General features: G+C 37.8%; 1 protein-coding gene across 1 annotated transcript; it reads right to left on the bottom strand.

The window, feature by feature from the left end:
* Positions 1-322: 322 nt before the first annotated feature.
* On the bottom strand, positions 323-55,960 carry RNF19A (ring finger protein 19A, RBR E3 ubiquitin protein ligase). Its single transcript, XM_055546522.1, has 10 exons — positions 55,681-55,960; positions 27,669-28,433; positions 16,510-16,718; positions 14,906-15,050; positions 13,938-14,100; positions 10,751-10,865; positions 10,113-10,274; positions 4,669-4,882; positions 3,192-3,335; positions 323-2,528 (listed from the first exon to the last, which is right to left on the bottom strand). Exons 2-10 carry the CDS (start codon positions 28,340-28,342, stop codon positions 1,838-1,840), a joined length of 2,517 nt encoding a protein of 838 aa, XP_055402497.1. The 5' UTR covers positions 28,343-28,433; positions 55,681-55,960; the 3' UTR covers positions 323-1,837.
* Positions 55,961-60,948: the final 4,988 nt, after the last annotated feature.

The following is a 60,948-nucleotide window of genomic DNA, read 5'->3' as shown; positions in this document are numbered from 1 at the left end:
GATCTTTTCACTTTTCAGATGAGGATTTATAATGCTTCTCTCTTCATAATTTAGTAACAGACCTATTTACTTTCCAACCAATCTACTTAAAAAAAAAAAATTAAATTCTGTAGTGAAGAAAGCAGCTTCTTTCTGAAGGAAGGCGGGTCTTTGACATGAAGAAAGGATACTTTCAAACAGTGTTTGTTGAGAACTTCAGCAGATGCCTCCCTCTGGGCTGAGACTAGAATGTTGAATCCTCTCAGTGGCTTGCAATATTTATGAATTTACCACACAGCAAATGAATGTTTCTGTTCTTATAAAAACGCCTGCGCACAAACCATACAGCAGCGATACATTAGTATTTACATTTATTTCATGTATGCAGTTTACACACTACTGAACAAAATTGGAATGCAGACAAATATACAAATACCATAATAAGCATGATCAAATAAAATAACTGGCACTAGTGTTATAAGCATATTAATGGGCCTGGTGAGAAAAGTGATGAAAGAAGACTGCAGCCCATGGCATTTTTCCTTTTATCAAAAGAAAACGCTTAGTAGCACCATAATGGTAATACTTAATAGAAACATGTAAGATGGAATATTTTAACTGCTAATCACTGAGGTGAGCCTGTTTTATTTAAGTGAATTATACTGGAAGTTAACAGTATAGGCAATATTTTGGCCGACTTTTGTTTATGTCAGTTGAACATGTTCCATAAACAAAAGCAAAGGAAAATAAAGCCAGCCATACATGGACCCCTCCTTAGTACTTGGTACAAACTCTGCGCCATGCTTTGATTTCATGATTGGAGAAGATATGTGCTAAAAACTGAGGTTATTATGTAAAGTTGTTCACTAAAGCCTGAGTGTGTCTTTGGTAGGCTAATACTTTTTCAGCATTGTTACTGTAATTATACTGATGTTTCTCTATCCTGTATTTTTCTACATAATCCAAGGTGACTAAGGAGGACATTATGGAAAACAATACAGCAAAACTCTCAAAACATGTAGGCCCTTAAAATCCAGTCTATTCCCAAGGCACCAAGGATCAACGGGGTGCAAAGTTCCCCTTTGGGAAAGGTGACTTTTTGTAATACTTATAAACTAATGGAATTTTATTTTGCAGCTTTGTATATCTTATTTGGTGCTGTCAGTATACTTAATTACCTACTTTTACACTTGTCTTCTAAGATGGCAACAATATACAAGCTAAATAGAGTACCAGGTATTTCTATTTCAAAGTTGTGCAAAACTGCCACAATCTTGCTCAAGGTGTCTAAGTATCCACATGGTAGCAAATGGGCTGCATTAAGCTGTATATATCCACATTGCATGTGAAGAAGAAATGAAATTTATGCCCAGTTATGAACAGAAATGTTACAAAGAATATCATATACTGAGAATAACCTGCAAGGTTCTTTAAATAGTATCCCTTAGTGGTTTCAATAAAATGTCACTAACCACTTATCCCTAAGCCTCAAGTTCTCTTCGTAAGAATGCTGTAGAACTGCATTAGTACTTTATATTGATTATAAATTAAGCCAAATTTCTATCTAAATACACAAGTATGTGCTTCAAGCACTGATTTGTGGCAAACACACAAAACATAATTCTCTTAAGAATTATTGTCCTTACGATAATGCACTTTTAAAGCTTTCATTTCATAGTTTGGTAATTAAGATCCACATGAAACACAATGCTTTGCTGAACATAGAAAACGTATCTGTATTATGATTATGTAACCCGGCCTTTGCTGGCAACTTGAAACTTAAAAAACAGCCATCTGTAGTTCAACCAGCTCCAAACAAGGTTTTTCAAGTGGTAATTATTTTGCAGCATTTATAGGTCTATATATCAGTCTGAATTGCAACTTTTAATTCCATTGTCTGATGTGAGTGGTTGTTATTTGTTTCTTTTAGTGCACTGCCATAATATAAATCAACACTGGGTTTTATTCCACTGTTACCATGTTCTTCTGCAATATGATTCAACTGTGGAACTTCTGAACATGAAGCAGTTTGGGTAAGCACAGAAATGCTACACTGATGGGGGGAGTTTTCCAGTCGGTCATTTTCTACCTCAGGAAGAACGTTAACAGTAGCAAAGCGGGCGTGATAATCAGTGGAACCATGACTACAAGAAGTTTTCATGCTTTCTAGGTCAGAACAACTAAACTCAGAAAAGTGACTAGAGTGGGAATCTGCTACGGATGGCATACTGTCACTGAGGGATGGAGCCTCAAATTCACTTGAGTTCGTGCTTTGTTGTTCTAACAACTGTGCATCCATGTCCTCTCGGGTCTCGTTTATCTTCATGTTACTCTTTTTCCTCAGTTTACCACTTTTTGATTTCTTTCCTGCTGTTGCTTCTTTGGACCACTTGGTGGCGCTGGATTTACCTTCAGGCAAGCCCCCGGACGAACCCCCAGGATGGCTTCGGGTGGCACTGCCATCGTCCACACTGCTGCTTCCACTGTTGTGCCTGAACTTGGATGGCTTTGATTCAATATCTACTTGAACCTCCATACTGTTGCCCTCTCTGGAACAGAAGTGAAACAAATATAAATTTCCGACTTCCTCTTTTTTTATTTTTTATTAAATACAAATGTATCAAAGGGGGAGAGTTTCTGGGTGAAATGTTAAAGACTGTATAAAAGCATCAGAACAAATTAATGCAGGATACATTCTACTAATGGAAAAAAGCTGCTTGAAATAAGAGAACTGTCTTTATAACAATGCTTCAGATAGAGGAAAAAAGAAAAAACCAAAAGCAACCACGCTCACTTCTTACACTGTTCCAGGTACTACGCTACCTTCTCCATTTTTTTTCCAGAACAGTTGTATTGAGAGAGAATTTGCATATCATAAATCCACCTGTTTAAAGTACACAATTCAGTGGTTTGTAGTATATTCACAGTTGTCCAGTCATCACCATGACCGAACTCAAGAACATTTTCATTGTCCGCCAAAGGAGCCCTGTACCATTAGCAGCCAGTTCCCATTCTCCCCGCCCCTCAACCCCGAGCAACCACTAATCTCCTTTCTGTCTCTATGGATCTGCCTGTTTTGGACATCTCTCACTACTTACATTTTTCAGAGAACCTAACAGAAGAGATAACAATTATTTACCATAATTCTGCTTAATGATAGGGATACAAATTAATCAAAAATGCTTTTGACTTTACAACAACTTTTTCCTTACTTGTCCAGTGGGATATAGGAATTCAGAATGGATCCTGCCATTGCCTTGGTGCTGGCATTATCACTAACTGTCCCCAAGCTGACTGTGCCGGACTCTCCACTTAGGCTGTACCGTTCTTTCTGTACATCTGCTTGTACTTCCAACCTTAAAGAGAGGGGTATCAGAAAAAGACAAAAATTATACATAGTATCAGTACTACTATGAGAATGCTTATCTTCAAGTAACTGAGTAACAAGAAGCTAATTTAGAGACAACTATAAACATTTCAGCTTCCTTTTATTTGATTATTCAAATTCTACTGCAGTATACTGAATAGTACCAGTCATCTGAATAAAATGGGAAAATTAGCTGTCTGCCAGGTAAGGTAGTTACAGAGTAACACAAATAGAATAGAAAGGATTTTAGAATGGGTGCTTAAACATGCTCCATCATTCTCACTTAGGGTGTGGCACTCTGCTTCCCCTGCTGCTGCTGCTGCTGCTGCTGCTGCTAAGTCACTTCAGTCATGTCCGACTCTGTGCGACCCCAGACGGCAGCCCGCCAGGCTCGCCCGGGCCTGGGATTCTCCAGGCAAGAACACTGGAGTGGGTTGCCATGTCCTTCTCCAATGCATGACAGTGAAAAGTGAAAGTGAAGTCGCTCAATTGTGTCCGACTCCTAGCGACCCCATGGACTGCAGCCTACCAGCAAAACACCAAATCTGAATACATTAAAAACCATTCTAAGATCAATGAATCAAAAAATTCTGGGCATCTGTATATTAAAAATGGTTCTAAATTTAACACCTGACTCTTAAAAAAATAATAATATATACCACTGTAACTTAAGAGTTTGTGTTTAAAACCACACTACCTAAAAATAACTATAACTGATTTATCTTTTAATTCATGTATTTCCCCCTACATTTAAAAAACCCCTAAAGCTAATAAAAGTGAATTAAAGAGGAAACAAGAGAAGATAAAAATGCTTAACTTATCCTACCTATTATCTACATAGCTTTTGGTAAAAGACTTTGTGAGAATTAAATAACCATTAATACAGAAAAGGGCCCAGGCAGACTCTTGGCCTCAGCCCATGCACTCCCGACATCCTGACACCACCTGTCTCCTCAGGCTTCAGCCAGTGTCTCATTTCCCAACATCCAGCTGTGGCTGCCTCCCGAGAGATGTAAGTACAGGCTTAATCACTGCCTTTACAGTGTTCACCAGAGAAGCTCCAGCCCTGACTCATAATATCTGACAAGCGTAGTGAACAAAAAAATGGCATAATGTTATCCCTAAGATTTGGTTTTTACCTCATCAGATCTCCTCATTCACCGTTTACCACTAAATTTCATTTTCTGAAACCTTAAAACTTACTTGAAACCTTATTGTTTTCAACCCTGACACAGTAGGTTTATATGTAATCATCGTGCTTTGTGTTCAAAATTCTCATCTAATTAGTTTACAGTTAAAGCAAAACAATGCAGTTTTCTTACCTGTTGAAACAGTTTACCATGGCACTTCCTGACAGACTCCCTGTGATACTGGCTCCGGCGAGCGCCATGGTGCTGGCCGTCTCACTCAGGTTGTCCCGGATGGCTCCTATTCGATCCATGTGGCTCCCGCTTGCACTCAAACTGCCAGTCAAACCACCAACACTTCCCTCCCCTATGCTGGGGTTGTGTCTTGCTTCTGCTACTGAAGTTGTGTCTAAATGCAAGTATTTCAAAGAAATTAGTGTGATTATTAATTTCCCTCTCCTTAAGAGTCTGTCGTGATTTTCAGATAGGATCCATTTTCATATAAAGTGTAAAACATACACAGGAATAGAAAAGATGTCTGGAGTCAGGGACATATAACTATGGGATAATAGTAAAGGGAAACACCTCACAGCGAAGCTGGATTAAGGACTGGGCCTCAGTTTTTTTGTTTTTTTTTTTAAACTTAACATAACTGTATTAGATTTGCCAAATGGTCACTACAGGCATATCTTGGAGGAACTGTGGGTTTGGTTGCAGACCATGGTAATAAAGCAAATATCACAATAAAGTGAATCATGAAGTTTTGGTCTTCCTAGAGCATATACAAGTTATGTTTATACTATACTACAGTCAACTGTGCAATAGCATTATGTCTAAAAATTGTGTATACCATTGATTTAAAAAATTCTTTATGGCTAAAAATTGCTAACCATCATCTGACAAGTCAGGATTGCCACAAACTTTCTTCAATTTGTAAAAATACGTAATGAGCTACAAAGTGCAATAAAATGAAGTACACCTGCAATTTAGAAGAAAATCTAGAAGATTTACGATTTCTATAAAGAACATAATTGTTGAAAAATTTAGCTGACTTTGGAGGAAAACTATGTGATGGTTTTCAGTAAGGGTGTCTTGAGGTCAGTAAGAATGGGTCAAAAGTTGACTTCTGAATATATTCCATAGTTCCGATTGTCTGTAAGTTATTATAAGGTCTGATACCATTATATTCCAATCTTTCAGTACTTTTTCACATGCTTTATACTGGAGAATTTACTTATTTGCTCTAATATTTGAGCTCCTATTATATAACCCAACTCTGTTTCTAAGTGCTGGGAGACAGTGAATCAGAGACAAACATCTTGCCCTCAAAAGACTTATGCTCCAATTGGGGAGAGCAATAAATACAATTATATGGTGACAAATGCTATGAGAAAAAATAAATCAGAATAAAGAGGAGTCAGTAAAAGGCAGAGAGAGTGATGAGGAGTGCATGCATCTCTGTGTGTGAGCCTGCATGCCTGTTTGCTGTTTTATATAGTGTAATGAGAGAAGCCCTCTCTGAAAAGGAAGTGAAGGAGTGAGCCATGAAATTATCTGGGGGAAGGGTAATCCAGGCAGAGGAAACTTCAAGTTTAAAAGCCTAGCGGTAGAAGTATGTTTGGCATCTCAGGATCAAGGACAGGAGGTATAAAATAGAGTGACAAGGGAAGAGTTCAAAGATGTAGCTCAGGAAAGACCACAGCTGGACTTAGGGGCCATGGTAGGGGCTGTGGATTCCATTCCCTCACCCCTGGTACAGTCAGAAGCACTGAGAGAATTCTGAACATAAGTTAGATCTAACTAATGGATCACATAAGATGCTACTACTATAACACAGGCAAGAAGAGAGTAGTTTGTACTAGTGGAACAGAGATGGTGAGAAATGGTTGAATTATGGCTAAACACTGGAGGAACCAGCAGAATCTGCTGATGAAAAGGGGAGAGTAATCTTAAGTAAAGGTTTTAGCACAGCAATAGCAAGAATAAAGAGACTACTTAATAAGGTAAGGATGACTGAGAGGCCAACAAGTTTTAGAGTGAAGAGTTTGGTTATAGAGAAGTCAAGCTTGCAATTCTTGTTAAGACATTCAAGTGCAGATTAAAGAGAAGAGTTACATGTACAAACTGAAGTTCAGAAGACAGTTCTAGCCTAGATATAAATTTAAGAGTCATCTGTCTATATATATTATTTAATAGAGATTACCTAGGGAGTGAGTATAGATAAATCTGAGAATGAGCCCTGGGAAACTCCAAAATTCAGAGGTTAGCAGAGGAAAATGAATCAGCAAAAAAGACTGAGAAGTGGCCACAAGAGAAGAGAAGACAAGTAGAGAAAATGTTTTAAGGAGGGCATGCTCTACCATGTCAAGTATACTGTCATAGTAAGATGGAAATCAAGAAGGGGCCACTATATTTGCTTCATGGAGGTGCCTGGTGACTCTGCTTTGGTGGAGTGGTAGAGAGGAAATTTTGGACTGGTAGGGACCAAAATCTAATTGGAGTGAGTCCAAGAGAAAATGGGAGGTAGGAAATAGAACATTATCTTCACACACATGCAGATTACAGATAAACCTCAGCTTACTGCACCTCAAAGATATATATAGATATACTTACAAGGAAAATAAAGAAAGTGAAGTTGCTCAGTTGTGTCAGACTCTTTGCGACCCCATGGACTGTAGCCTACCAGGTTCCTCCGTCCATGGGATTCTCCAGGCAAGCATACTGGAGTGGGGTGCCGTTGCCTTCTCCAGGGGATCTTCCCAACCGAGGCACTGAACCCTGGTCTCCCACATTGCAGGCAGACGCTTCACCGTCTGAGCCACCAGGGAAGTCAAAAACTAAAAGGTTTGTGGCAGCTCTGCTGTGAGCAAGTCGATCAGTGCCATTTCCCAACATCATTTGCTCACCTGGTGTCTCTTGTCACATTTCAAACTTTTTCATTATTATTGTATTTGTTATGGTGATCAGTGATCAATAATCTCTGATGTTACTACTGTCATTATTCTGGAGTGCCATGAACTGTGCCCATACATGACACATATATACTAACAACTGATAAATGTGTGTGTGTTCTGATAGCTCCACTGACGATGGGCTGTTCCCCCTTCTCTCTCCCTTCTCCTTGGCCTCCCTATTCCCTAAGACACAACAATATTGAAATTAGGTCAATTAAAAACCTTACAATGGCCCCTAAGTTTTTAAGTGAAAAGAACTGCACATCTTTTACTTTAAATCAAAAGCTAGAAGTGATTAAACTTAGTGAGGAACGTTCTTTGAACGTCAGAGCAGGCTGAAAGGCTAGGCCTCTTGTGCCATTTAGCTAAGCTTTGAACACAAAGGAAACAGTCTTGAAGGAAATTAAAAGTCCTACTCCAGTGAACACATGAATGATAAGAAAGCAAAACAGCCTTATCGCCGACATGGAGGAAGTTGTAGTAGTTCGGATAGAAGATCAAACCAGCCACCACATTCCCTTAAGCCAAAGTCTAATCCAGAGCAAGGCCCAGCCTCTAATTCTACAAAGACTGAGCGAGGTGAGGAAGCTGCAGAAGAAAAGTTTGAAGCTAGCAGTGTTGGTTCATGAGGTTTAAGGAAAGAAGCTGTCTCTGTAACATAAAAGTGCAAGGTGAAGCAAAAGTTCTGATGTAGAAGCTGCAACAAGTTATCCAGAAGATTTAGCTAAGATACTTAAGGAAGGTGGCTATACTAAATAATAGATTTTTAATACAGAGGAAACACCTCCTATTGCAAGAAAATGCGATCTAGGACTCTCATAGCTAGAGAGAAGTCAATGCCTGGCTTCAAAGCTTCACAGAACAGGTTGACTCTCTTATTAGGGGCTAATGCAGCTGGTGACTTGAAGCTGAAGCTAGTCAGTGCTCATCTACCATTCCAAAAATCCTAGGGCCCTTAGGAATTAGGCTAAATCTACTCTGCTTGTGCTTTATAAATGAAACAATAAAGCCTAAATGACAGCACATCTATTTACAGTATAATTTAATGAATATTTTAAGCCCACTATTGAGTCCTACTGCTCAGAAAAAAAAGGATTCCTTTCAAAATATTACTAGCTCACTGGCAATGCATCTGGTGACCCAAAGCTCTGATGGAGATGTATGATAAGATTAATGTTTTCATGCCTGCCAACTCAACATCCATTCTGCAGCTCATAAGGGTTCATTTCAACTTTTAACACTTTATGATTTAAGAAATACATTCTCTAAGGCTATAGATGCCATTCATCAGAAACAACGATTACTCTGATGAATCTGAATAAAGTAAATTGAAAACCTTCTGGAAAGGATTCACCATTCTAGATGCCATTAAGAACTTTCACAATCCGTGGCAAGTGATCAAAGTATCAACATTAAGTGGAGTTGTAAAGAAATAACAAAAAAGTTGATTCCAACCCTTAGGGGTCAGACTTCAGTGGAGAAAGTAACTGCAGATGTGGCGGAAACTGCAAGAGAACTATGGGCCTGAAGATGTCTGAATTGCTGCAATCTTATGATAAAACTTTCATGAATGAGTAGTTGCTTCCTATGGATAAGCAAAGAAAGTGGTTTCCTGAGATGGAATCTACTCATGGTGAAGGTGCTATGAAAATTGCTGAAATGACAATAAAGGATGTAAATTATTACATAAACTTAGCTGATGAAGCAGTGGCAGGATTTGAGAGGACTGATTCCAATTCCGAAAGAAGTTTTTCTGTGGGTAAAATGCTATCAAACTGCACTGCATGTGAAATCATTTGGGAAGGGAAGAGGAAGAGGCAATCGCTACAAAGTTTATTGTTATCTTATTTTAAGAAATTGCCTCAGCTACCCCAATCTCCAGCAACCACCACCCTGATTAGTCAGCAACCAGCAACATCAAGGCAGGACCCTAAACGGGCAAAAAGTATGACTTGCTGAAGGCTCCCATGATGACTGAAATTTTTTAGCAATAAAGTATATTTAAATTAAGATATATACACTTATTTTTAGACATAATGCTATTGCACATTTAATAGACTATAGTATAGTATAAACATAACTTCTATATGCAGTGGGAAACCCCAAAATTCATGTCTTGCTTTACTGTGATGTTTGCTTTATTGCAGTGGTCTGGATCAGAACGTGTAACACCTCCAAGGTATGCTTGTACTTCCATGAAACAACTTCTTTAATAAGAACTGTTGGAATTTCTTTAAGAAAAACTTCCACACTTTAAAAAGTGTAACTTATACTCCTGGTAGTCTACGATGGCCTTTATATGATCCATTTTTTAAAAAATAATGCCTGTTTCTTTGAATAACATTAGGTTGAAGGTATTTTCTACTCATTGGGTATCTGCATTTATTCTTTTATGAACTGCAGTTCTCTTCTATCCTTTTATTACTGATTTGTAATGCTTTACACAAAATTAAAGATTCAAAGTCTAGACTTTCTAAGATACTAGATTTCTGTTGGAGGTTACAGGTACCCAGAACCATTCCACCCTCTTTCATCTGTGAATCTCTCCTCAGCAGCTCTTCTGTGATATGCTTCTGGGTGAATACTATTAGGACTAGTAAGAGAGCAAAGCATGTTACCTACAGCCTCCCACTTACACTATTACCACTAGTAAGTACATTTTCTTCCTTTGCTGAAAGGACTTACCTACAGCTGTATTTGTTCCACCAACATTTATATCATTTTCATCATCAAACTCAATTCTGACTCCTTTTCCATTGCCTGCTGAGACTCCACAACCTCCACTTCGACAGAGAGAAATTGGAACAACACCATAGACATAAGCTAACATAATAGGAACACCAATACCTAAAGAGGAATTAAATTGGTCATTACAAACCAAAAAATAAATCACAGAAACACACATTTTAGAAAGTTTTCTCAAGAGAAAGTGTACAGGAGAAAAGTGTTAGGGTTCTATAACTTTTGACCAAAGCAGATTCACCCAACTATTAAAGGATGCAAGCAGATTCAAAGCTTCTAGCCCATCAGGTGACACATATGAGGTTATATATATATAATCTTTCATGTGCCAGGGCTCTAAACTTTCTCTTGGTGGGGAACCATTAGTAATTTACCAACTATCCCTACGGCTAGCCTCTTAAGTTTATATTACTTGTAACCAATTTGGTTACTAAATGAGAGGCTTTCTATAGGTTCAGCTTACTGTCCCTAAATAAAAGTAACTCTCTTATCTTTAACAATAAGATGCCCTGGTTTTCAAATTTCTTCCACAAAATTTTAAATAAAATGTGAGGTAATAACTATTTTTAAGTATTTCTTACCTACAGTTACTGCAGCTACAACGGGAGACACGATTACGGACAATGTTACACCACCTGCTATGGCCAAATTCCGTTTGTGCTTTGAAACATCCTTGCCTTCATATCGATTGTGAATCTTGAATTAAAAATAAAAATGGGGATGATGGATTAAAGAAAAACCATGTTACGTATTTAATTTAAATGAAATAGACCTACATTTGCTGGAAGTGTAAAGTGATTTATCTTATAACTTCATAGTTAAGTGTCCAAATTCAAGGTAAATATATTATTGTTCTTAAATAATATTCTTATCATTTGCTTTATTAATAATTTGTTTACATAAGACAGTGATTTAATAGGTTTTACTTTGTGTTTATTTTTAAACAGTCTTGAGTAAAAGTAGTCCTTATAATCTTATTCAGGAACAGGATAAATCATGTTTTGAACAAAGACAACATTAAGAACATTATTTTCAACATAGTTAGGAGCTGGATATTTGACCAATAGGATTACTTCTAACAAATGTATCATTCCACAGCCTTCTAAATAAGCATCCCTAAGTAAAAACTGGTTCCTGCAAGAGGTTTACACAGTCTTTGGAAAAAAGAAAAAAAAAACATGACTTAAAAAGCAGTACTAATAAGTAAATATCACTAAAAAGAATGAATTTTTTCTCAGATTCCTTTTTATGAAGAAAAATATTATCAAATGACTTGAGATCCTGGACTCTTATTTATAGCTCAAAATAAGAGGTCAGATCAGATCAGATCAGATCAGTCGCGTCCGACTCTTTGTGACCCCATGAATCGCAGCACGCCAGGCCTTCCTGTCCATCACCAACTCCCGGAGTTCACAGAGACAAAAAGAACAAATAATCCTGCCAGAGGACAGCAGTCCGATCTATTTGGCATCTCTACAGAGTATAGGTATTACTAATAAACAGAACTTAATATCACCATGAAAGCTGCTTGTGAGATATAGGAACTTCAGAAAATAGCTCAGTATCTTTGTTCTTGTGATTTCCAAGGGCTAAAACTAATAAAGTACATTCCCCCCTGTTTCAAGACAGATTCAAAATAGCCTCAAAAGTGTACAGGCAGTCTCTAAAGTAAAATACCTGACTTAAAAACAGTTTTACAGATGAAGCAAAACAACATAATCTATCATTATCATGTGGTTATTTTGAAGGCTGTAAAGTACAATGAATCTTGTGGGATGTTTTAAACAGTGAGAAGGCTGGGGTGGGGAGACAGGCAAAGCAGGCATGAACAAGGAACACTTCTATATTCTAGTCAGAATCCTGTTTTCCAGAACGGATTGTATGTTTCAAGGAATGGGCCTCTACACTTCCCGAACAGTCCATACAGGCAGAGATGGCAGTTTCCCAAGGCACCTTTCATTATTCTCCAGTATTCCTTGCCACTCCCATCCCTAGAAAACTTACCACTGAAGCAGAAAAAAGCCAAAGCTAAAAACTGATGAACAGATTTGCAAAAGCAGGCAGCTGAGTCTTCCAGAAAATTCTGCATCCTCAAGCACTAATGTTCAATTACAGTGATCATATCATCCTACTAACTTCTGGCTCAATTTTTTCTGTTTTACTATTTTGTGTCACATTTTCTATTTGTTATTGTAAAAAAAAAAAAAAAAGCTCACTTTTAAGTACTTTATCAATTTTATAGGTTTTCCTGGGCTGGTTTGTATCCCTAAACACCACAGAGAACATGATTTCAATGGAAAACTAATGCATCAACTTGCAACCATTTAAGGACACGTTTGAAAAAAGGAGACTTGTTACTGCACCTGAGACTGAACAATGAGGTAAATAATCTCTCCTCTATAAATTATTTGTAGGTATGTACAGTACAACAGTCTCTCTTCCCCTTCTACTTCAAAGTATCTGAATAGTTTTGTTTTTACCAAAACCTTGCTTTGGACAACTCTATAAAAAAATTAAAATCTGTTATTATGTTTGGGACTTTAACAATTAAGTTTAGTTACTTAAAACCTTCTGAAATAAACATTTGGTCCATAAATATCTCTGTTTGGCCTCAGTTTCAAGCTAATTAAAAAATAACATGTACTATTATTTCTGACTATAAACGTTGAACATTAAAAAAAAAAAAAAAAATCTGGTTGTTCTATGAAAGAGGATCAGCCTTGTCTTGAGTTTTGTTCCAAAAGTCAGAACTAGAATCAAATGAAACAATTTAAAGGAAAATGGATTCTGACTCAACGTAAGAATTTTCAGTACCGCTCCCTGACAGCATGATGGGCTGTTGGTGTTTTCCCCACTACTGAGGTGCCCAAATGGCTAGCTTGAAATTTATCAGGGATCTTACATAAAGAATTTGGGCATTTGGGTTTAAATCCTAGGTCTGCTTCTTCCTGTGTAACTTAAGATAAATTACATAAATTTTTCAAAACTTCAATATTCTAACATAAATTGAGGTCAAAATGAGTCAAAGTATATAAAACATCTACCACACAGTTAAAACTCAACAAATGTTAGTTCCCTTTTTAAAAATTCCTGTACTTTGTTCTGCTTGGTGCAGGGTTGGGATTAGATAATTTCTTAAGTTAGTTCTCAATTCTGAGATTCTACTAATTTAGGGAGCAGAAGACTTCTTAACCACTTCATACATTATCCTTTTAACCTTTCAATAAAAAATCATTTGCTTAGCTAATGAAGTATAATTCATCACTCAGGACACTGGCAAATACTGGGCATTCAGACTTTCACAAAATTACTGTAATCTACAGAACTGCGTATTTACTAATAGCAATAAGAAAAAAAACTTTGAAGTTGGAAATAACTCGGGAACTGATTATTCTTTTGCCTTGAAGGCATAGATTATTTATCTATTAACTTCATAGACCTGAGTGTACAAGGACACACGGATGAGAAAAATGTCAGATGTGTAGACTTTAAAATTTTATATGTAAAGTTTATAATGCAAATGTGCTGAAGTGTTCAGATTCAGATAATTTTCAAGTAAGTCTACTTTCATGCAGACATACAAGCTTGTCAAACACTGAAAATGTATTATCTTATGAAAAAATAGTAATTATTTGATATTTAAGATGCTAAAAATGACCTGTCTTTCAAAACAAACAAAAAGCAAAACAAACACAAAGCAAAACCATTAATCTTAAATCTAAAGATTAAAACTGAGATAATGAATTAACAAGGAGTCAAACATTTTACCTTCCGGCCCACATACACAGGAATGCCAATGATCATGGCAGGGATAGCAATGCCAGCTATTAAGGCAATTCCTACCGGAGCACCAACAAGTGTGCCCAGCTGCCACAATATTTTCTTCTTTCGGCTCCAGGGTTTCTTCCCCCAAAAAGTACATCCTGATGGACTAAAGGAAAAAATTACAATGTAAAGTAACTGCTGCAAAACATCACAGTAACAACTGACTACAGTACATTCAGCAATGACTATAAAAATTCTCAAATTTAGCAATGAGGGGTTTTTCCCCTTCCTTTGAATTCTGGGTTTATTAAAAGCTAAAAAATCAAGGTAAGAACCACCATAAATTATATTAAAAGGATACTAATAGCTGGGATTCAGGTTAAACATTCATTCCTTGTCTTCCGTTGGCCTTAAAACCTTAGGTTTGTCTTTGAAGAGTAAATTAATGCAAAATATGTTTGTTTTATCCCTGTTTTAAGACACAAAATTATCTGAACATATCATAAACTCACTCTGTGACCTAAATGAGGAAATTTATATATGAGAAAATCAAATGGAAATATTTGTGACCTAGCTAATTAGATATTAAATGCTAACTTTCTAGTTTAACAGAAACAAAGCCAGGAATTTCCTGGAGGTCCAATGGTTAGGACTTGGTGAGTTCACTGACCCAGGTTCAATTCCTGGTCGGGGAACTAGATTCCACAGGCTGTGTGGCATGGCCAAAACAAAACAAAACACAAAGCCAAACAAAAAAAAGAAAAATAATAAATTCCCGTTTCCTATTTTTGACTAGCTATTAATCTCAAATGACTGGCATAATAATTGGCTTCCTGTTGAATTTAAATAGCTAGAATAAAATAGATCTCTTTAAGTAATACTAAGGATAATGCTTTTTCAAAAAAAAAAGTCCTTTTGTCTTATAATATAAAATTATATTTAAATATAAGTAGCCCCTTCTATAAGCTTACCTTAGATAATGTAAATCTGAGATTTCTTTCATACACAACCAACAAAACTCACAACCACAGACAGCACATGTCATGTGATTACAGCTCCCATCATTCATCTTTATTATATAAGCAGCACATCGTGGACATGGTTTTATATCATCAGCTATTAGGAAAACAGACAAGTTTAGTATATAAAACGTCTAAAAATAACAATTTCTAGTAGATAATCAACTATAGCATTGCCAAAAAATCTTTATGTGTATAGTTTGTTAACTGATAGCTTTAGCCTGCTATTTTCAGTATATAAAGCACTTTTTTTCTGCCTTTCAAGAAAAGGAACACTTTTACATTAAATTTTCAAGTTGTAAACATTTTTCAAACAGCAGGAGAACAATGAGAACAAAGAATAGTAAAATAATAAAAAAAGAAATGAGAACCAAAGGCAGCTCTAGGCAAACTAGAAACTCCAGTGGGAATTTCTTGCCTGGGAAATTCCATGGAAAGAGGAGCCTGGCTATGCGGTCGCAAAGATCAGACATGACTGAGCAACTGAGCACACACGTAAGTAGCTAAAGGCTACAACAGTAAGGCATGCCAGGATAGCTTTAGCTGATTCTACAGAGGACAGTTTAGGTATATTTGGCTCTTCCCGGAACTGCTTCTGAAACACCACCTACAAATTATTATTAATAATACCTTTGGAGTTCTACCCTAAAATCTTCAAGAAAGGAAATAAAACAAGTGAATCAGTGAACAAGCAAGAAAATCTATGTCCATTATATAAAATATCAAGTGTTGAATTTAAAGTTTATTTAATTTTAAATTCAACTTTAAATATTGAGCAACACTTCTTTTTCTAGTAGCATAAAGTACATGACTCTTTTAAAATATGCTGCTGGTAGGAATATAAATTATTTTGTTAATAAACTTCTGTATTTTCCAAGTTTTTTCCTTTAATAATCAATGAAAACAGTAAATATTTTTCTAAAAATGACTGAAGTTCCAATAAAAAGTGAAAATTCTATGAATGTATGATGGTCAGACTTTTTCTAATTTTTGAGATTTATGATGTATGTTTGCTCATGTATAGATTTCCAGGCAACTTTAAATTTCTAGCCAAAGACAAAGTTTCTTAGTGTACTCCCCACCAAGGTATGATTTTGAATCCCTGATCCTGGAATTGTTAATATCGAGAAATAAACATTGTATTTTGTAATACATGTAAATGAAAAGGATCCAAAAAATACTATTTAAAATCTGTAACTGTGTGATATTAGTACAAAAAGAAATAATCTCTAAGGAATATTAGTATTTAAAATAATTGCTCAGCTTTGCATAAAACACCTTTATTTTAAACAGCAGTTTCGGACCATCTTCAGCTATCAGTCATATAAATCATCTGTGACACTTCTTTTTTCCTTTCTATTTTTGGACAATAAAATCTTTCCAACTCAATACCACTTTCTTCTACAGAAAAAAACGAGTGCTTCTGGGACAGAAATGCTAACACGTAAAACACAATTCAAAAGAGACCAGGGACTGAATATTTATTGCATTTTTGAATTAAAATAACAGATGTTCTGTATGTGCCAAATATTTTACTAGAAGTTAGCTGTAAATACCTGCTGCTCCAGACTCTTGACTGTAACTAATGGATGAAGAACGTATAGTTCTCAGACGTAAACTCTGAGCCCTCTCCTGTCGAGCAGCATCACAGGTCTGATTGGGGTGCCAAATCTGCTTACAGTGGTAGCAAAACTCTGTTCCACAGCCTTCTCGCCCACAAGTTAATTTTGGACAGCTAGCACATCCAAATGCTATCACAGCATACCTGTTAAGAATAAGAAAAATGATTCAAAATGTAATGCAAAATAAGAGATGTTCATTAAGTAAAAAAATTATCCAATTCAAATGCTATTGAAAAAGTTTTATATTTATGCATGAGCTAACAGTCATAAACTCATGAAACCTATCTTCCCATCAATATAAAAATGGGGAAAAATAAACAGTTCACAAAAGACATAGAAAGGCTAAAAAATATTGCTCAAGTTTAATTTTCAACTTTTAACTAAGACACCAAACTGTATATATAGCCTATTCCTAATTTTATAAAAATTCTATTAAATTAGCATTGTTTGCACATAGAAAAGACTAAAAATACATCAAAAATCTCAACAGTAGTTTCCCTGGTATTAGGGTTTTTTCTTCTTTATATACTTATGAGGCCAATTCATACACTTTGTGCGTTATCTTGTATTTACGCATAAATTCTCATATTTTTGTTTTTAAGATGCATGGCAGAAATAGTCTTTGGTACCAATTCCTTTCTCAATTCTCAATCAGGAAATGTGTATTTTTATTTATTTATTTATTTTTTGCTGCAGATAAAAGACTGAGAACAGCAGATTTGTGACTAATATCTCTGAGTTACAATTTTTGGCACTTTAAGAATTTCTGACTTAAATTCTGGGCACTCTTTAGATATTTATCCCAGAGAAGTGAAAAGTTACATTTATACAAAAGCCTATACACAAATGTTTACAACAGCTCTGTAAACTCCAAACTGTATAGCTCCAAACTGGAAACAGCCCAGATGTCTTCAACAGATGATGGTTCAACAATCTATGATACATATATATAATGGGATAGTACTCAAAAACAAAAGTGTTGATACACTTAACAACTTGGATCAATCTCTGGGGTATTATGTTGAGTCAAAAGAGTCAATCTCAAAAACTTATATACTTATGATTCCATTTATGTAACATTTTTGAAATGACAAAATTTTAGAAATGGAAAACAGATCTGTGGTGGCCAGAAGTTAGAAATGGGGTGGGGGCAAGGAGTGGGCAAAAGCAAGGTGGATGTATTTAAAAAGCAAGATCTTTCAATATGAGCGATCCTTTTGTGATGGAATTGTTCAATACTTTGACTATGGTGGTGGATACACAAACCTACAGGTGATATAATGATATATAACCAAATACATACACAAAAATGAATACAAGTAAAACTAAGGAAATCTAAACAAGAAGAGTGTATCAATATTGATATTCTGGTCATGATGTTGCTTTATAGCTTTGTAAAATTATACACTGAGGAAAACTGTTCAAAGGATACACAGAATATCTCTGTATTATTTCTTACAACTACACATAAGTACAATCAATTATCTACATAGACCTTTCAATTAAAAAGTGTAGAGTTTGTGGTTCTCTTTAAAAGAAAACAAGTCATCTATGCATAAGAGGCTTTTGTAAATATCAAACATTTTAGCCTAGAAATTTAGGGGAGTTTTCAGGGCATCTCTTGTTACTGGCAATAAAATTTAAATACTAGCTATAACAGATTTTTGTTGAATTTCAAGATAATCTATTAAATTATGCCAAATATTAAGAGTAAGGAAGCTTCTCTAATTTTGGACCTCTTGCCCCCTTAGAATCTCACCTTTAAACTTAAATTTTATATATTAAATTCTAATTTATTTCTGATAGGCCATTTTCTAATTACCATCATCTATCATAAACATGTTCAAACATGAATGAATTAAGGCAGTTTAAATCAACACAGGGTAATCTAGGAAAATTTTGTTTCCCTGAGCTCTAAGATTTCCCTGAGGACTTATTCATTGCAGTCTCAATAAAAAGAAAACAATTCTTCAAAGACTCTCTCTTTTCTCCCAAGTTATAACCTTAATCAGTCTTTGTAACAGTAGTAATTTTGGTGAAAAGAAAATGGTATTCTCTTCTGAATCTCTTCTCTACCCTAATTCTTCTTGAAAAAAGAAGAGAAGAGGAGGGACAGAATGGGGAGACCTGTATGTGTGTGGCACAATGGTAAGACCAACTGTTTTTTTAAGTCAATCACAATTTACAAAAGCAGAACAAAATTTTAGACTATCAGACTCCACTTCTGCCACTTATTACTTGAATTAAAGTTGCACATAAACTGCCTACAACTAAGTTTTCCCAAACATCTAATGAAGTGAAATCACTCAGTCGTGTCCCACTCTTTGCGATCCCATGGAGTATATAGCCTACCAGATTCCTCTGTCCATGGGATTTTCCAGGCAAGAATACTGGAGTGGGTTGCCATTTCCTTCTCCAGGAGAAGGGTTTCCCAACCCAGGGACTGAACCCAGGTCTCCTGCCTGCACTGTAGGCAGACGTTTTACTGTCTGAGCCACCAGGGAAGTTCTTAAGCATCTAGTAGGGATTCACTGAAGTTTGGCCTCCCTGGTGGCTAAATGGTAAAGAATCCGCCTGCAAATGCAGGAGACAGCAGTTCGATCCTTGGGTTAGGAAGATTCCTCTAGAGAAGGATATGTCAACCCACACCAGTATTCTGGGAAATTCCCATGGACAGAGGAGCCTGGTGGGCTATAGGCCATAGGGTCACAAAAGAGTCAGACACGACTTAGTGACTCAACAACAACAAAAGTCTGGCTTAGCCTCAGTATTCAGCCAAAAACAGCTTCAGCTTTGGCCTGACCTTTTAGAAGGCCAAATAAGCAAATGACTGCTTCAGTGACATTTCTAGTATCTCTGCATTTAGAGGATGAGATGGCGGGGTGGCATCACCAACTTGATGGACATAAGTTTGAGCAAGCTTCGGGAACTGGTGATGGACAGGGAAGCCTGGCGTGCTGCAGTCCATAGGATCACAGAGAGTCAGACACGACTGAGCAACTGAACTGAATGACCACTATTATTTCTATATCAATATAAATAATGTATGTCATTTAAACATTAATATGTGAATATTCATCTTTAAATAAATGCTGAAAGCCTTTCTAAGACAACACAGTAGAAATCTAATTGCTTTAAATGATGAAATTTTACTGGACAACTTAAGTATATAAATGTACACTATGCGGCAAGAAGAAAATGTAAAATATTTAGTGATGATTGAGAAAGCCAAATTTAGATACAAACTTAAGAGCTTTCAAATTATTAAACAGGGAACAGATTTATAGTAAATATGAACATCAAGATTGCTTTAACTAGGTAAATTTAGGAAGAAAATATTCTTTCTGAGCAAACATATATAAAATATATGAAGCAGTTTAGCAGAAATTGGGCTAAATCATAATTCTAACCTTTGTAGAGGCCATTCAGTATACTAGTGTATCACTAAGCAGAACTTTTAAGAACTGACAATTTCTAATTAGTGATGTAGGCTATCTAGAGACAGCCTTTCAAGAAAAAGCCTTTTTGGGGAATTCTTCACATCATGATGAGGAGAATTAAAAGCAGAATGTCAATTTTGCCATTTCAAAATTTCACAAGTTCCAAAATCTAGCAAAATATCCATAAAAACATGCTATAGCAAGAAAAGTGAGGACTCAAAAACATAGTTTCTTCTCAATAATCAAATTTCCAAACAGCTTTATAAATTTCTTTAAGATGAAAATTTCTTATAGTTTTGAGTCTAGAGACTTAAGTCTGTTGAAATGACTGCTCGTAGATAGTGCTTATCTATTCAGAACATTTAAAAATATGCAGTAATTATCAGGAGAAAACTAACAGCTGACATGTTAGAGTAATAATCAGTCCTAGCATTATGATGTCAAACATTTAATATCTGATTGCTAATTTAAAAAAATTATTTCTTAGAATTTTATATTTATTCTTGTATCCCAGAAGTTCATCCCTGGTGATATTACACTTTGACCGAGACGAGCATTGATTAAACATCTGGCCACCTGACTTTTGTGAAAACGCAGGTTTTGATGTATTTCAAAAATTAGGACATAATAACAAGAAAGAGTTACGGTATTTATATAAAACAACGTGTGTGTGGAGGGAGGGAGGGTAAGAAAGAGAGAAGAGAGAGGTGGCAGGGGAGGAAAAGAAAGGAATAGTCACAGCAGATCATATGTACTCAAATGTTAGAATTAAAGTACATCAAACTTGTTTCATGCTACTCTGCAGTATTCTTTTAAATAGAAAAGCTAAGATATTCCTAGTGCATAGCTAAACATTTAAGTCCCATTCAATCTAAACAAATTACAAAGAAAAATGGGATTACCTTTAATAATACTAACCAAATATTTTCATGACTGTGAATTCTGATAACTATAAAAGTTAGGGTATTTTGTCTAGAAAGTTTTTCTTATGCTAATAATTACTGAGTGTTTACTATGTAAGTGTTCCATCTTCATACATATTCAATCCTAATAGTAACTGTTAAGCACATTTTATCATTTTATTGTATAATATATCAAGGAATACATTTAACCGAGCATTCACATATTTTGAAAACAGAATGATAGGACTCCTGAAGATGATTTTCACTGTGTGGGAGCCACGCTTTTTTTCCACTAGAAAATAACTCTCAAATTATAATGGAAGCAAATGGTAAAGTATTTGCTTTAAAGAAAATTTCCAATGCTCTAGTGCATTAGGTATTATTTGTGAAAATAACATGCTCCACAGTTCATAGAAATAACTGAATAATATTAGTTAACCAACTAAAAGATCTCTAGCTTAAACAGTACCCAAACCATGGTTCAGAAGACAGTTCTATCTCCTTTTATGATTCCTTATTTAACTCAAGTCTTAACTTTCCATCTCTATTTTTCAGCTAAAGGTCTCCAGTTACTTGAAATGCTTAAACCTTTCTACTTAGCAAGGGTGGAGGGATAGGAAGAAAGTGGGGAAGAGAGAAAGGAACTGAAACAGAAGAGTTTTTTCAGAAATATTTTCTATTTGTTGGATTACTAAAGGTGATCCATACTAAGAAAGAACTCAGTGGTAAGTTAGGACATATGGCACCCCACTCCAGTACCCTTGCCTGGAAAATCCCATGGACAGAGGAGCCTGGTAGGCTGCAGTCCATGGGGTCACGAAGAGTCAGACACGACTGAGCAACTTCACTTTAACTTTTCACTTTGATGCATTGGAGAAGGAAATGGCAACCCACTCCAGTGTTCTTGCCTGGAGAATCCCAGGGACGGGGGAGCCTGGTGGGCTGCCAACTTTGGGGTTGCACAGAGTCGGACACGACTGAAGTGACTTAGCAGCAGTAGCAGCAGCAAGCAAAATTACTTTTTTTTTTTAACTATAGGATTTGCTAAGATAATTTATTTATTTATTTTTTGTTATTTTAATTTTCACAATGTGTGTTGGATTCTGTCATGCAACAATGGGAATTAGCCATAATGATACATATACACCCTCCTTCTTAAGCCTCCCTACCTCACCTCCACCCCATCCTCTAGGTCATCACAGAGCACCCGACTGGGCTTCCAGTGTTATACAGCAATTTCTCCCCAACTATCCCCTTTACACACCATAATGTATATGTGTTGATGCTACTAACATACCAATCGTGTACATAAATAGTAAATGTTATTTTCTAAATTTATTTGACCAAGACATCTATTTCCTGGGAGTGTTTGACAATACTAGAGGTTCCATAAAAAAGCACCGAGGAAGCAGGAATACCAACTGGGGTTGTATATTCCACCTAGAGCAAATTCTTTATGAAGGAACAAGAAGAACAAACTATACCTAACATGAAATGTAATCCTAAGAAAGATATAATAATCTTAATAAGTGTTTTAATTAAAAAATGAGGGGAAAGAAATTCTTATCCAGGAGTCCAAGGTAAGCACAAAGCCTTAATTAACAAAATCTTTAAAGAACAAAAAAATATAATGAGAAACACTGAAATCAGTTAGTCCAGTTAAGGGGAAAAGTCAGGTTTTACATTCAAATCAAAAGGCTCATGATTCCACTAGCAAGAAGTTATTATTCCGTGGAAAAGGAGTGACTTAATTTATGTATTTGAGAGACAGTCTAGACAAAGCGAGGCTCATTTCCTGGTTCCTCCTTTCAGGATCTGCTTTCCTAGATAGGATGCTTTCTGTTCTGCTTTCCTGTACAAGCTGCAGGGAAGATCTACAGTTGTCGAGAACTGCCCTGACTATTTGCAGAAGTCTGTCTAATTTCAGGATGGAGTGTTACCAAGCCATTTAGTATGCTTATCTAAAGCTAACTTCTTTAGCTGACTAATTAGTAAGAGAAAGTTGATATGTCTCCTGTGTCTTATATATCAACTCAGTTCTTGTTTCTAAGGCACATGTATTTGTTTCCTCAAGAGAAAATCAAAGTTGGATCTGTTCTGTTATAAAATTTCTAAAAGGTTAGCTTACAAAAGCATTTCCAGCATGTTGAAAGTTGGGCAAGTTATGGCTAAAACCCGAAGAGGATGGGAATGAGAGTCATACAGACAGCATAAAATTCTAAAAATACATATTCTTTAGTTCCTAAGCCTATGGTGCAATTCTTTTTTATCCATCATTAACAGCTTCTTCCACCAGAGTAAGTTGGTATTTAGAGCCATTTAAATGTCAGAAAATCCACTCAAAGCTTCACAAACCTGATTACAGTTGAGCACATTACTTTAAAATGGTTTATTAACTGTTCCTAAGATATACAATTTATATTAATGCATGTAGTCAGATTTGTTCATTCAATAACTCTTTTTATCGATCATGGGGTGAACCTGTGGTTATAAAGAAAAAAATACTTTTATTTTTGTATTTGTCTTCCTGCTCACAAATATTAAATCACTTTTTATATTCTAGTATAACAAATGTTCCTGCATATTCAAAGCTTCCCAGTAAAGTCAGAAGCAGTCACAGGAGATGACATGGATAATGTGTGCTAATAGCAGGGTAGACTTAGCCAACTGAAACGAGTGATGACAGACACCAAAATGCCCGTTTTTTTGCCATTTACCTAGACAATGTACAGTCTCCTAGGCAGAAGGTAATCAATATTTTTATCCAAGACAGATTTTATGCTTCTCCTCCTACATGTCGCTCGCCACAATCCTTTTCCTCAGCCATGGCCATGACCAGATTTTTCTCTGAGCTTGTACAGACTGGCACCTTCAAGAAACAGTCCAGCTAACTTTACCCTGATTAAATCACCACAGAGGTTTGGCCTCCCAGATCCCTTCTCAACAGAGGTTTTCAGAAATACATACTGTCCTTTAAACAAGCTTAATCTTCTCTGGCCCTCAGAAGAGTAGAAAGAATTTTAAGTCAGAAACCCTCAGAGATCTCAAACAGAAACCAGATCAGGTTTTCTTTTCACTCTGAGCTAAGAAGAATTATTTCTCAGTGTGTTAAATAAATCACAGGGTGAAGTAAAATTGGTGTCAGATACAGAAAATGGTCATTTTGATAAGTATCAAATGCAAGAGAAAAGACAAAATTTTACATCTAGCATTTCTGGAAAGAGTCTTTTAAGTATATGTATTGAATACAATGAAAGGGATTAAAATACTACATGCCTAAGCATGCCTGTAGTCCTAACATATACTGTGGGTTAAGCATTGCTATGAATAACTGCCAACAGCCAGATATTTATCAGTATCTCTTGTGCCAGATTTCAGCAATAAATGTAGTTTAAATAAAAAAATTCCCCTCTGCAAATCCAAAGATTTTAGTAAGTTCCAAGAGCGAAGAGATTTTCACCTTTTGTTCATTATTAAAAATGCTCAGTTCCTGGCACATAGGTACATTAAATAGTTGAATAACTATCTGATTTAAAATAAAAATAAAAATAAAACTTCAGAAATGGAGATGAAGAATGATAAGTAAGAGTTATAAAAAGCTTACTGTGTGCTCGGGATTACTCCAGCAATAGTATTAAAACCCTTCTCAATTCTTTTTTTTTTGATTGCTTATGTGAGCTTTTTTTTTTTTTTAATTTTATCTCAATTCTTAAAACAATGTGATATGAGATTCAAAATCAAGTCTGTCCACACTCATGCTAAGTACAACTATAACTTTTAATACTGCACGATCTCATGCAGTATTCCATGTTATCAAAGCATACATATAAATTTTGTCACAAGGTGACATTTTCCACATAACACAACCAGAAAATCTACAACATAATAAAGTATACAAAATATGCTCTCAACAATCTAGTGTATCAGCATAAATCAAAAACAAATGAAAATAATCTCTGAGGCATTTTCTTTGTCTTTTGTGGGTAAGACTGACAACCACCAAAACCAAAAATTAATTTATAGCCAAATTAATCAAGGCTAATTCTTGTTCAACCTATATAACAAATCAAGTAGTTTTCATAATAAAACAATCTATTAAAGCTTTTCTATTATTTTGTTAGTTTATATTTGAGTTAACATTCATGTCTTCTCCAAAATACTTAAAATACTAAGCCATTTTACTTTTTACCAATGAAGTCTCAACAAGAAAATGTGCAAAATACTTAAAAGTATAAGATTATGAAAAAAATTTAAATTTATGGAGAAATGTCATACCTATCAAAGGATTTATAAAGAATAATAAAATGAATACCCCCTGCATCTACCACACAAGTTCAGAACAGTATCAATAGGGTGATCATTTAATTTGCAAACTAACTGGAACACCTGAAAAAGAAAGGTAATGCTATTAAAATGTACACCAGTACCATAATCATGAATTGGAACTACCTTGGGCAAACCAGAATCTATTGTTACCTTACTTAGCTGTGGCTTGAGAAGTTCCTTGATTATCCCTTGAAGTTCATATCCCTTCTTTTTCCTCACAAGAGGTAACCATGAAACTAAATGTATTTTATCCACTTTACTGTTAATGAATATTTTTTGTTTGTTTCTTTGCTATTAAGAACATTCTTAAAGATGTCTCCTAAATAGATGTCTCCTGGCACAAAAGTTAGAGTTTCCCTATGGTCTTTAACTAGGAATGGATGTTCTAAGTTATAGGGTAAATCTGTGTTCAACTTTATTAATATAATAGTAGGTGAGCTAACCAATCACCCATGTTTTCCTATAGTTTAATTTTTTTCCTTTTATTTATATAACTTACCTCTATAATATTTTGACTTTGATTTATTATATGTTGTGACAATCTAATTTTTTCCCCTCAAATAGCTAATTTTCACAATTCTATATAGTGAATATCAATCCTTTCCTGTTGGTTTGGCATGCTTCCCCCCAAATAAGTTCTTACACAAGCAAAAATCTATGTCAGCCCTACTTACTGTGTTCTTTCAGGCTGACAGTGTTGATATTATCTTCTATGATGACATGATCCATCAACCCAGCACAAGGGAACACACCTATTTAGTGACCAGAAAGTTTACGCTCTTGAATTAATTCTCTCAATCTCTCCTGGTCACAGGTTGTTACAGATAAGCATCCTTTTAATTTGTTACATCATTTTCTTTTCAAGTATTAAATGCTTAAAGGAACTTGTGAAGCACAACTTATCCTGGGGTTCGATGAAAGACAGTTAGAAAATCACAACTTCTCCAGATGAAATGCAATATACTTCTCCCTATCTGAACTCCTGCTATAGGGATATTTGCTATAATGACTTGGATAAGCCTTTTTTTTAACCTAAAATTTGCAACTGACTTGAAATCTACTCTACTGAATGTGCACACCTGCATAGTGAAAACTATTCTACAGGGGTCCATAGGATCAAGAGTGATATAACCGCACCTAAACTGTTCTCTGCTTGTTCAAATTCTTTAAAGGCACTGTTCATTATCTCTATTTTCTTCCCATCTTTTTCTTGAGAATTTAACCCTTCACAGGTCCCCGAGTTTGCTTCTACCATAGACCTGGAAGTAGAGCAACTTTGGCCCAGTTTAGATAGTATTTTTAATATATAATTTTGTGATTTATGTTACAGTATGAGCATCCTGCAGTATAGGAGATCATAATACAGATCTGATACTGAATAGTACCTCTGAGTCTTTCACACAGCTAATGAATTCATAAAATGTTAAATAATTAGATAATATTTTTAATGCCTTACGTTACCCAGAAATCCTTGGTGGGTAAGTCAAGTGCTAGTGAGACCTGGGAAAACTGGTTGGAATTTGCACAGGCTATAAACATATTATCACTTTCTTATTTAAAATTACAGGATTCATAGACTAAATACAACATGAAATTTGCTGCTCAGTAAGCTTTATAATGAATTTGATTAGTCAGAGTCATCAAATTGTCATTTGATAAAGTGATTTGATAAATCACATTCCAGTCTTGTCTCTGATGATACCCAGATAATCTTGGAAGTTCTGGGTTTTCCCAAACTCCTAACTATAATCTCTGGCTTACTAATGGAATGCTAAATCTCACCTAGTCTTCACGGCTTTCATTATTCTTGCAAAGCCTATGACTATTTCTTCCTAGTCCTGACAGCCATACTTGGTAAATGCTATTAACAGGGGCTGCTGTTAACATAATAACCAAAGATACAAGCAAAATTATTTTAAATATTGGGAAAATATTTGTAGTTCACAAACTTGAGGCAAATGAAATATTATATAACCTCCAGATCTTGAGACTAGTAAGTACTTACATATTCCTATAGGAAGACATCATACTGCGGCACACATTAAGAGGCCTTTAGAAAGAGTCAGTTAAGTTTATACAAATAACTCCCCCACCAAAAGCAAACCAACAAAACGTCTGACCATTTATTATACCAAAGTAAAAATTCTCCAAGTGGATGGGGAAAATCAATATGACTAGATCCTGTGCCCTACCATCTTATTCTTTTCTTCTGAAAATAGCCTATGTGAATATATGATGGAAAGACAATATAAAAATGAACGTCTAACACTGTACCTGACACACAGTATATACTCAGTCTATTTTTGCCTATTGAGTGAATTAACTACTTGGCATGTTAAGACTTTTCTTTTAAGTAACAGAAAACTCATATTTTATCCACAGAGAAAAAAATTAACTCAAGAAAAATCAAACAAAACCTTCTTACCCACAGTCTGGAGCTGGACACCACCTACAATCAGGATCTGCAACGAGCCACCGTCTAAGCATAAATTCTTCATATTTTTCCATCAAGACATCATCACTTAATATCAAGCGGATATCATGGGGATTAAACCGTTCAGTACATTCTGGGCAACTGATATTAACTCTACTTTCAGAAATTTCTATCCTTAGATATTGTCGTAAGCAATCCACACAAGATCTATGATGACAAGTCATTATCTCAGGAAATCTGTCTTTAGAATGCCGCAAAAGGCACAAGGGGCACTCTATAAAGTCTCCAACTTGTTTGCTGATGGAAGTTAGCCCATTGTCAGAGGAGGTATTTGTAGAGAAAATGGAGTTCTTATCAGTACACATTTCAGAATGTATACTCTCAATACTTGCAATTCCATCCACCCCGCCATTCAGCTCCCTTGATTTACGTTTGTTATCCTTTTTCCTCCGAAACAAAGAGCCTATTGAAATTCTTCTTTTTTTGGGTGCCTTTTTGACCGAAGGCAAGCTCACAGATGAAGCAGAAGACTGAAGATCTCGATCTGAACCCATCTGCCGATGTAAACTCATGTCTAAAATGCTCATTAGAATTGAGTCAGGGTCTGTGTTTACACACAGCCCTTCATTATATTTAAAGATAAAATCTATTTCTTGTTCTTGCATTCAGATTAAGTCATGATGTTAGAAAATCCTACTTGGTTCCTTCGAGAATTCTTGAAAGAGTTCAATTTATAGAAGACTTATCACGGATGTTCTGAAAAACAGAAGAAAACAAAACAGCAAGATTATTTAATTGTATTCACCATGTGCATGTCTTTTTAATAATCTTACAAACTCTTTATGAAACGTCAAACAAGTATGTACTTTAATCAACGGTTTTTGGTTTTGATTTTTTAAAATAAGGCCAGTTTATGGTAGTGCTAGTGGTAAAGAACCTGCCTGCCAATGCAGGACAGATAATGATATGCGAGTTCAAACCCTGGGTCGGGAAGATCCCCTGGAGAGGGCATGGCAACCCACGCCAGTATTTTTGCCTAGAGAATCCTATGGACAGAGGAGCCTGGCGGGCCACAGTCCATAGGGTCGCAAAGAGTCAGACTTAGCACGTAGCACGTTAGCAGTGATCCGTCTACAAGAGATATAAAACCAATGCTGATATAACAAAGATATTATTTAATCCTAAGAATCTAATTTGAGTTGACCTTATTATTAAAATCTTGTATAAAACTTCTGATTTTTATCATACTCAAACCTCAGTGATTCCCACTGCCTTTAGGAGTTTTTAAAAAACTGACTATAAAATGTACACGCAAATACAAAGGGCTAAGAAGAGCTTATACAACTTTGAAGAACAGTGTGTATGTGGAGAGGGAGCAGATTCTCTTACACTGGCAGAAATAATGACTCATTATAAAGTTACAGTAATGAAGAAGACAGTGTGGTACAACACAAAGATGGATATAAAGACCAATGCGGAACAAAACACAATCCAGGAAAAAAGTCCCATTTATACACATGAATCCCTGACTTACTGTCAAAGGTGACCCTGCTGAGCATTGAGAATGGCCTTGTCAAAAACAAAAACAACATAGTACTGTTTTACTGGTTACCATCTGAGGAAAGGAACTTAACCTATAGGTAACCCTCTGCCTAAAAATCAATTCAGATGGTTAATAGATCTAAATGTGAGAAGTAAAATCATAACGCTTCTAGCAGTCAGTAGAAGAGACTATTTCAATGAAAAGATTTCTTAAATGAAACATACTAAAGTACCTTCCATAAAAGACTGTTAATTGCACTACAATAAAATCACAAGATAGTATTAAGGGAGTGCGAGAAGACATTTGCCACATAAAACTAATAAAGGACCAGTAACCGGAATATATAAAGAATATAGAAATCAAGACAAAGCAGAAAAATAGAAATGCGCATGAGGGATGCTCACAGGCTCTTCACAAAAGAATGTGAGACAGTGTTCAACCTCACTTGTTGTAGACATCAAAGCCATACTGAAAGACACTGCACACCCAGCAGGATGGCTAAAATTTCAAAAGACATTTCCAAATGTTAGCAAAGATGTGGACTGCTGATAGGAGTGTAGAACGGCATAACTACTTTGGAAAACTGTTCAACAGTATCTACCAAATTTGGACATATGGAAATTCTATTACTACAATATGTAACAGTATCTATTACATACTGATACCTCTAGATATGAATGCACAAGAGAAATGAATGCATACATGCATCAAAACACTCACATAACAATATTTCTGGCAACACTAGTTATAACAAGCACAAACACTGGACACAACCCATATTTCTATCAACAGTAGAATGGATAAATTGTGGTATATTCATTCCACTCTAGTATACCAGAAAGCAATGGAAATGAACAAAATACTGCTACTCATAAAACAAATATGAATCTCTCATAAAAGGATGTGCGTGTATGTGCTGTGCTTAGTTGCTCAGTTCTGCCAACCCTTTGCAACCCCATGCGCCATAGCCCACCAGGCTCCTCGGTCCATGGGGACTCTCCAGGCAAGAATACTGGAGTGGGTTGCCATGCCCTCCTCCAGGGGATCTTCCTGAACGAGGAATCAAACCGGGGTCTCCTGCATTGCAGGCAGATTCTTTACCAGCTGAGCTACCAGGGAAGCCTGTGTGTTGTATAATTCCATTTAAATAAAGTTCAAAAACAGGTAGAGTTAATCTCTAATACATGTCAGAACTCAGAACTACAGCTACCTTTTGAGAAATGGCACATGTACAGTGGTTACAAAGGTATATTCACTTTGTGATAAATCACTGACCTACACTCATGGTTAATGTGTTTTTCTGGGTGATCTTTATATCAGAATTAAAGGTTAAAAAAAAAAAAAAAAGCTCCCTGAGGTGACAGTCACGCATATTCTTAAGAAAGTCACATTTACTTTTCTAACACAAAATCTAGAAAACCATTTCACTCAGGAAAACTTTATTCATGTCCAACAGTTTATACCTTCCCATCATCTGCTGCATATTCCCTTAATTCTGAGGGAAATACAGTGTAATGGTAGACTCAACTAAAATTTTCTGCTTATTTTCTTCTCTACAGTTATTAATTTCTCTTGCATCTCAAAATGCTTTCTGTACTCCAGGGTTCAATATACGTATCAAAGAACAGACTATCTTGGGGATCCTAAGAATTTATCACTTAAAACATTAAACCAGTGGTCACCTGGAGAATTTTTCAAACACACTTTTATAAATTTGATACCCACATAATTTATTATCCACGTCAGAATCTAGTAAGAGTGAATGAAGGTGCTATTAAGACGCCTACTCCTTGGAAGGAAAGTTATGACCAACCTAGATAGCATATTCAAAAGCAGAGACATTACTTTGCCAACAAAGGTTCGTCTAGTCAAGGCTATGGTTTTTCCTGTGGTCATGTATGGATGTGAGAGTTGGACTGTGAAGATGGCTGAGCACCGAAGAATTGATGCTTTTGAACTGTGGTGTTGGAGATCTTGAGAGTCCCTTGGACTGCAAGGAGATCCAACCAGTCCATTCTGAAGGAGATAAGCCCTGGGATTTCTTTGGAAGGAATGATGCTAACGCTCAAACTCCAGTACTTTGGCCACCTCATGCGAAGAGTTGACTCACTGGAAAAGACTCTGATGCTGGGAGGGATTGGGGGCAAGAGGAGAAGGGGACGACAGAGGATGAGATGGCTGCATAGCATCACTGACTCGATGGACGTGAGTTTGAGTGAACTCCGGGAGTTGGTGATGGACAGGGAGGTCTGGCGTGCTGCGATTCATGGGGTCGCAAAGAGTCGGACACGACTGAGCGACTGATCTGATCTGATCTGATTAATATTTAAAATAGGATGTGTGTGTGTTAAGCTGTGTCCATCTCTTTGGGACCTCACGGACTGTAGCTCGCCAGGCTCTTCTGTCCATGGAATTCTCCAGACAAGAATAGTGGAGTGGGTGGCCATTCCCTTCTCCAGGGAATCTTCCTGATCAAACCCAGGTCTCCTGCATCGTGCACAGATTCTTTACCATCTGAGCCACCAGGGAAGCCCTTAAAATAGAATAATGGGGATAAACTAGAACATATGGTGATCCCACTTAGGAAGCCTTCCCAAAACAGTGTGCAAATAAACAAATATGCCTTAAAGGAAAATAAACAAATGAATACTAAAAAATTTAATATTTTTATATGGTAAAAAGTATAATAAAATAGGAAGACACGATAAATTAGTAAAATATAACAATATTTTACATATAACAATGAACAACTTTCATTAGTATACAAACAGCTTTTACACATTAGTAAGAAAAAGATGTACAACTCAGTGGTAAAATGAGCAAGGATATAGGAGGAAGAGTTTGGAGAAAAAAAATAAAAAAATTAGGGAGACAGGAAACAGTGTTCAACACACTGGAAATGAAAATTCAAACAGCAGACACCATCTCTGTACACAACAGGCTAACAAAGGTCGAAAGGGTGGGTAAGCGTGTACTGAAAGAAGCACCTCACAAACTGTTCAGAGGAGAGCAGGCAGCACAACTCTGGGGAACCAATTTAGCTGACTCATTGGGAAAGACCCTGATGATAGGAAAGATTAAGGGCAGGAGGAAAAGGGGACGACAGAGGATGAGATGGCTGGATGGCATCACCAACTCGATGGACATGAGTTTGGGTGAACTCCGGGAGGTGGTGATGGACAGGGAGGCCTGGTGTGCTGCAGGCAGCTCATGCAGTCGCAAAGAGTCGGACACGACTGAGCAACTGAACTGAACTGAACTCGAAATGGAACTGTTCTCTGACCAGCAATCCTACGTGTAAAATCTATCCTTCAGAAATTATAAGGACACAAGTGTGCAAAGAAAGTGTACAAGGAAACTCACTGCAGCCTAGGTGACAGAAGGAAATACAACAAGGCAAACAAACCCCATACAAAACTTGGAAATAAGTGTCCAACGGGGAACTGGTAAAAATAAAAGAATCAACCACAATTTACAGGTAATAATAAGGAATAGATCTCTCTATATAACACTGAATGAGCAATAATAACTGCAAAACAGTAGTATGTATAATATGAAACTATTTGTGGAAAAAAAAATGCACCCACAGAGGTTTACAGGTACCTACAGAATTTCTGGAAAAATATTAAACCATTAATAGCAGCTACGATGGGGAGAATAATCTTTAGTATTTACTTTCTGCCTTCTGTGTAAATTACAATTGTATCATGAGCATCTACTACTTACAGGTTAAAAAAAAAAAACCTTAATTTAACCCCACAAACAACAACAAAAAAACATATTCCACTCTAGAATTAACCAATCAAATTGAGAATGTGGTCCAGAACTTGTATATTTTACAAATGTTCTCAGTAATTTAGTTGTACACACTGATCAAGAACCATTAACACTAAAATGTCTGCTAAACTCTTGCACTTAAAAACAGAATTCTGTATGCTTGGTCTCCAAAACAAGGCTTCTTGTTTTTCATTACTTTAGGTACTAAAAATAAAAGTTCCATTAAAAAAATAGACAAAAAAAATTCATGAAGGAACACTTCCAAACCCATTCTACGAGGCCACCATCACCCTGATACCAAAACCAGACAAAGACATCACAAAAAAAAGAAAAGTACAGGGCAATATCACTGATGAACATAGATACAAAAATCCTCAACAAAATTCTTGCCAATAGAACCCAACAACACATTAAAAGGATCATACACCATGAACAAGTGAGGTTTATTTCAGGGATGCAAGGATTCTTCAACATATACAAATCAATCAATGTGATGTAACATATTAACAAATTGAAAGATAAAAATACGATAATCTCAATAGATGCAGAAATGTTCGACAAAGCTCAGCACCCATTTCTGATAAAAACTCTTCAGAAAATGGTCACAGAAGGAACCTACCTCAACATAATAAATAAAGACCATATATGACAAACACACAGCAAACATTTTCAACAATGAAAAACTGAAAACACTTCCTCTAAGATCTGGAACAAGACAAATACCAGATTAATAGTTGCAGGATTAGCTTTTTAAAAATAATATAGTCAGAGTTATTGATAGCTAACTTATTTATCAATAACTTTCAGAAAGTTATTGAAAAACTCAACATTCTAAAAACTAAGATCATGGCATCTTGTCCCATCACTTCATGGCAAATAGATGGGGAAACAATGGAAACAGTGACAGATTTTATTTACTTGGGCTCCAAAATCACTACAGATGGTGACTGCAGCCATGAAATTAAAAGATGCTTGCTCCTTGAAAGAAAAGTTATGACAAACCTAGACAGCATATAAAAACTAGAGACATTATTTTACTGACAAAGGTCTGTATAGTCAAAGCTATAGTTTTTGCAGCAGTCATGTATGGATGTGAGAGTCAGATGATAAAGAAAACTGAGCACCAAAGAATTGATGCTTTTGAATTATGCTGCTGAGGAAGACCCTGGAAAGTCCCTTGGACAGCAAGATCAAAAAAACCAGTCAATCCTAAAGGAAATCAACCCTGAATATTCATTGGAAGGACTGATGCTGAAGCTGAAGCTCCAATACTTTGATGCAAAGAGCCAACTCACTGCAAAAGATCCTAATGCAGGGAAAGACTGAAGGCAAAAGGAGAAGGGGGCAACAGAGGATGAGATGGTTAGATAGCATCACTGACTCAATGAACATGCATTTGAACAAACTCCAGCAAATAGTGGAGTACAGGGGAGCTAGGCGTGCTGCAGTCCATAGAGTCGGACACGACTTGGCAACTGAACACCAATGAGAAATAGGAATGGTCCACAACTGGTATTTCTACCACGTATGCCAAAGCCTTGTGGACCAAAGATGTAGTATAAGTGCTGATAACTATGTACTGACACATCAAAAATAATCTAATTTGGCAGAATGCTATTTTTTATACTTCATAAAAATTATGGAAGTTAAACATTCCAGGTGAAGTATCTAATCAATAATTACAATATTGTTTTAAGTGAAAATGTATTGTAGATTTTAAATGCTCAACTTATAAACACAGGATAGATAATGAGCAATTAGAAAGTTCAAATCCATACAAAGAGCAGCCTATGTTTGAAAAGCTGTATATATTATTCAGGATCCTGGCCAAAACGCGAAGCATTTTCAAAGAGGTAAGTGAAGTGCTCATTTGCAAAGGTGTGGGTAGGGTTAAGGAACCAACAGTGATGGCAAAGTACTCAGAAAGCCACTGCCACCCTTTGGAAAAAAGGGGCAGGGAGGGAGCTGTTCAATGGCAGTCCAATGGCAGAAGAATAAACATACAGCGTCTATCTTTTGGAGATCTCTAATATCCACCAATGCCTCACACTGGCTAAACCCAACGAGAAACCAACAAAGGAAGCCAAGGGAGGCAGTCCTTAGAGTAAGTCAGCCTTCTATGGGGCACAGAGCAAGCAAGGGGAGGATGAGGGTCTGGAGCAGCAAATAAAAATATTCAGTATGGATGTATAAAGAAGAGAATTTGGGAGTCAAGACCTTGTCAGACACTGCTAGTTATAAAAATCTTAGATAATGTCCATTCCTGAGTCTGTGAGCTCCGCTAAAAAATATGTGATCTCCACTTATTTCAAATAGATGTTATGACAAGAAAGTGAAACTGTAACAGGCTAAAATTTGGCCTATCCTAAATGTTAGCTGATGAAATATAAGACAAGTTTTATGTTTCTAGTACCTAACACAACTTGTAACTTATAGTAGGTACCTAAGACACACTGGATAAATCAATCATGATGCACGACACACATACGTGGAAGTAAGGGAACTGAGGATTTGTTCATATCTTTGCTTTTGGCTTGTTACTGTTGTAAGGTTCTTTTTAAGTGATACAACCTTACTACATTCAGCTTTTTAAACTGTAAAAAGAATCTTTACCCCACAAGTGCTACAGGATAGATAAGATCATGTTAAATATCTTGACATTATACAACTTCAAGAATTACAGATTTAAAACATTCAACCAATAAACATCTTCCAACCACCAACGTTTTAGGAGCATCTACTAAGCACCCACATGCCTAAGTGATTTAAGACTGATGAAACAATATTTTGCAGAAAGTAGGCTGGGCAAAAAAAAAAAAAAGGACAATAAAGAAATTATTTCCCAAGAGAAAATCCCACTCAACTCTGGAATATCTGTTTTTGCCTATTATTCAGCCAAAATTGGGTTTCTTCTATTACTTCTCACAACAGTAAAAAAATGGAGAAAACCCAATAATTTTGTATTGATAAACACTAAAAGTATCCAGTTTCTGATTCTAATTTCTTTTACTGATGTCTGACACCCAGTTCAGCACCTTTGCTGCTGCTGCTAAGTCGCTTCAGTCATGTCCGACTCTGTGCGACCCCAGAGACGGCAGCCCACCAGGCTCCCCTGTCCCTGGGATTCTCCAGGCAAGAACACTGGAGTGGGTTGCCATGTCCTTCTCCAATGCATGAAAGTGAAAAGTGAAAGTGAAGTCGCTCAGTTGTGTCCGACTCTTAGCGACCCCATGGACTGCAGTCCACCAGGCTCCTCCGTCCATGGGATTTTCCAGGCAAGAGTACTGGAGTGGGGTGCCATCACCTTCTCCATCAGCACCTCTAGAACATGGTAATAAAAGTAGCATGCCAGAACACTAGCACTGTTGAAGAAAATAGAAAGAGGACTAAGTATAAAGTAGTTTTTGTTTGTTTGAAGTGAGAAGGGAACAGGTACAGAGATTTCCCAGCACAGTTTCTATTGATCATTAATTCTGGTCACTACTGAAGCCCAAGCTATTTCATACTTAAGTGAGAGTCAAGAAAGGAGATAAAGAAGTAAGACTTTCTATTTTAGATTCTATTAAAAAACTATTTTATGTTACAAAAGCATAACAGGCCATTAAACTTCTTCAGCAATATATATTCATGTTGAGAGGTTGAGAGAAGATGATGAATAAAAGAAAAAATTTTAATGAATATTTATCTGATATTAAACATGGTTCTCACATGTTTATAAGTCACATTTCACTTTCTGTGAACTAACCACATGTTCATATTCTGCTGCTGGTATAAGGTTTTTTTTATATAAAGGAACTCTACTATTATGTGTCAAATATATTAAAAAATTAAAAAAAAAACCTGCATGGCAATTTTCCAATGTAGAAATGAAACTTTCGTGTGTGTGTGTGTGTGTGTGTGTGTTCAAATTCACGTATTTTTCTCTTTATGACTTTTGGATTCTATATTCTTGGAACAATCCTGCTCACGCCAAGATCACATTTTTAAAATACATTTATATTTCTTTCTGGTACTTCTATATTTTGTTTGTTTACTGCTTACATCATGTATCCATTTCCATTTATTTTCATGTTACAACTAAGTAGAGATCAAAGTTTGATTTTTTCCTAAATGGCTAGCCAGTTTTCTCAACACCAGTTATTGAATAATTATCTCCTTTCTACCTACCTCTGACCTAATTTGATAAGCTAGTTCTTAGTGTATAAATTTCTTGCTATCTAAGTGGTAGGGACTTCCAAAATACATTCTTCAAGTAAACAACCAAACTGTTTTGTTCCAATTTTTGCTGCTATCTAGGTGGTAGGGACTTCCAAAATACTTGCTGCTATCTAGGTGGTAGCGATTCCAAAATACGCTCTTGAAATAAACAACCAAACTGTTTTGTTCCAATTTTTGCTCCCACCAATTGGAAAGGTGCTTATTTCCCTGGATTCTAATCAACATTCTATATTATTTCAATAGCTTTTTCTAAGTCGTGGGGAAAGTAAGCTACTTTCATTTCTATTTCTTTGGTTACTAAACAAATTGAACATTTGTTCACACTTACAGCCCTCTTTATTTTTTCAATGAATTATCTGTTCATACGCTTTTGACCATTTTTTACACTGGAATATTAATGGTCCTCTTCAATTTTAAAACTTTCATATTTATTTCCTCTTAATATTTGCCCTTTAATTCTGTGATTTTTAAAGTAAAAAGGTTTAAAATGTTTATTTAATCACATCTACCAGTTCTTCTGTAAATTCTTTCATTACTTTATATGCTTACAACATTTTCTGGGGATAAAATCTATTTATTGACACATTTACCATTTGTGGTACTTTTTATTCCTTCTTGTGGATCCAAGTTTCATCTGATGTCTTGATATTATTTCCCTCCAGCCTGAAGAACTTCCTTAAACATTTCTTTATGTTGCAGATTTCCTATCAATGAATTCTCTCAAGTTGTTTATTTGAAAAATGTCCTATTTCACCTTCATTTTCATGAGTATTCTTTTCTGAATATAGAATTTCAGGTTGATAACTTTCTCCTTTCAGAACCTAAAATAGGTCATTCCATTTTCTTCTGATCGCCAATCATTTCTGATTAAGTCATCATTCACTGATATTTTAATTCCTCTGTAGTAACGTGTGTGTTTTCTCCTTTGGCTGTATTAACATTTTCTTTCCATCTCTGATGTTCAGCAGGTTTGATCAAAATACACCTAGATGTTATTTTCTCTGTATTTATCATAGTTGGGGTTCATTGAACTTTTTCAATTTCAAGTTGATTTAATTTTTTGGCAATTATTTCTTTACATACTTTTTTTACTCTACTGTCTGTCTCTCTCTCTTCCTGCCAAGGCTCTGTTCATTTTTTGTACTTTTAATCCATTCTTTGGATTTGCAAATTTTTATTGATCCACCTTCAAGTTCATCAACTTTTTTCTCTGCCTTCTCCAGTCTGTTGCTAAACCCATTCAGTAAAATTTTTACTTCAATTGTATTTTTCAGTTCTAGATTGTCTATTCTTCTATAATTTCTATTTCTCTGTTGAAATTGCCCACCTATATTCAGTCATCATGATCATGCATCTCCCTTTAGGTCACTGAATATATTACAGTTGCTTTCAAGTCTGTTAATTCTGCTAATTTTAGGGCCCACTATCATTCTGGGTCAATGGTCGTGATGTTACATCCCATTTTCCCAATTCTTCACATGTCTAGCAGTTGTCTATTACAAACTGGGTATTGTGGATATTATGCGGTAGAGAGATCTTCTCCTAAGAGTGAAAATTTTTAGTATACCTGGCAGTTAAATCTCTGGCTCATAAAGTCAAACTTGTGGAGGCTTGGTTTTATGTTTTAAAATGTGTCTCTGAGCACACATGTTTTACCAAGCTCTGTTAATTTGGTGGGAATCAAATACCAAATTGTCTCTCCTGACCCGAGTACCAGCTGAAATCTTTAGCCAGCTTTTCCGGTCTAACTGTTATTATTTTCCACTGAGCTCCATGGAATCTCTCTGCATAGTTTAGGGGTCACTAGCATATTTTAGGGGAGTTTTTCATAGATTTAAGGGCTATCCAACTGTAACTCCCTCCTTTCTGGGATTTATCCACTCAATTTCCAGCCATTCTGGCAGTCCCAAACTCTATCCCTTGATACCTTGAGCCAGTAAGACCAGTTTCTGCTTGATTTTCAGCTGTCCTGTGTTGCATTCAGAAAACGAAGATCATGGCATCTGGTCCCATCACTTCATGGGAAATAGATGGGGAAACAGTGGAAACAGTGTCAGACTTTATTTTTCTGGGCTCCAAAATCACTACAGATGGTGACTGCAGCCATGAAATTAAAAGACGCTTACACCTTGGAAGGAAAGTTATGACCAACCTAGATAGCATATTCAAAAGCAGAGACATTACTTTGCCAAGAAAGGTCTGTCTAGTCAAGGCAATGGTTTTTCCTGTGGTCATGTATGGATATGAGAGTTGGACTGTGAAGAAGGCTGAGCGCTGAAGAATTGATGCTTTTGAACTGTGGTGTTGGAGAAGACTCTTGAGAGTCCCTTGGACTGCAAGGAGATCCAACCAGTCCATTCTGAAGGAGATAAGCCCTGGGATTTCTTTGGAAGGAATGATGCTAACGCTCAAACTCCAGTACTTTGGCCACCTTATGCAAAGAGTTGACTCATTGGAAAAGACTCTGATGCTGGGAGGGATTGGGGGCAAGAGGAGAAGGGGACGACAGAGGATGAGATGGCTGCATAACATCACTGACTCGATGGATGTGAGTCTGAGTGAACTCCGGGAGTTGGTGATGGACAGGGAGGCCTAGCGTGCTGCGATTCATGGGGTCGCAAAGAGTCGGACACGACTGAGCGACTGATCTGATCTGATCTGTGTTGCATGATCTTTTCCTCAAGAGCAAAGTTGTATATATTTGAGGGGAAGCATTTGGCAGTTTTCCAAAGGATACCTTTACCTAAAGATCTAAGATACAATACTCTTGAATCTGTATATGATGCTATTATAGGAAATTTTGGCTCAAGTATACAATTCATTATTCTTTATCAGCATTAATTCATTTATTCTTTCAACAAGTATGTTCAGTGTTTATCATGTGCCAAATACTCTTCCAGGTGGTAGACAGAGAATAATGAACAAGAGAGACAAGGCCCCTGTTCTGTGGAACTTTCATTCTAGTGCATCCAAACCAAGCACTGAACAAAGACATTTCAGCCTGTGTCTTCCCCAAACAGTAATACTAGACTTTGCAAGAATATAAATTATAATAAAGTGCTTCCCTTTTTTCATAAGCATGATTTTGAAAGAAAAGATGATTTTATATGAGCATATATGATAGTCCCATAATCTAAACATTTTAGTCCCAAAATCTAAATATTTATCAATATCTATTTAAAGTTTTCTTTCTAAAAGACTGTATATATGTGCTTTTGACAGCATTCTATTTTTCACAATGACAGTAGTTTTTTAGCATCATAAATAGCAGACAATTTAAGTTGTACAAAGAGGGATCATTAGTTATCTGACCAAATTATCTAATACAGAGAAAATTAACTTAGCTAACTGAGCATGACTTCAGAAGCCAATATTGGTAAATAAACAGTGGGGGATATCCTCTATACTTGACTAAATTTTTTGACCCTGCTCTTCCTCTAGAATTAAAAAGTTCCTAAGGCAATGGAAAAAGGAAATATTTATCTTCCGTAGCATTTCCTATACAGAGTTGCAAACAATAACATATCAAATTTAACTATGCCTAGGTACAATTTAATGTAGTAGCTAACTATAAAAAACAGAATTAATCATCATAAGCCATCCTTTGATCAGACCACAACTGGAAGAGCTGTACTAGTAATGATGTATCTGCATACAAGCTAATTTTGGCCCCAAGTAAATAGAGTTTTTGTACATCTGAACAAGTTCATTAAATTCTTTGGTTTTTCACATATGGTTTTCTCTTTACGGTGATACATCACTAAAGTTCATTATAATGAAGTTTCATATTGCTCAAAAAGGTTATTTAAATGTTTAAAATTATCTTAAGTTATGTCATTCATCTTGCAGGTGTCAAATGTAAAATGTTATATTTTCCTCTAATAAATTTATTCCCTAATATAGCCGGAAATTTAGCCATAGCAGTAATGCAGGCTCTGGGTATCATTCTTGCTGTCCAAATAATATTGAAGAGGCAAACTCTCTTATAAAAACTCTGACTTATTAAACATCTCTTTATACAGTCTGTTAAAGTAAAAATATAATAGGCAGAATAATAAATTTTTGGTGAAGGATAAAGATGCTTAAAAACACAGCTTATCCATGGACAGGCTTCATAGAAATCCATGAAATCTCTAAAACTATATACTAAATTATAAATAAAGGTATATTCCACTGACAGAATTCATAGATTTCAACAGATTCTCCAAGGAGTCTAAAGTTTAACAAAAGGTTAACCACTACTGCTGAGATGGTGGAGTTTAATTTGCCAGTAAAAGTTAACATCAGATTCTGTAAACTGGGTCTGCTCTCACTAATTTACATTATTAGTACTATATTCATATCTATTCTAATTATTAGCTCAGTTAGAACACACTTCTATTCCTTTAAGATAAGTTGCAGTTCCAAAGAGTTAAGTTTGGGGAAAAGTTTAAAAAAAATAAACAACCTTCATCTATAAGACAAATGTCTCGGATTCATAATGCAAGAATAAATATAAGGTATGTAGATGGCCTAGAGTAACCCACATTTAAAAAACAAAATCTAACAAATAAAGGCTAACTGTTGTACATTCAAAGGACTGCTGCTGCTGCTGCTGCTAAGTCGCTTCAGTCTTGTCCGACCCTGTGCGACCCCATAGACAGCAGGCCATCAGGCTCCCCTGTCCCTGGGATTCTCCAGGCAACAACACTGGAGTGGGTTGCCATTTCCTTCTCCAATGCATCAAAGTGAAAAGTATAAGTGAAGTCGCTCAGTCGTGTCTGACTCTTTGCGACCCCATGGACTGCAGCCTACCAGGCTCCTCCATCCATGGGATTTTCCAAGCAAGAGTACTGGAGTGGGGTGCCATTGCCTTCTCCATTCAAAAGACAGATGTGTATAAAGATATTACAGAGCTATTATGTCATTTTCACTTAAAATGGTAGTTACCACTGAAAATTTGAGTTCATCAATCCTCATAAGGTAAGTCAATAACACTATCTCTATCCTAAGAACCCAGATTTCTTAGATCTGTATATAATATGCTCGTGTTTCTGAGGACACATTCCAGTAATTAAAAGGCTTTTAGGTTGTATTTCTTTCTAGCACCATTGCTGACTGTTTCTCACTGGCCATCAAACATTTTACTTCTTTGTGCTGTTCCATTTTAAATAGAGATAGTGTTTAAGTAGAGATAGTGTTAGCCTGTTTCATTTTCCTTCCGTTTGCAGCTAGATGCAGTCATGTGTCCAGTTCTGGCCAATGCAACGTGAGGATGATGATGCATGCCACTTCCAGAACTAGTCCCTAAATCATCCTTTCAATCATCCTTTGAGCTCTCATCTCCCTTTCCTCGCAAGCTGACTGAATGTAGTGATTCCAGTGGTTGACTCCAAACAGGTCTTTGGGGACATCTGAGTCACGAGATGGAAGGAACTGGGATACCTGAGTCACCCACATGGTTCTTTGTGTGAGTGAAAAATTAACTTCTATAGAATTCCGCCATAAGATTTGGGGTTTTTTTTTTTGTTTCAGACACGACTATCTTACCCAAGATGAGATAAAATGAGGGAATAACTTAAGAGTAGCTTGGAAGGAAAATTCTGAAAACAAATATAGGGTAATAATAGCTTGTTTTTATTCAGAGAGTAAAGCATGGGACTTGGGAGTCACAAAGTTTGGGTTCAAGTTCAGATTCTGACACTAGCTGTGTGACATTGCATTAAATTACTAAGACAGTTTACTACACTGTAAAATAGGAATAACAAATAACCTACAGTCCACAGAATTATTACTAGGATTAAATAAAATATGTAAAGAATCTAGCACTAGTATGACATATTAATCACCTGACAAATATTAGCCATTATAAATATTTGAGAAGATGATACAAATGTAACTAAGGCACTTACTAGATAAAGCTATTTAAAAAAAGATTATCATGCTTAAGGTTAGAAATAAAATGAAACAAACTGTTGGCTCTGAAATGGCTTGTCTAATGTCATCAGAATACTTAGCCACTTCCAAGTTTGGAATACATCATTACAGAACATAAATTTCTCCAAGATGAATACAGTTTTCACCCTTATGTTTATATAGCTGTAAACCTACAATAAGTGATCTAACATTAAAAATGGAATAAGTAAATTCAAATTAACTACTTGTATACATAGGGGAGGTGGAGGAAGCTCAACAGATGATTAACATAGGCACATCGTTTCCAGCAAGTTTTTTGGAAAGTGAATACTTATCAAGACTCAAATATACTACCTTGAGCTCTACCTCTAGATAATGTCTATGATCTCCTAGAAACATAAACTACAAGTTTAGAATAAACTATTCCCATATGCCACAAAACCTCCCCCAAAAGACAGTTTAAACTACTGCAGAAAGAAAAGGCATTATTCATTCCATTTTCCAATAAAAAATACTTAAAACATTTTGACTAGCTCCTTCCAGGAACTATTTAGAAGGGCAAACAACACAGCAATAAGGAAAAGGATGGAAAAGCATACCGCAAAATGATGTGTGTGATGGAGTGCCCAGAGACATGAAAAAAAATTTTTTAACAGGTTAAAAAAAGACCAAGCTGTCCAAAAAAAAAAAATCTTTTTGACTGGTTAAAATACTCACTGCTATACATCAACAGAAGGGAGATATTAACCTAGTTTGAGATATTAGTCAAGTTTGTGTACTTTTGAATTTCAACTTCCTTATTTGAAAGCTAAAGTGATTGGATGAGGTAATATCTAAGGTCTCTTAGTTCTAAAAGACTGTGATTCTAATATACAAACACATATACAGCTGTAACACACATCATGCGTGCGTAGTCGTCCCCAACTCTTCGCAATGCTATGGACTGTAGCCCGCTGAGCCACGCGATTTCCCAGGCAAGAATACTGGAGTGGGTTGTCATTTCCTTCTCCAGGGGATCTTCCCAACCCAGGGATTGAACCCACATCTCCACATCTCCTGCACTGGCAGGTGAATTGTTTACCACTGAGCCACCTGGGAAGCCCAATACATACATACTCTAGGGTTAAAAGTGGACAATTAATAGTTTCTAAGATAATTTTTGTTTCTGTTCTTTTAAAAATATCTCCAAATTCTCTAAAGTGTTGGTATACTCTTTGGTCTTAGTAAATCCAGTGGAATGAACTGCAAACTTCATTTTACCAGTTTCATCATTAATCTAAATAATTCTTAATTTGGACAATTACAAATATTAAGTATTTGGGCTAATTTTGTCCTAACCAATTTTTCTGTAAGTTACTTTAAAAAGTATTGATAACAGCAGTATCCTGCCTCTCCAACTTTGGAAATTGATTTGTCTCTTTCTCCTAAAGAACATGAGGAGTGGGGAAAGCAAAGACCTCTGGTTAGGGTAAATCATTATGTGTGTGTGTGTATTTAATTTTACAACATATGTACATGATGAGGTAGAGCACAGACTGGAAGAGCTATGTGGTAGAAGTCCTAAAAACTATCCTTAAAACTTTCTTCAAATTATAAAGTAATTCTCAGAAGCAATAGTATCTCTTGGGAAACAAGAGGCACAATAAGCAAAATGTGTCTGTTTTGCTCCATATACACCACATTTATAGTGCTTCCCTCTAAATATGTCCCCTCAAAATAAAATCAGAACTGAAATACCAATGAAATATTTATTAATTTTATAGGAGACAAAAACAACTAAGGGAGTATTTTCAAAGAAAGCAGGAGAACCTAGATAAGAATTAAACAGGTAAACAATCATAAAGGTTTATCATTATTAGGCTTTCTCATTAAGAATTCAAAAGAAACAAAGTGGGTTTAACTATAATTATACAACCTAGTATTTAATTAGACATATTAGGTATTTTAACTATAAATATTTTCCTATAGGAAACATCAACAAACCCCAATTTAAAAATCAGCAATCAAGAGACAGAGGGAATCTCAAATAAGTCATGGAGATTCAAAAAATGAAAAGGCTACAAACTGGAACTATTCCACAAATACTAGTCATGCACAGGTGAATCTGCTAGATACCCACGTGAGTTCCTCAGAACCACCTCATTTGATTGTGGAACCTATACTTCTAGTGACACTAATGTTCCAATCTAATGTTAAACTTTATTAAGTGAGAAAACTGTAGTCTAGAGTTACTCAGTTGAATACATCATCACTAGCCATATGAGGCTATTTAAGTTTAAATTAATTTAAAAAAATATTAAACTCCTGTTCCTCAGTTATACTAGTCACATTTCAAATGCTCTATAGCCATATATGCCCTTCCGAGGTTGTGCTAGTGGTAAAGAACTCACCTACCAGAGACATAAGAGATGTGGGTTCAGTCCCTGGGTTGCAAAGATCCCCAGAAGGCGGGCATGGCAACCCAATCCTGTATTCCTTCCTGGAGAATCCCATGGACAGAGGAGCCTGGCCAGCTGCAGTCCATAGGGTCGAAGCGAGACAGACATGACTGAAGCGACTTAGCATGCTCGCATAGCTGTATATAGCCACTGGCTACCATACTGGACAGTGCAGATCTAGAATATTTCCATCATTGCAGAAAGTTCTATTATACAGTGCTGGTCTAGCGATTACCTGACTTATCCATACAGCTAATGTGCCAGAACAAACTCTTAGCCCTCTTTCTACTATTTTACTTCCTTGACAAGGCCTTCATTAATCACCTGGTTTCTGACTGATCACGTTGGCCTTTTGTTAAGTTCTGCTTACAAACATCCATTTGTTCCCACAGATAAATGAATTTTAAACTTTGCATGGAATTCAAAGTCTTCCACAATCTTACCTTAGTTTCTTACCATTCTCTGACATAAAAACACACTCCAGCTAACTGGTCTACTTGTTAAATATATTAATAAAACATAGTTTCACCTCCATGACACTTCCTATGTCTTTGTCTCTGCCTGAATACGCTCCTCTGCCTTCTGTGCTCTGCTTCTCAGGCAGCACAGTGGTAAAGAAGCCCCCTGCCCCCTGCTGATGCAAAAGATGCAGGTTCAATTCCTGGGTTGGGAAGATCTCCTGGGGTAGGAAATGGCAACCCAAGGGATTTTCTTGCCTGGAAAATTCCATGGGCAAAGGAGCTTGGCAGGCTATCCATGGGGTCAGCAAAGAATCAGACACAACTGAGCACACACACACACACACCGCACTGCTCTGCCTATTTAAACTCCTACTACTCTTTGAGGCCCAACTCCTATCTTATGTCCACAAATCATTATAGATCAGTAATTATAGACAAACTACTAAAAATTATTTCATAGTTTTATATAGAAGTTTATAATTTTCTAAACATGTCACCTAAATATTTTACTGTCATTCTTTGTGAGAAATGTGGGGGGGAAATTAAGCAGAGTAAAGGTAATCAGGAGTGTATGTCAGAGGGGTGCTGATCACAATTTAAAAAATTTTTTTACTTTTGGCTGTGCTGAAATTCCGTTGCTGCATTTGGGCTTTCTCTAGTTGCAGTAAGCAGGAGCTACTCTCTAATTGCAGCATACAGGGTTCTCATTGCAGTGGCTTCTCTAGTTGTGAAGTGTGGGCTCAGGAGCTGTGGCACACGGGTTTGCCCTGAGGCACACAGGACCTTCCTGGAGCAGAGATCAAACCTGTGTCCCCTGCACTGGCAGGCAGATTCTTAACCACTGGGCCACCTGGGAAGTGCCACATGACAATTTTTTTAAGGGTGATCAGAACTAACTGAGAAGATGACACTTAAATAAAGACTTGAGGGGAGTCAGCCATGAGGACGGAGAAAGCAGTGGCACCCACTCCAGTACCCTTGCCGCAAAATCCAAGGGCGGAGGAGCCTGGTGGGCTGCAGTCCATGGGGTCGCGAAGAGTCGGACTTGACTGGGCGACTTCACTTTCACTTTTCACTTTCATGCATTGGAGAAGGAAATGGCAACCCACTCCAGTGTTCTTGCCTGGAGAATCCCAGGGACAGGGGAGCCTGGTGGCAGGCCATCTATGGGGTTGCACAGAGTCGGACACAACTGAAGCGACTTAGCAGCAGCAGCCATGAGGAAATCTAGGAAAAGAGCATCCAAGGGAAAGGCAACAGCCACCGCAAAGACTTGAAGGTTGAATGTGCCTGATCTGTTCAAGGAATAGCCCAGAGGCCAGAATGAGGTCTAAGGGAAATGAGCAAGGAATATGAGAGACAGGTCAGAATGTTATCAGCTCAGATTGTGTAGGGCTTCACAGACCACTTTAAGAACTTTGAATTTTATTTCTAAGTGAGATGGGAAAACTTAGGAGGCTTAAGGGGCTTCTAAACAAGATAGTTTAGAATCTGGATATTAGTAATTTAAAAGGATAATTCTAGTGTTAAGAATAGAATTCAGTTCAGTTCCTCAGTCATGTCCGACTCTTTGCGACCCCATGGACTGCAGCACGCCAGGCCTCCCTGTCCATCACCAACTCCCGGAGTTTACTCAAACACATGTCCATCGAGTCGGTGATGCCATCCAACCATCTCATCCTCCGTCGTCCCCTTCTCCACATGCCTTCAATCTTTCCCAGCATCAGGGTCTTTTCAAATGAGTCAGCTCTTTGCATCAGATGGCCAAAGTATTGGAGTTTCAGCTTCAACATCAGTCCTCCCAATGAACATTCAGGACTGATTTCCTTTAGGATAGACTAGTTGGATCTCCTTACAGTCCAAGGGATTTTCAAGAGTCCTCTCCAACACCAAAGTTCAAAAGCATCAATTCTTTGGTGCTCAGCTTTCTTTATAGTCCAACTCTCACATCCATACATGACTACTGGAAAAACCAAGGCCCTGACTAGATTGACCTTTGTTGGCAAAGTAATGTCTCTGCTTTTTAATATGCTGTCTAGGTTGGTCTGCAAGGAGATCCAACCAGTCCATCCTAAAGGAGACCAGTCCTGGGTGTTCACTGGACGGACTGATGCTGAGGCTGAAACTCCGATACTTTGGCCACCTCATGTGAAGAGCTGACTCATTGGAAAAGACCCTGATGCTGGGAGGGATTGGGGACAAGAGGAAAAGGGGATGACAGAGGATAAGATGGCTGGATGGCATCACTGACTCGATGCACATAAGTTTGGGTGAATTCTGGGAGTTGGTGATGGACATGGAGGCCTGGCGTGCTGCAATTCATGGGGTCGCAAAGAGTCGGACACAACTGAGTGAATGAACTGAACTAGGTTGGTCACAACTTTTCTTCCAAGGAGTAAGCGTCTTTTAATTTCATGGCTGCAGTCACCATCTGCAGTGATTTTGGAGCCCCCCAAAATAAAATCTGCCACTGTTTCCACTGTTTCTTCATCTATTTGCCATGAAGTAATGGGACCGGATGCCATGATCTTTGTTTTCTGAATGTTGAGCTTTAAGCCAACTTTTTCACTCTCCTCTTTCACTTTCATCAAGAATCTCTTTAGTTCTTCTTCACTTTCTGCCATAAGGGTGGTGTCATCTGCATATCTGAGGTTATTGCTATCCAGCTTGTGCATCCTCCAGCCCAGCGTTTCTCATGATGTACTCTGCATATAAGTTAAATAAGCAGGGTGACAATATACACCCTTGACGTTCTTCTTTTCCTATCTGCAACCAGTCTGTTGTTCCATGTCCAGTTCTAACTGTTGCTTCCTGACCTGCATATAGGTTTCTCAAGAGGCAGGTCAAGTGGTCTGGTATTCCCATCTCTTTCAGAATTTTCCACAGTTTATTATGATTCACACAGTCAAAGGCTTTGGCATAGTCAATAAAGCAGAAAGAATAGAACAAGAAGAGTTAAAGACAGTAACATGCAGGACAGTTTAAAGGCGGCTGCAATACCCTAGGAGAGAGATGATGATGGGCAAAGGGACATGTCTTGAAAGTAGAACTGATAGAACTGACATGGATTCCAAGTGGATTCTGGCCTGATTAACCAGAAGGCTGAAACTGCTGTCCACTGAAATGGAGAAGGCTGTGAAAAGAGTAAGTTTTAGGGAGAAGCTAAGAGCAGGGGTTCCCTTTAAATCTTAGGGGAGAATGTGCATCCAAATACCCAAATGACAAGCACAGAATTCAGGAAAAAGTTTGGCCTAGAGATAAAATTTTGAGAAAAGTTGTTACCTGGATGGTGTGTAAAATCACAAGTAGGGATGAACTCGCCAAAGCAGTAAATAAAGAAGGGTAAGGACTGAGCCCTGTGGCACTCCATCCTTAAGCTACAGGGTTTACAGGAGGATCCAGTAAAGGACACGGGGAAGGTAGAAGGAATCACTCCTTCATAAGACAAAACCTGTTGGTCTATTCCATCAGTATTATGTTTTCACCCTTCCACTAAATATAAACTACATCTTAAAAAGTCACGAGCAAGCAAACAGGGGCAAATTGGCAGGAGTGAAGAATGACATGAGACAATAACAATGTATCTTATAGACTATAAACTATTTATAAGGCTTGTTCAGACTTGAGGGTATTAAAACACTTCCTCTAATATTTCTAAGAATGGACTAGCACTCCAAAGGGCAGGCTGTCTAATCTCTGATAGTCACAATAAATGATACAAAATAAAGATAAGCACAGATCTTTTTATTTTTGACTGTATATCAGTTTCCTGTGACAAATTACCACAAAGCGGGTGACATAAGACAACAGAAATTTATGTTCTCACAGTTCTGGAGGCTAAAAGCCTCAAATCCAGCAGGGTTATAGTCCCTTTTGGGGTGGCACAGGAGAATTTGTTCTTCACCTCTTACAGCATCTGGTAATCACAAGCATCCCTTGGCTTGGGGCCACATCACTCCAATTTCTCCCTCCACGGTCAAACTATCTCCCTCTCTTCTGTCTTGTCTGTAATTTCCCTCTGCTTTTCCCTTCTAAGGGCAACTTGTCATTGAATTTTGGACCCCTTGGATAGCTTGGGACGATCTCCTCATCTCAAGAGCCTTAATTACATCTGCAAAGACTCTGTTTTCAAATAAGGTGTCATTCATGGGTTTGAGAGGTTAACATGTGAACATATCTTTTTGAGGGCTACCACACAATCGACTGCATGATTCCAGAAATTATCAGTAAAGTGTGCTATGTTTATGCAAAAAGTTAAGGGATGTTCATCTATAATTTTAATAAATCATTATTTTTAATGAAAGCATATGGCTATCAGGAGATATCTATTCAGTTTGGCTATGTATTTGATTTAGCTATATTTGGCTATGCATAATTGCTTACCAGGTAACCACTGCAACCGCTAGTTTAGATAAAAGAATGAGTCATTGTGCCATACTGTACATATCCTGTGATGACAGAGTTATTTTCCCCATTTATATGCATGTAATCAGTCCCCACCTTCTACCTCCAAAGGACTTTATTTCATGATTTTAAGGATGCCTATATAAGAAGTGTTAGTTATTCATATAAACAAAAACTGAAGGATAAACTAGTTCAGGCAATATTTAAATAGAAAAGAGGTTTAACATTTTGTTCTGGAGTAGACCTAGTCACCTCTCTTGACTCAATATAAGAGCATTTTGTATTGATTTATCCACTGTAACTTACTCCAGTGTGGGAGGCACCAGGACCTCCACATACAGTAGCCTCATGGGTACTTCTTCCTTCTGTTTTTACACTGAGATCTGCTATGACAAGTTACTAGTAATGAAAAAATCTCTTCTGTAACAATCTTGTCTGAGTAGTTACATGTTTCAGAGACATGGTGTGTGTGTGTGTGTGTGCATGCAGGCACATGCTCAGCTGCCCAGTCACGTCAGGCTCTTTGCAACCCCATGGCCTGTAGCCCGCCAGGCTCCTCTGTCCATGGGATTTTGGAGTGGGTAGCCATTACCTTCTCCAGGGTATCTGCCCAACCCAGGGACTGAACTCACATCTCTTTCATTGGCAGGAGGATTCTTTACTAATTAGCTACCAGGGAACCTTCAAAGACATAATTTATACTAATAAAATCAAACAGATGATAGCATATTCTCCCTCATTTTATAAACAGGGAAAGTGAGGCAGAGTCACTTTGATAAAGTTGTACGAACGAAAGAAGTCAGGTATTCCGACTTTTCAGTTCAACTCAGTAATTTCAATTCAATGATACATGTGCTTCTTTATTTGGATTCAAAAGACATGTTAAAAAAAGACTATCAAAAAGACTAAGGAATTTCTGTGGAAATAAACATTTCAAACAAAATATTCCTAGAGCTATGCTGTCTAGTGTAACCACATAGTGGAGCAAAGACTTAGTATGCATAAAACAATGTAAAGTCATTCATTAATACATGCTGAGATGGTATTTTGTATATGTTGTTTAAAATAATACATATTATGAAAATTAATTTCATCTGTTTCCTTTTACTTTTTTAATGTGACTAAAAGAAAATCTTTATGACTCACATTATATTTCCATTAGATAGTCCTACTATAGGTATGATATAATTACATTATACATACTTTATTCAGTTAGCAAATACTTAATCCAACATCTATCACTGTCAGGCCTTATGCTAAGTGCTGAGACTTAAAGAATAAACAAAGATAATGGTCCCTGCCATCAGAGTTTACATTATCTCTTACCTTCCACTACACATGTCATATGTATTATCTCACTTATGGTAATGCATAAGAATAACAGAACACCATTTGGGGAGCAAATGCCAATACCTGACTTAGAAATCACAAAATATGAATCATCAGTGCATTTATAGTACTGGTCATCTATTTTTGTGATATATTACTTAACATTATTATGTAAGTATTCAGGGGTCTCCAGAGAGGACAGAGGTTGAAAATGTTAAGTGTACATAATTTTAAGAGGCTGAGTTCAGATTTTTGGACCGAAGACCAAGTTTTAAAGTTTTCTTTCAGCTTCAACAGATCAGGCTGATTTCTGAGGATTTTGCGTCAAAATTCAATGCACAAATTTATTTGAGGACTTAAACAACTCTTTATTGGTTTTGTCCTACTAAAAGTTTCACATAAAAAACTATCATATAGAAATTTTTAAAAAATTAACAAGTAGCATTTCTTGAGTACATGACTTTCAAAACAAAATACTAGGTAACATCAACAGGACAAAAATGTATAATGTTTTCTAGGCTAATAACTTTCAAGAAAATGTCACTAATAAACAAAATAATTGTTCAGGTTTTATTGACAGCTACAAAGAGCAAGCAAAAACTACTTTATCAAAAAGTGTTAATTTTTCTTAATACTGAAAAGTATTACAGATATATGATAGCTATTGAGAAACAAAGTTTCCAAGTTTGAAACACCCAAAATGATTTCACTGATGTTTTTGGTTTAAATCTACCATCACCTGAAATACAGATGTGTTTAGAAAAGGAATACTATCCCTCAGTTTTTAGCTGTGCAGGTGTGGTTATATATAGCTGCTTCAAGGTGATAAAAAGCTACATATACAAACTGATACCTCATAACTTAAAAACTAAAAGGCCAAAGAAAAATAATAATTACTCTGGACTGGAGAAAAAAAAATTACCTAAGGAAAATTTAGCTGATCTCCATAAGTAAAATAACATTTTGCTTTTAAAAAAGATCAAACCCAAACCTTTAAGCTAAAGTACTTCATACATGATCATGAGTCCTTTCAGACCATCATTAAACTACTAGTGCTGGTTTGCCATGTACAATGCAAATACAATCAAATATAAAGTCAGCAATGCAACTTTTTTTTTTGGCCTTCAGTCCAAAATGGCCTAATTTTTATATGGGCCTTAAATAATACAAGATCATAAAGCTTAGTAAGCAGGAAACCAGCCTGAGTTTGACAATCAATTGTCACTTGTCAGAAACATCAGAAAAACAAATAAGAATTCTCTAAGATTTCCTTTATAACGGGAGTAGAGAAGAAACGGAAGAAGGCAATTCAGATATAAATGCGACAAAATTTATCCCCAGCTTACTTTCTGCCTAGCACCTGACTAAGGATTTTTACATGTTATCACAATATTTGTTCCTTCTCCTCCTTGGAAAATTCAGGAAACTACATTTTCAATCCTCAGTGCCCTCCAAACTGGGGAGGGGTGGGGGAGGGGTGGGGGAGGGGTGGGCAGGGATGATGAGGAAACCAAAGAATTTCTGTGATAAGTGTAAGTGCTTTAAAATCAGAACCTGCCATAATATACAAGAGATTCTTTCAAATGTTAAGTTTGTCTCAAATTACCTATATTTAATTCCATCTAACAACCCCATGCAAATATCTTTCAATCTGATCCCACTAAAGAGAGGCGACCCCACGTGTCTTAATCAACTACTACAAAAATATTACCTTACAACTTCCTCTATTTCAAATTTGTAATGTGCATTTATTTTCCACTAAAATGCTGAAGTAGCTTTATAAAAAGACACCTAGCATCTTTCTAAGTAGGAGAAAAACATTGTTTCATTTAATATAGTAAAAAGGCACCCAAAATTCTATAAATACCATTAAACTTTTAAAAATTCCAATACTGGTCTAAAGACAGTAAAATTGGGCTGTTCTTTATATAAACTCTAATGATCAGGTGAAGCACCATCCAAAAGAAACACCAATATTTCAAATAGCTACTATCCGAAAACTAAAAATTGATTTGTGTTTCAACTCCTAAGATAATCTTACAGTTTTAAAATATAACCTTACTGGAATCCTCCTGGAAGTCACAGATACTGAAAAACTACTAACCCACTCCCGTATTCTTGCCTGGAGAATCCCCATGGACAGAGGTGCCTGGTGGGCTACAGTCCATGGGGTCACAAAGAGTCTGAAAGGACTGAGGGACTAAGCACACACACTAACATTAGCTGGCCAAATGTAATTTTTCCTCAGAAAGACCCTTTGTTAAGATATTAAAACAGTTCCTGAGGATATATGAAATTTAAATTTCAGTTACATTGTATACAATAATAAAAAGAGAAATAAAGCTAACAAAAAGGGGTTTTGTTGTTGTTGTTATTGCTGTTGCATAATTTGGTTTATTTATTAAGTCCCAAGACTCTAAATCTTTACTATGGAATTGTAAGTAGCAGGCAACGAACGTCTGAAAAGAAATGTTAACAATAGATCATCGCCATTTTCTAAATAGAAATATTTACATTTTGATTCAGTTCTGACAGCTGGGTGTTAAGGAAGCATAAACTGGCAAATACGGTAAAAATGGCTTGACTTATAAACCGAAGTGGAAAGATGCTTATTAAGATGGTTAATGGCAAAACTGAAAATGAAACTTGGGCATACTATCAGACTTCACATAACAAAATGGGTCAAGGAATTCAGTTAAAATAAAAAATTCATATGTATAAATAAAAACACAGTCATGTACTTACCCCACCCGACCCCCCAAAAAAAGGAATGGAAAGGAAAAATCAGGAACATTTTAAGGCAACCGATCAGAGGAAATAACTGCTTTATTCCTCCACTGTTTACTAACATTTAACACGAGCATTTGCAGCCAACACCTGGGTTTGAAAACTGCAGCAGCATTTAAACGCTGTCCTTTCTAACGTCCACCCAACAGGACTTTCAGCAACATTTTGAATAGTAAATATTAACCAGAATAAAGCATCGTTCGTATATTTCTATCTTCAAGAGCTAATGGGGGGAAAAAAATAAGATCTTTTTTTCTCCCATATATAGCCATTCTTTTCACTCTTTTATTTACTGCCCTTATTTTCCTCCCTATTAATGAAAGGGGGTGGGGAACGACAGAGGGGAATTCAAATGATAGGAAAAACTGGAAATTAAAAACAGTGGCATTACTTGCTGGATGAAGACGGAGAAGTCTCTCAAGGTTTAGCATGAAGGAGACAATCCTGGAAGACCCCCTCGTAAGAAATACTTTACCCCAAGGCCACACCAGTTTTCGTCGGTTTAATTTCTGCTTTTGCAGGGGGTGGCCGTCCCCCGGATGAACGTTCCCCGGGGCATGCCTCTCTCTATTCCCCGGGGAGGCCTCCAGCTGCACCGGGTGTGGGGGGTGGGGTGGGGGGCGTTGGCCCCGGCTCCGAATTTTGCAGCGAGGCCCGGAAATCGGTCCCGTTAAGAGCCGATTTCACCCATCAGGAATGCGCTCCGCCCCCGCCGCTGCCGCCCTCCGCGTCGCCTGCTCCGGGGGGCCGGGGAAGTGCCTGAGGGGAGCGCCGCCTCCGCCCCCGTCACAACACCGCCGGGTCGGCCGCCGTCGCCCCAGACTGCCCGGGCCAGGAGGACAGGGCTCGCGGGGCGGATCCCAAGCCTCGCCTCCCGCCCGGCGCGGCCGCCAGCGCCGGGGCCGAGCCGGGGGGACGCAAGATCCAACGCGAGGCCTGAGCCCCCACCAGCTCGTCACCCTCCCCCGGCGCCGCCCGAGCCCCGCCGCGCAGAGCGCGAGAAGGGGCGCCTCTCCCGTGGGATTTCCGAGTCCATTTCCGTCCCGGGGAGCGGCCGGAGAGCCCGGCGTCGGAAACGGGAGCCGCGCCCCTGCCCTCCGGCTCCCGGGTGCAGCCTTCCCCCCTTCACCCCACCCCGGACCCGCCCGTACCTTCAACTCCTCGGTAGGGCGCAGGGCTGCGGGCGAGCAGGCCCATCTCCCGGCGGCGGCGGCGGCCAGAGGAAACACGGAGGAGGGTTCCTCAGAGCCGCCCAGGCGCCTCTCAGCTGGGGCGGGGGGAACGCAGAGGAGGGGTCCCGACGGCCGCTTCCCCGAACTCCTCCTCCGCAGTTCTGTCTTGACGGCGGTTCCCGGGAATCAGCGCCGCAACTGCCATTCTCTCCCCCCGGCCCCGTTTCCCTCAGCCCCCGCTGTCTCCGCCCCCTCCTCCCACTCCTTCCTCCCGCCCCCTCCCCGCCCAGCCGCGCCTCGCCCCGCCCCGGAGCGCCGCCCGCGTGCCTTGCGTCATGGCGTCACGCCCACCCCGGCCCGTCGCTGGACGCGCGGGGACGCGGGCGTTCGCTGTCGCACGTTCTCCCGGTTAATCTCACGGGAGCGTCCCGCTGCGGCTCGGGTGGCCGGGAGTGTGGCGCCCCCGCCACCTCCTGCTTGACCTCCGCCCGAGGCCGTCAGCGGCCCTTCCTGCCCCTCAGCCTGTAGGACTTCTCCCGGGCTGTGGGGCAGGTGTCTCAGGACGAGGGGGTGGGAGGTGCCTAGAAGCCGCTCTCGAGGTGTAGGGAGGTGATGGGCTTGGAGACCTCCCGGTTTTCGGGGTTCCGCACGCCGTTATTCAGTCCTTTTGTTTTCTCGCGGTTCACCTGCTAGAGTGGCAAATCCCAGGGAGAGCAGGGAGGGAGTGCTGCAGCGAGCTGCTTCGCTCTGCTGGAGGAAACGTCTTCTCAGAGTCCGTCCCCGCCCCCCCCCATCACCTTCTTTTAATAGAGCGCAGGCACTGCTAAAAGCAGCGCTTTTTAGCCACAATTTAACACCCTGTGTGAGAGTTCGGAGAATATATACCACTTGCCTCTTTTTTTTTTTTTTTTCCACCTCTTTGTACTCACGAAGTCGCTTAAGTATTCAGAATCCATATTTCAGTCCTGTTTGATACCTTCTAAGTGACTTTAATCCACTTTTTCTGTCCATCCCGTCCTAAAAGCCAGTCATACCCTCTTTGAATTTTTTAACCTCCACATGACTGGTTATCAGTTCTTCTTAGTTGAATAAACATTCAGGCCTTTCCTTCCTAGCTGATTTCAAGATTCAGTCACTCTTTGGAATACTGAGAAATAGGGATGTGGTTCATGCTGGACAGTGTGTCTTTTTGCCATCTGTTACTTAACTAAATATATCACCCTATCAATCTTTGTTTCAGTGTGCCTAATTAGACACAAAGGAGCAGTCGTCTTTCAGAGCGTACTTGGTATCTTTGGTAACCCAGTAAATGTTTACCAATTACAAAACTAAGCAATCTAGGCAGTTTAGGTCTAAGTATCTTTGACCACAGATCTTGAAGTAATCATGGGTATGTTCGTTTTCATTTATCCGATGTTTTAAAGCTGTTATATATTCCTTTCAGTGCTATTTGAAGGCTGCCAGCAATTTATTAAGTGGAGTACTTTAAGCCTATAGGTAGTACAAGAAAAGTAAGTTAAATGGATTTATAGAATTGAAACCGCGGTGTCTCAGGGTCTCCGAAGCGCTCTGGTGCTATATAGTTCTTTATGTCTCAGCGCAGAAAAGAATTGAGAGGCAAAGTGATAGACAAGTGATTTATTAGAATAGAAAACCAATGAGGTTTAGAAGTGGCACATGAGAAATGCTGTGCCCTGAGAACTTACTGGGCTACTTTTCATAATCAAAGGAAAACTGGGGAGGAGAAGAGCTTCTTTGTCTTTCTTGAGTAGATGCTGTGCTTCCATCATCATCAACTCCTCCTTGTTATTCGGGAGAGTTTTCTTATCCCTACATGATCAAGCTAGGTCCACAATTACTGTTTTTATGTTTATAGAGAACATGTCCTGGGAATCATTAACTTACTGTGCTCACTGGGCAGTATGTGGGTCTCATGCCACCATTGTTTGGTTGTTTGGATGCCTATCTAGTGTTTCTGCTGCATGGTTTTGTTGCTAAGCAAGCCTGCTTGGTTTTGTGGTTCAGCAAACCTGCTTTCTTGAGTAATCATTAACTTACAAGGGTTTCCCATATTTTTTCTACTTATAGTCCCCTAAGTGGGATTAACCATTTAATCACCTACTTTGTCCTTTTACTCTGTCCCTGTCAGAATGGTACCCACACATTATATAATTCTTGTAGTTACGTCAACATATTGAACAACATTTCAGAACAGATGGGGCATTGGCTTGGAAGGGAGTTTTGAGTATAGAGGTTCTGCAGAGTGGGAATGGTCTTGTGTTCTAATGTCATAGTTTCCGGAGATGCCTTTTCCTACATTTCTTGTTGTTTAGTTGCTCAGTCTCCGACTTTTACGATATCATGGACTGTAGCCTGCCAGGCTCCTCTGTCCATGGGATTTGCTGGGCAAGATTATTAGAGTGGGTTGCCATTTCTTCCTCTGGGGATCTTCCCAACCCAGGGAGCAAACCCGTGTCTCCTGCATCTTCTGCACTGCAGGTGGATTCTTTATTGCTGAGCCACCAGGGAAGCCCTTTTCTTCACTAGGAAAGTGTAAATGTTTTAAACAATCTATTGAAAAGCTCCACTCAAATCCCCCGAAGCAGTTCAAATTTAGCCTGTGCAAGACATAATTTGTTATCTTTTTCTCAAAACTTGCCTCTATCTTTTACTCAGGACCATGCCAGAAATCTAGGATTCTTCTAGGCACCCTCTTTTTGATCAGTTGCAATTCATAATTAACCACCAAGTCCTGTTTATTGTGTGTTCTAAACAGCCCTGAACTCACACTCTCTTCTATATCCCCTTTCTGCATTTGGAGCAGTGGTTTCAACTTTGGCTGCATGTTAGAATCTCCTGCAGAGTTTTTAAAAATCCTGATGTCCAGGATGCATCTACCAATTAAATCGGGAGTACTGAGGATGTCAGTAGTTTTTAAAACTCTCCAGGTGATTCCAATGAGGAACCAAGATTGAAATCCAGTGCTAGGGCTTCATAATTTCTCACTGGATTACTAAAGAAGTGTAATAATTAATTTTTGGCATTCTCCCTTCTTTACCTACTCTCTTCCAATTCATTCAGTATTAATTCAGTAAATACTTTCTGGGTGCCTAGTATATCATGCAGAGGGTTTTGCTATTATAGAAAGTAGGACTATAGCAATGAAAAAGGTCTTGTATCTGTTCTCATGGAACACATATTCTGGGGGCAGATTTGGGGAAGGTAGAATAAATAACAAAAAAGACATAAAAGGAAATAAATTTACCTAATGTAGAAACCAGGGAGCTTGTTACTTCAGTTTGGGATATCAAACTAAAGTCCACTCCTCCGACATTTGAGCTGGTTTCTACAAGATAAGGAGGAAAACAAGGGGTGGGGAAGGCAGAACAGCAGATGCAAAGCTTCTAGCAAGACAAACTTGCCAAGTTCAAGGCAACTAGAGGCTTAAGCAGGTTTCCCTGGTGACTCAGACAATATAGAATCCTCCCGCAATGCAGGAGATGTGGGTTCGATCCCTGGGTCAGGAAGATCCCCTACAGAAGGGAATGACTGGCTACCAACTCCAGTATTCTTGCCTGGAGAATCCCATGGACACAGGAGCCTGGCGGGCTATGGACCATGGGGTCGCAAAGAGTCGGACACAACTAAGAGACTAACATACCCACACACAGAGGCTAAAGTATAGTGAGAGGGAATAGGATGTAGGTTTAGAGAAGCAAGAAGGAGTCAGATTATTAAGACCTTTTAAGGTCATTATAAGAATTCTAAATAGTTGGGGCAGTGTGTGATGAAAAACAATAGATTAAGTGGAGTGACCCCCAATTTACCTTTGGAAAAGATCACTGTCCTTGTTTTTGTGGATCAGATTATAACAGAGCTAGAGTGGAAACAGGGAGAGCTCTTAGGAAGCTACTACTAGAATTTAGGAAAGAAGTCATAGTTCTTTGGACCAAGGTGGAGACAAAAAAGGATGGTTTTGGTATTTGTTTTAGAGGAAGAATTGGTAAGACTTGCTTGGAATGGAGTAAAAGTAGGGTATGAGAGAGAGCAGTGAGGTAACAATAACAACTACTCTATATTGAATACATATTACATGACAGGCACTGTTTTAAGTGTTTTATAAGTATTAGGCCATTTAATTACAAGAGTCCCAAAAGGTAGGTGCTATTAATATACCATTAACAAATGAGGATCTAAGGCTTAAGAGGTTAAGTCAGTAGCACAAAGTTACATAGCTGATAAATGGCGGAGCTGAAATTTGGACCATGCAGGCTGTCCAGCTCCAGAGCTCCTAACCTTCCCCAACCTCTATGCCAGCCCCCTCCATTGGTGACACAAAGTGAAAATTTCTTTAGCCACACAAAGCTGCTCGTACAAAACCTTTCTCCTTTCTCCCTTGGCTCCTTCTCTGTCTCTCTGACACTTGAGCATCTACTTTTCTCTGCACTTGCTACCTATTCTGCCTAGAACACCCCCTCCCTTCTCTCCATCTGGCACAAGATATCAACCATCACTGGTCCTTACAGGCTAAGCTAAGCACATCTTCTCTGGCTCCACAGCAACCCTTACATCTATAACTTTCTGTGTAAAGCACTCATTATTATTTGTAGGTCTTTTCCACTAAACTCTGAAGTCAGGTCTTTTCCACTGAACTCTGAAGTCAGGAAGTAGCTTATTTCCTGACACATAAGGAAGAGAGGAAGGAAGCAATCAAGGATGCCTAGCCATGCACACATGGCATGCCTTCCCTGGGCAGTGGAAGATACAAACACGGTTAAAGCATTGTCCCTGCTTTCGGGAAGCTTGTAAACTTGGTAAGGAAACAGACACATAGAAAATCGCTCTTAATACAAGGACCCAAAGAGTGATAAAAGTATGTAGGAGCACTGGACAGGACATTGGAGGGAAGAAGCTCAGCTTTAGCATCGTTTTCCTGGGGAAAAAATGCAACCAGGAAGGGGATCCTGGGCGCTTTATTCCCCATCGTCATTTAATATGGCTTGGGGAGGCAGTCTTGGGACCTCACCCAGGAAGACTTGGAGAGTCTTAGTTGACACAGTTGATTCACTGGAATGTGCCACTTCCTGCCTCCTCACTCTCGCCTGTCCTTTTGTGAATACATATATTGATTCCCAAATTGGTTCAGTTTCTTCCTGGTAGGGTCACAGAAATGTCTTCTTAGACAGTTCCCTTCTTTTATTCATCAATGAGGTTTTAGAACCTTGGTTCTAGCTGCTTACCGAACGT

This window comes from Bubalus kerabau, chromosome 14, assembly GCF_029407905.1.
Source record: "Bubalus kerabau isolate K-KA32 ecotype Philippines breed swamp buffalo chromosome 14, PCC_UOA_SB_1v2, whole genome shotgun sequence".
Classification (NCBI taxonomy): Eukaryota; Metazoa; Chordata; class Mammalia; order Artiodactyla; family Bovidae; genus Bubalus; species Bubalus kerabau.
Note: the sequence above shows the minus strand (reverse complement) of the source record. Positions and strands in the feature narration are given on the sequence as shown.

Bases quoted from the DNA above. Each gene is read 5' to 3' on its own strand.
- RNF19A (XM_055546522.1), bottom strand. From the start codon at position 28,342: ATGCAAGAACAAGAAATAGATTTTATCTTTAAATATAATGAAGGGCTG. The intron at 16,719-27,668 runs GTAAGAAGGTTT...TATTCTTAACAG, and splicing joins TGTCCAGCTCCAGACTGTGG to GTATGCTGTGATAGCATTTG. The intron at 2,529-3,191 runs GTAAGGAAAAAG...CTTCTGTTCCAG, and splicing joins TCCTATATCCCACTGGACAA to AGAGGGCAACAGTATGGAGG.